This window comes from Phyllostomus discolor, chromosome 3 (assembly GCF_004126475.2).
Source record: "Phyllostomus discolor isolate MPI-MPIP mPhyDis1 chromosome 3, mPhyDis1.pri.v3, whole genome shotgun sequence".
In the NCBI taxonomy this organism is placed as follows: Eukaryota; Metazoa; Chordata; class Mammalia; order Chiroptera; family Phyllostomidae; genus Phyllostomus; species Phyllostomus discolor.
Window position 1 is genome coordinate 92,576,586 of NC_040905.2, and position 70,777 is coordinate 92,647,362.

The following is a 70,777-nucleotide window of genomic DNA, read 5'->3' on the forward strand; positions in this document are numbered from 1 at the left end:
ATTTTATTTCTAGAGAAGGGAAGGGAGGGAGAAAGAGAGGGAGAGAAATATCAACATGCGGTTGCCTCTCATGTGGCCCCCACTGGGAATCTGGCCTGCAACCCAGGCTTGTGCCCTGACTGGGAATTGAACCGGCAACCCTTTGGATCGCAGCTGGTGCTCGATCCACTGAGCCACACCAGCTAGGGCTTATTGTTGCTTTTTGATGTGATTAATTGTTGCTTTGGAGAGCATGGTGATTTCATATTTTTTATCTTTAATGATTTCTGCCTTTGGAGTCATATTTGGAAACCCTGTCACACTTCTACAATATAAAAATCACTGTAGCTTTATTTTTTCGTAGTTAAATCTTCAATCTGTTTAGAATTCAGTTTGGCACATGATGTGAGCAAGGGCTCTAACTTTGTTTCCAGTGACCAGCCTTTCATGTATTTGTTGTAATGATTCATTTATAGGAGTGTTTCCCCAGCCTGACCCCTGGGACAGCAGGGGTTGTATAGTATTTGTCTCTGTGTCCGCAGCACCCTTGTGATTACTGGTACATATTGAATAAACCCATGTGTATTTCAGGTGTTCAACTAGACGGGCTTCTGTGGAATGAGTATTTCAGTCTGTGTAGTCTAATGCTAACAGCACATTGTCAGCCTTTTGAAAGAGCATTGACTCGAATCTACCTTGAAGTTGCTGACTTGTTTAAAGATTTAACCAACTCCTGTAGCTCTTGATTAGTTCGTAAGTGATCTTTTATTCTTTTTTTTAATCCTCATCCAAAAATATGTTTATTGGTATTTTGAAAGAGAGAGAGAGGAGAAACGTTGATGGGTTGTCTTCTGTAAGTGCCCCAGCCAGGAATCAAACCCACAGTCTAGGTATGTGCACAGAATGGAAATCAAACACACCCTTTTGGTGCACAGGATGGTGCTCTAACCAGCAGAGCCACCCAGCCAGGGCCATATGTGCTCTTTTAGTGGAACCCCTCCTCACCCCCTCACAGTGAATCCCATCATGTATTTTTTATTTTCTTCATAGCACCCATCACATATATGATAGTGATTTATTCTGTCTCCTCAGTCAGTTCTGTGGGGACAAACCCTTGTCTGAGCACTCAGCTATCTTTACCTCCTAGACCAGTGTTTCTCACAATAAGGACCTAACAAATATATGTTAAGTGAGTGAAGGACTAAGTGAATGGGGCACAAATTGATGTGGTGCTGGACAGCCAGTTGTGCCGGGAGTTGACCCATACTAAAACAATCCCCCCTCCTTCAGGTGAATAGGTAACAGGTGCACTAATATAGATACAAATCCATAATTTACCCAGATGAGGACTTTTTAAATTTGTTTTTAGAGAGAGAGAAAGGGGGAGGGAGAGAAAGAAAGAAACATCGATATGAGAGAGAAACATTGATGGGTTGCCTCCTGTACACGCCCCTAGAAGGGATTAAACCTGCAAGCTAGGTATGTGCCCTGACCAAGGATCGAACCCACAATCTTTTGGCTACAGGACAACACTCCAACAACTCAGTCACACCAGCCAGAGCCCAATGTCTTTTCTATCCCAGAATCTCATCTAAGATTCTGTATTACATTCAGTTGTCATGTCTCCAGGCTCCTCAAAGCTGTGACAGTTTCTCAGACTTTGTTATTGATGACCTTGATTGTTTGAGGAGTCCTGGTCAGTGTTTTGTAGACTTTCCTCTAATGGAATTTGACTGATGTTTTTCTCATGATTAGATGAGGGTTATGAGTTTTGGGGAGAAAGATCACACCTAAAAGTGCCATTCTTATCACATATCAAGGGCACATAGTGTTAACGTGACATTAATGTTGATGTTGACCTTGATCACCTGACTGAGGTAGTGTTTGTCAGGTTTCTCCACTGTGAAGCTGCTTATAACATTGTCCTCCCTGAAAAGAAGTCACCGTGCACAGCCCACATTTACGGAATGGGGAGGTATGCTCCCGCTCCTTAAGGATGTTGTAGGTACATAAACTACCTGGAGTTCTGCACAGGTTTGTCTCTTTTGCCTCACTTATTTAATTAATCATTTTTTATATCAGTACGGATTCATGGATGTTTATTTTATACTTTGGGGCCTAATCCAGTACTAGTTTATTTTGTTGCTCAAACTGTTCCTGTTTTGGCCACTTGGAGTGCTTTCAGTTGGCTCCTATGTCCCTTTGATGGGCTCTTATTATTGTAAGATTTTTTTGTACGTTTGTTTGTTTTTGAGAACTTCTTGCCCTCTAGCACTACAAGATACTCAAAGCTCATCTAAAAACAAACAAATAAACAAAAAAACAAGCTCATTTTGTGTATTTCCTGATCTAGTCCTAGAATCAACCATTTCTCCAGGGACCCCTGGTTCCCTTTATTAGAGAATAGTATTAGAAACCAAGATCTGGGCATGAGGTAACCTGCTTCTTTTAACTTTTTGATTGTGACAATTAGAAAACTTAAACTTATATGTGTGCCTCATATATTTCTGTTGGTAGCCCTGTTTTAGCATCTCTTTTAACCTAAAAATACCTTTTCTTAATTCCACCTTTTCTCAAACTCATAGCCCAGTCTCTTCTTCCCTTCACCATGAGACTTTTAAAAAGGAGACTCAGTAGTCACTGCCTTTACTTCTCCATCACATGCTGTTACTTAACTCCCTGCAATGTATCTGCTACCCCACTCCGCTGAGGTGACTCCCTCTAAGGCCACCAAGAATTTCCCAGCCCTGGCTGGTGTAACTCAATGGATTGAGTGCAGGCTGTGAACCAAAGGGTCGCTGGTTTGATTCTCAGTCAGGGCACATGCCTGGGTTACAGGCCAGGTCCCCAGTGGGGGCCACGTGAGAGGCAACCGCACATTGGTGTTTCTCTCTCTCTCTTTAAAAAAAAAAAAAAAAAAAAGAATTTCCCAATATTTCTCAGGACTTTCCTGCTGAATCTGCGGTTTCGTGGTATTACTGCACACACTGTCTTTGTTGGAAAGCTTTGTTTTCCATGGCGTCTCCTGCTGGCATACCCTCCCGTTTCTCTCACCATTTCAAAGTTTCCTTGGCAGCCTTCTCTAAGCTGCTCCTTAAGTTCTGGTATTCCATCCCCTTACCTCATTTCCATGATTCTGATATTTCTCCCTGGGCAGATTCATCCACCCCAGCACCATTGCTACTACAGAACAAAGCTAATATACACTAAAGTAGCATCAGGATCTTATCTTCCTGGTCCAGCCCCTAGCGTCCAGGTCCAGCTCCAGCCCCAGTATCCCTCTGTGCACCTAAACCCCAAAGGCTCTTCTCCTCTACTTGCACTCCACTTCTTTCTGCTTAAATGCTAACTCCGCAGGAAGAAATAACTTGTTTTTCCTCTTCCTTCCCCATATTGGATGGGTATCAGTTAAGATCTTTTGGTTGCAGGTTCCCAGTCCCAGATGGTGGCATGGGAAGACCCCGAACTCACCTCCTCCCAGGTGCATATTGAATTTATATTTATAGGCAGAGCAATTACCCCTAAAGCAGAACTGAGGGCTGAGTTAACAGCGTCTGTATAACAAACAAGAGAGGGAGACAACACAGAAATAGCTCTCCCTAAAATCTGCTCCAGCTCTAGCTTCCAGCTGAGTGACTTGCCCCCAGGACTCCCCTCAGCTTGCACCACCGTAGCTACAGCTCCCGCCCAGCTGTGGCTTCTCCCCTGGACTTCCTGCAGACCAGACCCACTTTAGCTATAGCCCCAGCAGCTTACCTGTAGGGATCCCTACAGCTCAGTCCAGCTTTAGCTCCTGGTCCTATTGTGGCTTGCCCCTGGGACTACCCAAGGCCTGACCCTGATCCAGCTACAGCTCTGTGCTCTCCTCTCCCCCTGCCTCTGCCCCAGGACTCCTTGTGGCCCATGCACACTCCAGTTGGCCTGCCAAAGACACCTGGCAGAAACATTCGACAAAAGGGGAGTGCCTACACAAGGTTGCTTTTTCAAGACTGGGAGAGGTTGCTCTTTCACCTAATTTATAGAAACAAACACAGACAGACAGCCAAAATGACCAGACAGAAAAAAATATATTCTAAACAGAAGACCAGGACAAAACCCCAGAAAAAGAACTAAATGAATTAGAGACAAACAATCTATCAGATAAAGAGTTCAAAACACTGGTCATAAGTATGCTCAATGATCTCAGTGAGAACTTCAACAGCGAGGAAACAAAAAACAACCAGTTGTAAATGAAGGATACAATAACTGAAATGAAGATGATATTAAATGGAATCAACAGCAGACGAGATGAAGCAGAGGATCCAATCATCAATTTGGAAAACAAGGTAGCAGAAAACACCCAATTGGAACAGCAAAAAGAAAAAAGAAATTTTTAAAAATGAGGATAGTTTAAGGGACCTCTAAACAACATCAAGAGTAGCAACATTGAAATCATAGGGGGCCCAGAAGGAGAAGAAAGAGAGAAAGAGATAGAAAACCTATTTAAAGAAATAATGGCAGAAAACTTCCCCAACCTGGTGAAGGAAACAGACATCCAGGTCCAGCAAGCCCAGAGAGTCTCACACCAAGGCACGCCAAAAGTTAAATCAACAGGGATATTTTTTAAACTTCAAAGTTGAAAACAAACTGAAATAGATAAACAACTATATATCACATGGGTAACAACCATATTGAAGAAAAGTGAAAAAGAAAGAACCCAAGTAACGTTTAGCTACAGTACTTTTACTCCTCTCAGTCTGAAGATAAAAGGACCAAAAGAACTGCAAAGAAACCTTCAATTTGACTTATTAGAAGATTTATTATTAATAGTGGTTGCGGGTGTAGTGATTCTGGAACAAGTTGATGTGTTTTGTAGAACTGAGCAAAGGATTAAATGTATTGATTTTGTTGGGAGCCAGACTTCTTGCATGAGAGAAAGGAGCTACAAATATGAAATGGTAAAAGGCAAGAAAGATGCAAAATGGCAATTCTCCCCAGTCTCAGTGGCAATGAACACACCTAGCTCCCAGATCTTGGGCTCTAATATCACTCCCCACTAAAAAGAATCAGGAGTCCTTAGCCTAACAGCTGAATCCAGGGCTGAGGCTGGGAGGTTAAGCCTGGACCATCTGGTGCCAGAAGGAAGAATGTGCTTGAAGAATGGGAGGCACAGAAGCAGCTGGAAGGAGCTCCCACTGGCCAAGTTTGGGGCGGCCTGAGCAGCAAAATAAATCATGATAGTGATGGGCTGTAACTCATTGAATGAAGTCAGAATCCATGAGTCCATATTGACAGAAGTAAATAAATAAGGGAGAAGGAAAGACCCTACAGTAAATTGTTAAATAATAAATGCAGAAAGAATGCTAGCGTTTAAAAATTACTATCTCAGCCCTGCTGGTGTGACTCAGAGGACTGAGAGCTGGCCTGTGAACCAGAGGGTCACCAGTTCAATTCCCAGTCAGGGCACATGCTTGGGTTGCAGGCCAGGTCCCCAGTGGGGGGCATGCAAGAGGCAACCACATGTTGATGCTTCTCTCCCTCTTTCTATCTCCCTTCCTCTCTGTCTAAAAGTAAAAATAATAAATAAATAAATCTTGTAAAAATTACTATCTGAGAATCATTATAGTAACTTGATTCAGTCAAGATCTATAAATTACTGTAAGGAACAGGATATTCACATAACTTCAAATAATCTCCCCACAGGTTAGTTACTTAAAATAAAGGGGAAAAGAGTACCTTTACAGAAGAGAAACTCGGAGGGCGAGCCGGGACGGCTGTCGGGAGTCACATCACCCACGCGGGAAAGTCAGTGTCCCGCCACCCGACGGGATCGGCGAGAACACAGCCCTCGGGCGCCCCGCCCTCTGTGCGCACGCGGCCTGAAGCTCATCATGAAGCACCAGACAACCTACACGGAGGGACAGTCTGTGAAATAACTGGTCCCATCTCTTCACAACGTCCAAGGCGAGAGGACAAGGAAAGATGGGGCTGGCCCCGATGAAGGAAGGCTGGAGAGACGGGACGACCGAAATGCAGCGGGTGGTCCCGGGCTGGACCCTGGGCCTGAAATGTTCTTACCACAGAGGATGAGTAGGACAAAGGGTGACATCTGAGTGATGTCTGCGGGGTGGACAGCAGTGTTTTCTCAATTCGAATTTCCTAATTTTGACATATTTGTGTTGTGGTTATATAGAGAAAGCGCTCAATTTAATTAAAAAAAAAAAAAAACATCTTTTGACTGCAGACACTAACTCTGGCTAGCCAAACAGTTAGTTTATTGAGTGGGTGCAGAAGCGTGCCATTGTGTCTGCCAGGATCTGGCGGGAGGCAGAAAGGTGCACACACAAGAGCAGTTGAGGACGTTTTAAAGAAGGGACTGTTCAGAGTTAAGGAAATGGGACGGTGCAGTCAGTACTCAGGGATCACAGCAGCACTGCTCACCGCCGGGCCCAGGGAACAAGGGAAGAGTAACAGAAGGCGAGGGTCACCTGCCAGGAGTCTTAAGTAGAGGGGAGCTGCCAACCCATAGTCTCTGCAGGCAGGAAACCAGGAAAAGAAATACCTCAAACTCCCTCTCCTGCCCTTGGATCTCCCACCAGCCCCTCCCATCAGCTGAGCCCAACAGGAAGCCAGTTCTGCATTCCACAGGGGCCAGCCTCCCAGGACACAGCGCAGGATGAAGGGTGAGGCGTGGAGATAGAGGAGTGACACTCTTCAGCCCAGTCCTGGGATGGAAGGAATTGCTGCGTAACCAAAAATCAGGTCTTAGAGGTGTCAAGCACTAGGAACCAAGGCCAAGGCCTGACAGATTCAGCCAGTAAAGACACAACAAGCACCATGTATTCAGCCAGTTTATTACTTACATAGACAGCAGAAGGAAGATTAGCCAGAGGTGGTCCTTGTCACACACACCAGAGGGGTGACGTGGAACTCGAAGGGCTGATGACTGCAACATGAGTTGTGGAATATCCTGTTGTGAGGACCCAATTCGAGACTCAGCTGAGCTGTTTTATAGTCTGCAACTCTACTTGGAGGGAGGTGGAACAGACGCATTTTTCATCAGAGCCTAGGAGGTGATATCTCCTGAGTCTCCCGTGGACATGACCTTCGGGTAGCACCTCACAAGCCTCCTATCTTCTCCTGTTCCTGGAGGATCCCTCAGGCTGTCGGTCCAGCCGTGGCCCGTGTAGCCTATGTGGACACATGCCAGGGCACCATAGTGCAGCTCTTCCCCAGGGAAGGCTCTCAGGTGGCTTCACAGACCACAGTTGCACAAGGCTGGGGAGCGCTCTAAAGCTCCAGGTCTCAGGTAACGGGGCCCCTACCATTCTGTCTCTCCCAGTTTGCAGACTCTCAGGAGAGAATGCAGCCATCCCAGCCTTGGTCTGGATGGACACCATCATCTGTGGCTGAGGGCAGGCTCACCGTGAACAGACATGGGCTCTGTGCACGGCAGCTTCCAGGGATGGGCTGCTCCCCTGTCTGGCCCCCTTACTTGCTTCTGCTTTAAAGTAGTGTCAGTTCCATCTCGTCTAACAGCAGGAAGCCAGGAGAGGTCCATAAGTATGGAGCAGTGGTGGAGCGGTCTGTGTGGCTCTGACCGCAGACCAGTGGGCCATGGGCGGGAGCCAGCTCAAGCCCCACCAGAGGTTGGAGACCAGAGCATAACTCAGTTCTGTACAGCGATTAATATTTGCAATTCATTTAAAGAGGAAGACAGTGGCAAATTTATTGTCCTCGAGTTATTTTAAGTTCAAAATGATAAGGAAAAATCATGTATGGGAATGTGTCCACCCCCAGCTGGAAGAGTAAGCAATGAGCACAGTTAGGAGGGACCAAGGGAAGCCCATGGACACCAAGGCCTACTTCTGCTGGTTAAGAAGCAGGTTGATAACCTGACAATAGATTAATAAACATGCCCTTGGCCAATGGGAAAGAGACTGTGGTCCTTTTCTCCTTATCACTAAATGTTTCCAGGGAAACACAGGCATGAAGACCTTCCCAAACAGTAAAAATGTACCCTCTGCTTGCTGGACCCAGCAGAAGCCCTCAAGTCCCCACGCCCAGGTGGAAAGAGCCTGAGAGCAGGCAGCCCCGTGAGCACCGCCTACAGCTTGATGGGCTGTGGCGGGGTGAGGTGGCTGGGCCCACTGGGTGGGGGCAGCACCATGGGCAGTGAGTTGCTGCCCCTCTCATGCCAGCATGTGTCCAGCATTGGGTAGAGCTTGCCCTGGAAGTCAGCCTGGAACGTGTAGAGTGGCCGCAGGTCATCCGGGCGGTCAGCATCGAAGAAGGTGAGCTCTCCCTGTTCATAATGCAAATAGATGCCGATGCGGTGGGGGTGTCCGGCCACAGGCAGGGTCACCCTTGGGCAGCCAAAGGCCTCATACACCCGGCCCTCCTTCAAGCCAATAAGCCACATGCCATGCTCTGGAGACTTGGTCAGCTTGCCTTTGCGACTGGCTGTGCCTTTGATGACCCCCAGGCGCCAGTCGCTCTTGCTGCCCACCACCACCTCCCAGTAGTGGCGGCCACAGGAGAAGCCCCGGCTGGCCAGGACACAAGTACTATAGTCGAAGCGCTCGGGCTGGCTGGCACGTCGCTGGGGCAGGAGCCCACACTGCACCACCGTGTTGCCCTTGGAGAGCTCCAGGAGAGGATGGGCTGTGGCAGGGTCCAGCTTGAGAGACTCTGGGGCTAGAGAAGATAGGGGAAGGCATGTTTGCAAGCCACACAGAGGGCAGCAGGCCCTGCCCCAAAGGAGGCTGATTGGAGGCCCTGAGCTCCTCAGAAGAGGAACTGCACGGGCTCATCTCTCTATCCTCGGGTCCTAGAAGGGACCAGGCACAGAGTGGGCACCTTAAGGATGTTTGCTGAATAAAGGAATGATGCCTGAAGGGTGGCAGAGATGAACAGCTATGAGCTGAGGCCTTCTGGTAGGGGACGCGGTGCAGGCCTGCCTGAGGCAGAGGTGCTGACAGGAGGACCTGGCCGACAGTCTGCCACGTGTGCTCCACAGCCAAACTCCTGGGGTTTTCTGGAGAATCCATGACAACTGTGGCTGTTTTTTCCTTGCTACCCTAGCAGCCTATTCAAGGACAAACTCCCAGCTGACCTCCGCTAGCCGCCAGCTAATCAGTTTACATCAAAAATGTACAAACAACATTCATGGTGCAGAGAATATAGTTTTTTTTCCTTTGCCTCCTTTTGTATAAATCCTGTTTTTGTCTTTGTTGGATGAAATCAGCCTATTGATTGATCTCCCTTATGTGCCAATAATGGAGTTAATTAGAAGCCTTTGAGTGTTTCTCAGCAGAGTAACAGCTACATTTATTAACCACTAAACCATATACACATACATATTTGTAAATATGCAGCCTAGCAAGGTGGGCATTAATAGCCCATCTGCAGATGAGGTAACAGAGGCTCAGAAATCATACAACTTGCCCTGGTTAGTAGGAGACGGAGCTGAGCTTGACTCGAGCTGTTTGGTGGAACCCGGTTCCTGTGCTCTCACCACTAGCCTCTGCAAGCCTCTCTCCCAGCTCTCTGTGCCTTACACCGGCAGCCCTCAGGAACTAGGATGGGGTGGGGCCTTACCTGGCAGAACCTTGCGGAAGAGCCTTTTCCACACAGTCAGCTTGATGTCTGCCTGGTGGAGGCCTAGCTTGAAGGAGATGGGGCTGAACATGCTCTCCAAAGGTCGGGACTGCGGGAGTTCTGCTCTGGAAGCAACAGTTTGCATTGAAGGTGGAGCTGCCTCACCCATACGCAAGTCCAGTCAGACAAGCACAGCTCAGGAGACTGCACTTGAGATGGCTATCATCTCCTCCCCCCGACCCCCCTCTCGGAGGACCTGCCTCCTTCCTGGGAGGGGTAATAGTCTCTATTAGTGGTCCTCAAAGTGCAGGTCCTACACCAGTAGCATCACCTGAAAGCTTGTAAGAAATGCAGATTTCCTTGGGTCTCACTCCAGACATGCTGAATCAGAAACTGACCACTGGGGCCCAGGGCTGTGTTTGAATGAGCCCCCCAGGCGACTGTGATTCATGCTAATATTTCAGGACCCTGGTACTGGGGCGATCGGAATCTCTGTCCATTTATTTAAACCAACGCAAATCATCCCTGAGACTGAAGAAAATTTGAGGCCCTGGCCAGGTAGCTTAGAGCATCGTCCTGATAAGCCAAGGTTGTAGGTTGGATCCCCAGTCAGGGCAATTACAAGAATCATCCAATGAGGGCATAAATAAGTGAAACAACAGGTGTTTCTCTCTCTCCCTTCTTCTCTCTAAAAATCGGTAAATTTTTTTAAAAGGCAAAAAGAAAATTTGAGAAAAGAAGGAAACTCATAAACGGGGTCTGAGGAAGGCTCAGGGACTGCACGGATTGTTCACTTCTTGGGACTAGAACGTGGGTCCGGTCCCTTTTTTGACCCCTTTTGGGGTCAAGGCTTCTCACTCCAGCCATTACCCACCTCTTCCACTTGTTTCCTATTTCACAGCCCGGCCACACTGAACTCACAGTACTCCCAAACCCACATGCTACTTTGCCCTTCCACATCACTCTGCCTGCCTGGCAAACTCCCTTTCTCAGGTCTCCTATCCATCCACTGTCTTTGCCAATTCCCCCTGGCCAACAGTCACCTCCTTCTCTGTGTTACTTCTGCAGCTTCTATTGTTCCAGGTACCCACAGTGATGTAGCCATAGTTCACTGTACTACTCCCACCAGTCTGCACGACCCCGAAGGCAGGGACATGACTTCTCTCGGTTTCTACTGGCCCCAGTACAGAGCCAGATGTGGGCAGCTGCTCCTGAGGCACTGGTGAAACTGAAGGGAGGAACTAGGAGAGGAGAGATGCTGTGCCCGCAGCCACCAGACCCATACTGAGAGCTCCCCGTGAGGTATTACCTGGAGACCATGGAGTGGTACTTCTGGAAGACAAAAGAGAGGTAGGTTAGGGCACAGCAGAGGCTATGAAAAAGAGGCTTTTGAGGCTCTAGGGGCCTTGGCATAGGGGACACTCCGTTGTCCACTCACCAGGATGAACTCGTGGTGATTCTCATCCCCAAACTGCTCCAGCACACACTTGGCTTGCACCAGCCGCTCCCGTGTGCCCTGGGCCTGCTCCAGCTGCATGTCCAGGGAAGCCACGAGGCCGCGGGTGTGACCTTCCACCCCTTCCAGGCAGCGGGCCTTCTCCTCCTCCACCAGGTGGTGCAGCTCCTGGAACTCACGGCGGATCACCCAGCTGAAGACATCGGACTCATTCTAGGACAAAGCGAGCCTGTCAAGGCCGGAGCCGCACTGGAGCAGTGATGACTGACCTCCATGTCTCCAGGGCCTGGCAGCTGATGGGCTGGTCCTGGTACCTGAGTCCCAGGGCTTAGGCCTGCCCAGGTGCTCACACTGTGTCTGGAGGTCCCAGGGAGCACCATGGGAGTGAGCAACAGTGGCAGGGCAGAGGCTGGGCCCCTGGTTCCCATTTCAAAGCAGTGGCTCTGCTTTCACTTGTCTTAACTATTAAGTGTGCAAGGAAGACTTCACCTTATCACTGGGCTGCACAACTGAAAAGAGTCTGAAAGACCCCAGGAGAGCAGACTTGCAAGTGATACAGCCAGGATGCCCTTGTGACCCCCAGTTCTGTCTCCACTGAGTGGGGTGATGCCACCTCCCTCTCAAGGGTGAGGGGTGCTCAGGGGATACTGCTGCCATTTCACCTGCAGGGCCTCGGCTCCACACCCGCCCATGTGCGCCTCACTGAGGAAAAGCAAAGCACCGAGGGGATCTTCAGGCCTTCCCATGCCTGTGCTGCGAGGCACTGAGCGGGCACCACGCAGACTGTCAAGGTCAAGCAGACACATGAGACGAGGGCTGGCGAGTCACGCCCACACTTTGGGCTATTTACTTCTGGGACTTAGGTTCTGGGTTATCTCAGTCCCAAGGTCAAGGGGACACAAGCCAACTTAGAGACAGTCCTGACAACTGGGTTGAATTCCCCTGAGGAGATTTGCACCTTCCCCACCCTGCCCTGGAATGCTTTGAATGCTGGCTTTATATGGAAGGCATGGATTCCTGTGCAGGACACATTAGTCCTGGGCTCTATAGGAAGGGAAGGTGGCTGGTCCCAGTGCAGGGACAGAGGGAAAGGCACTCACGACAATCCGGGTCCTGTTGTTCACCAGCTTGGCGATATGCTCATCCACCTTCTTCTGTTCCTGCTTCAGGTCCGAGATGAGGGCTGCGAGCTCCTCCTGGAGGCAAGGTGCATGGCCCCGTGGGTGGCTGTCCCCTGTACCGTCTTAGCGCCTAGGGCCTCACCCCTCTAGGGAGCATCCCAATGGCTACTAGCACTCCCAGTGGCCCCAGGATAGGCACCAGAGCTACCCAGGTGCCCTTGACCTCAAACTAGCTAAGACTACTTAAAAATATTCCACATTGATGGTAGAATCTGCCCAAGCAGAAGAGGACTCCAACTCATCCCTCCCCAAGATGTGGAGAAAGGTGCTAAATGTTGTTTCATCACACAACACCCAAGACAGGTGACTGCCAGTCTGAAGCCAAAACTCCCTGCAAAACCCACCAGATAAACTCCAGGTACCAGGAGGTCCAGAATTAGTGGGCATTTTGATTGTTACAAAAGGGCTGTCCTCAAGCGAGGCCATTGGTGCATGTGGTGGCCCAGGTTATACCTGGTGAGTCCCCACCCCCTAGAAAGACCTGAATCCACCCCCAGCAGGCTTGGGCCCAGCCTAGATTTAAGGGTTCCCAAGGATGAAGTAAACTCACTTCTGGGCTGCCCTGGCCCCCAATCTGACCTGTTCTCAGGGATCCGAGCGGGACCTCCTAGACCACCATCTGGCTGCACCACCTGACTGGGGCCCTGCAGGTTTATGCCATGAAGCGTGCAGGCTCCAGCTTAGAAAGTTCCTAAGGAGAAGTCAGCTGCAGAGCCTTTCAGAAAGGGAGCTGTGTAAGGAATGAATGGACACAGAGTCCTTGCTCTGGATAAGGAGGCTTCAGATCACACAATAGCCTAGGAAAGGGCATTCTGATGGTAGCCCTCACGAGGCAGAGAGAGATGGGACTAGTTCTTTCTCAGCAATGGCCACAGTGAGAGCAAACACAATTATGAACATAAAGTGTCTCAAGATCTCAAGCAATAGGAGAAAACAGCAATGCATGACAGGGATGTGGTAAAGAAACCTAAATTGGTCATGTCACATGGACAAGTCTTGGGATCACAAAAAAACCCACATCCAAAACCAGGACTCAAGCTGAGCCCTGGCTCCTTGCCAGAAATGGTGAGCAAGCTCCCAAGTGTTTCCTTCTCCCCAGGGCAGCCATCTGCTAATAAAATGCAGACTCAATTTTATTGTACTGCAGTTGGGCTTCCTCCTTCCACATTCCCCTAAAACCTCTCTTGCCAAGGTGACCAATTCTTACTGCTAAAGCTAACAGACTCTTCAATCCTCAGCAGACACCTACACACAAGGGATGTTCTCGTTAAAATGCTCTGTTCCTCTGATTTCCGGGAGGCCATATTCGGCCAGTGTTCTGCTCCCTCTGTTGGCTCTTTTTGTCCCTTTCTTGGGATTCTCTCTCTACCCAAACTTCAAACCTTGGTGCTCCTTGGGGCATCATCGGGTCTTCCCTTATCACTCTGCAGACTCTTACTCCCAGTCTGTTATCCCCAGCTTCATTCTCCAATCTACCCCTTCAGCAGAGGGATAGGGCTACATCACAATTCTGCTTAAAAACCTCCAGTGCCCACCACTGCACCGCCATTTGAATAAACTATAAATCCCACCACACGTCACACAGGTCTTTCCATGACCTGGCCCCACTCACCTCACCTATCCTATCCAGCTCACACCTCACTTTCCCTTGAGCTTCATGGAATGACTCATAAGTCCTCAAATGTGCCATACTGTGTGCCTCCTGCTCTTTTGCACGTGCTCTTTATACTTGGAATGCCTTTCTTCCTCTTCTTTCCCCATCAAGTTCTCCTTGTGGTTCAATTCTTGGCTTAGCAGTCCACTTCCTCCAGGAAGCCTTCTCTGACCACCTGAGACCAGGCAGAAGCCATGCTCCAGGCAGTCTCACCTGGAGACTATCTGACTTTGACAGCAGCACCCAGCACATGGGACTCTGTCAGACCACCGGACCGTAAGCTCCGCCGTGGTGGGGTGAACCTCTTGCCCACGGCTGTGCCGTGGCACTAGCACAGCACCTAGCACAGGTCAGATGCCCGGTAAATGTCTGTGGGGAGGAGGGGCTGGTGGATGACCCGGCTGGCCCCATACATGTTTCCTACTTGTCTCCCAGGGTTGAAGGAGCCCAGAAATGCTGCCCAGATCACTCAGCCAGGAAACTTCTGGTACCACTTACAGGGGGCCCCTCTGCCTGCAGATCTTCATGTTCTTTCTTTCCCTGGCTGCCCCACTTGTATTCTGTCATTCCTCACTTTTATGCCTCCTTTCCCTCAAATACCAGGCCACATACCCCATAATAATTGGCTTCCAAGAGCCCTTCCTGCCCTTTCTTAATCTGTTGGCAGTGAAAGAAAACCGGCCTTGGTTGGAGTCCCAGCTCTGCCACTGACAAGCTGTGTGGCCTTGGGTAAGACACTTACCTTCTCTGAGCCTGTTTCCTCACATGTAAAATACAATAAAAACCCCACCCTTCTTAAACCTTAGGTCAGCATTAACCAAAGATGGTATCATGGTTACGATTAGTTATCTTAAATGATGACCTGCTAGACCTGAGACAAAGTTCCAGGAGCGCAGGAATCCATTGATTCCACAAATACATTTTGAACATTCAGTACGCCAGGCACGGCTCCAGGTACAAAAATACCCCTGGGAACAAAACGAAACCCCTGCCCTCCTGTGTCTGAGAGCGCAGTCTCAGGAGCGTTCAAAGAGAAATACAGCACGGGAAGGGCTAGCACGTGAGGCAGGGCGCTCTCCACCTTGCCTATCCTCAGCACCTGCTCTGAACTTCAGAGATGAATGAATGGGCATTCTGCTCCAGGACAGAGCTGGAGAGAACGCAAGTTGACCCTTATTTGCGGAGTAATGGCGTCAGAGAGCGTAGGAACTGGGCTCCGTGGGCTCCAGGGGCCCCTCACGTGGTCTGGGTCCACGTCCCCCAGCAGCCTTGCTGCCCACCTTCATGCGGCTGTAGACGGTGGAGACTGGCGTGATCCGGTGGTGCTGGTGGGAGCCCAGCAGGCCACAGAGGCCGCAGATGAGCTCCTGGTCCTTTTCGCAGAAGAGGCTGAGCGGGTTCCGGTGGTGCACGCAAACGTTAGGCTCTGGGTCCCGGGGAAGCCGCAGGGCTTCAATCACCCGAGCCAGGGAGATGTTGGGTGAGCTGCTGCCATCCACTTCCTGCCGGCACACTGGGCAACGCAGCTCAGAGTCCAGGTGGCAGGACAGGGACACCAGACAATCTTTGCAGTAGGAGTGGCCGCACTGCAGCATTAGGGGCTCCTTGAAGACCTCAAGGCATATGGGGCACTGAAGGCGGTCCTCCAGCTCGGTCATGCTCACCCGCCAGGCCGCCATCCACGGTGCAGGCTGTAACACAGGGCGCCTTCCTGAGCGTGCGTCCTCCACTCCCTCTGTCCACAACCCCCTGGAAAGGGCCTCTAAATTAGAGGGCCTTACAGACTCCGGTCCTGGATTCCAGTCCTGACCCCCTAAGATCTTAGGCCTGTTCCCCATCTTTAAGACAAAGTGCTTAAATGAGGGGTCGGGGTGGGGGGGGGGTCACTTTGAGACATATGATTCTACATGTTTTTTATTAAAACTCGGATTTGAGCCCTGGCTGGCATAGCTCAGTGGATTGAGCACGGGCTGCGAACCAAAGTGTCACAGGTTCGATTCCCAGTCAGGATACATGCCTGGGTTGCAGGCCATGACCCCCAGCAACCGCACATTGATGTTTCTGTCTCTCTCTCTCTCTTCCCCCCCCCCCCTTTCCTCTCTAAAAATAAATAAATAAAATCTAAAAAAAAAAAACCCTCAGATTTGAAGGTAAATATGAAAGGGACCCTCTGCAGCGTCATTTGTTATGACACAAATAATGCCAGCTCCAGCCTCAGCAGGTGTCCTGACCTAGAACTGGACCTCAGAAACAAGCAGAGGTCCTGCCCATCTTGTAGATAAGGGTTCAAACTGGTGAGCAACTGTTGGAATCAGAGTTGCAACAGAGGTTCCTGAGTCATCCCTTCACACATCTCCAGTGAGACCAGAAATCTACATTTACAAAAGACACTCCCAGCTCATTCTAAATCAGGGAGTTGTCTTAGAACAAAATTGTTCTGAAGAGTCTGGGACTTAGGAGAGCTGTATCTTAATCTCCCACCCATTCCCCTTGGAAAACCGATGGCCTCTGAGAGAGAAGCACCAAGCTGGAAGCACCAAGGTGGAAGTCGGCAGCAAACCCCCACACGGAACTCCCTGGCTTCTCAGGAGCCACTAGCCTCCCACCAGGGCCTCAGAACAGCATCACCGACCTGACTGGCTTGGCCTCTTCCCCCCAGGATGGAATAGCAGGAGAGGAGACCTGGGGATTGCAGCTGACGCCTGCTCCACCACCTAGTCTCTGCCCCTTTCCTCCTCCCATTTCCCAGCAACACCCCCATATCCTCAAGGTCACCTAGATCAGGTGGAAACTGGGCCATGTCACGGGACTGGGGAGGCAGCCTCTGCTGGGCCAGCTCTGATAACTGTAACAATCAGGTGCTTGCTTTGGCCAGACAAGGGGAAGGGGTGGGGACAGAAAGGCTAGGTACCCGTTCACACCTTACAGATCCCAAATGGAACAGACTTGTGCTGTGACACCATCTTCCTGAATCTCTCTCTCTTTAAAAGATATTTGTAAGAACATGCATGAATGACCCATGGACATGGACAAGAGTGTGGGGATTGACTGTGGGAGTTGGGGTGGGCTGGGTGGAGGAGGGCAAAGGGGGAAAAATTGGGACAACTGTAACAGAATTAACAATATTAAAAGAGAGAAGAGTCTAAGAATAAAAAAACTAAAGATATTTTTATTTACTTATTTAGATTTTTCAATTGGGGTATATCTTCTAAAAAGCACAGAAATCTTAACCACACTCTTAATGTACACTTTATATATACTAGCACTCTCCAGATCAAGACACAAAACATTCCAGTCCCTAGAAGCCCCCCTCATGCTGTCCCCAGGCAGAACCTCTCACAAGAACAGCCACTCTCATGGTCCATAGCACTGCAGATTAACAGAGTCTGGTTTTGAACTTCAAATGAACAAAATCACTTAATACATACCATTTTTGTGCCTAACTTCTTCAATATTATTGCATTAATAACTTTTTATATGAAGTCTTTTGAAGGGTTAGAAATTCAGTGACACTTTATTATACAGTTAATAATATATTTTACATGCTGGATAATAATATACAGGTCATAAGGTACTACACATATCTCAAGGGTGTGGTGGGAAATTATTGATTGGAAAGGACAGAATGGAGAGGCTCTCTGGGGGTGTTAAACAAGTTCCAGAGCTTCCGGTGGCAGAGTGTGGGAAAGGGGCAGCAGGCGCACGTCCCGCCTCACAGGTGGCAAAGGCCTAAGAAGCAGGCCAAGGAGATGTACAAGGAAGATAAGGCATCAAACAAAAGCAAGAAGAGGAGCAGAAGGAACTCAAAGAACTAAAAATTAAGGCTGTGGGGAAGGACCACCTGCCCGCCCACAGGTGGAATCAACAAATCTGGCAAAAAGTGAGCGGTTCCTCGTGCCTGGGGCAGTGGTGACCCTTAATTCCATTCCCATTTTAAGATCTGGATTTCCTGTCATACCATCTGTTGCCATCTATAGCTAGGATGAATGGTTGCCTTGGAGCCTGTTGGTACATTTAAGAATTAACTTTTGTAAATCATCATCATCATCATCATGCAGTGGCTCATCTCTTTAGTTCTTCTCACCCAGCCATTTGGATCTGAGCTAGGAGATCAGAGTAAACTGAGCCCAGAACCCTGCCAAACAAGAGAATCACCTCGAGGTCTTTGTTGTATCCTGATCCTGTACCTCCTGTAATTAAACCAACTCATCTAGGGAGGAAGGAAGGGAGGGGCTCTAGAACAGCAGGCCTAAGCACCCAGGTCTGCCAGCAGGCGAGGTCTCCACCCCAGTGACAAGCAACACCAAGGTCTCGTACAGACAGACAGAAAGCTAATTCTATTTGTTAATTCAAGAAATATTCATTGAGGACTTGCTATGTGTCAAACATTGAGCTGGGCATTGTGAATACATCAAAGAACAAGACAGACAACGTCTCTGTGCTTTGGAGTATGGGGGTCAAAGGGGTGTAAGATCATGAATAAACACGCTAATGTAATGGTGTAAAACGGCATACAGGAAGTACACAGTGTGGAGAGAAAGGGGAATGGGATGACAGGTTATATGAGGTGCACTTTAGTAAGGAGCAGGGCAATGTCTCCGAGGAGGGATTGGTGAGCTGAGATGTGAAGGATACACAGGAAACAACCAGCCGAAAGGATTCAGGGTAGTATACTACACAATTGGTCAGCAAGTGCAAAGGTCCTGAGGCTGGTAAGCACTAGAGAGGAGACCTGGGTGACTGGAGTGTAGTAAAAGAGGGAAAACATCAGAAGATGGGGCCAGAGAGGTTGGCAAGGAGGGCTATATAAACTAGGGCAAAGGTTTGGATTTCATTTCAAGGGCAGTGGGAGCTCTTAGAGGGTTTTAAGGCAAGGAAATATTACCTCATTCATATTTTAAAATATCATTCTAGCTGCTGTGGAGAAAATGGATCACAGTAGCATGAGCACTTGGGTGGATGGGTGGTGAAGCCAAATGGCTGTTACAGAGAAGAAGGACATAAACGAAGTAAAAGGGGATCCAGAGTCAGAGGCCGCAGGGCATCCAGGTGGAGGAACTGCATAGCCCAACTTGTCTGCAGACTTCGGCAAACAACGGAATCACCCAGAGGCCTTGTTACAACACAAATCTCTAGGCCCCAGTCCCAGAGTTTCTGATTCAGGAGAACCTGGATGGGCTCAAGAATTTGTGTTTGTAACAAGCACTGATGCAGCTGGTCCGGAGACTGGATACTCTTTGAGACCCACTGAAAAAGGCAATTGGACGCAGCCCCCTGGGGCTCTGGCACCTGTTTATATCACACAGTTAACTCTGTGGGAATGATTGGGACCTCTCAGGGACTTAAAGTAGAGAAGCGCAGGGGTCCAAGGACAGCCCTAGGTTGTCCTTGGTTGATGTTTACAGGTTGATGTTTACAGGTCCAGAGATGGAGGACGACCGAGAAGGGACAGCCAGTGAGGCCAGAGGAACAGCAGGGGAGTGTGGCGACTAGGAAGCAGCAGGAGGCAGCCCTAATTCCTGGGCTCTGTGAATATGTCACTTCCATGGCAGAAGGGACTTTGAAGATGTAATCAGAGCCACGTTCCTGATTATCCAGGTGGGTCGAATTTAATCATATGACCCCTTAACAGCAGAGAACTTTCTCTGGCTGGAGTCAGAGATTGATGCAACAGAAAAGGAAGCAGGAGGATTCCAAGCATGAGGAGGATTCAGCACTATTGCCGCCTCTGGGATGCGGGTCCCATATGCAAGGATGGGAGAGAAGCCTCTAAGAGCTAACTGTGGCTCCCTGCTGACAGCCAGGAAGGACACGGGGACCTCAGCATTAGAGCTTCAAGAATCTGGATTTGCCAACGACTTGAAAGAGCTTTGAAGCGGATTCTTCCCCCCAAAGCCTCCAGTCAGGCTAATGCCTTGATTTGAGCTGAGAGAGACTGATGTCAGACTTCTACAGAACTGTGAGAGAATAAGTGCGTGTCACTTTAAACAGCTAGGTTTGTGGCAACCTGTTATGACACTGGTAGAAAACATATAGAAGCCAAGAGAAAACAGTGTTTAATGGTCAGAGAAGTCAGCTTCAAACACTGACAAGAGTCCAGGAATCTGAGGACAGAAGGTGTCTGATGAACTTAGCAACAAGGGCAGTCTTCCAGGCATGGAGCAGGAGTAAGTGGCTGCACTGAAGCGGCCGAAAAATGATAAAGAAGGAGGGTGGAGATAACCCACTGCAGGAGGTCCAACCCTTCCAGCTGGAGGCTGTTTCTGGGGCCTCGTGCTCACCAGGGCGCTCCAGCCACGTGACCCACCGAGAATCGCCCCTCCTCATCACGTGCCCCGCCACACACTCCTGCACCACGTGCTGCACAACGTTCTGCACGCACCCCTCTACGTGCCCCAACGTGCTCTGCGCATGCCCATCACGTTCCCTGCCGCGTCCTCCCTGGCCCGAGGACCGTTGGCTGCAGTTGGGGAGTTGGGGTGAAACCATGAGCTCCCCCTCGCGGCCCCTGAACGGAATGCCCGGGTCCGGGGCAGAAGGCCAGGTATAAAGGAGCAGCTGGGCTGCAGCCTTCGGAAGTTCCTGGCGTCACCGGCATGGGGCGGGTGGCCGGGCTCGTTCGTGTGGCCATGGTGGGGAACGCCGGGACTCCGGGAGTCAGGCGAGGGGTAGGGGCCCCAGGCCTGCTGAGGGCCCCGGCGGATCAGGGGCCTAGGCGCTGCCGTCCAGATGCAGTCGGACGGCTCTGAAGCCCGTTTTGTTCCCCACAAGTCTCCTTACCAGAGGTTGAGTCGGTGGATGCTGGACATTTCCGGGGACCGGGGTGTGCTGAAGGACATCATCCGAGAGGGTGCCGGCGAGCTGGTGACCCCGGACGCTTCCGTGCTAGGTATGGCCTGCGGTCCTGGCGCCATCTGGCCTCAAGAAGCTGGCAATACTAGAGCAATGGTGGATTCATGGCACTTTATTTGGGGGCAGGGGAGGCTACGTTTAAAAAAAAATAACATTTTTATGGGGTAGAACATACTTTGTTAGAATTCGAATTTTCAAGGGCCAGCAAGGGGCCCCCATGTCCTCCACGTTAAACAAGGGGCATGCCAAGGCTCGCCGGGCAATTTCCTGATGTGCAGAGCCGAAGGGCAGGCATCCAAACGTTAAGCAAAGATTTGCTCCTATCACTCAAGGTGTGGGGCAGTTGTAGGGCATCTAATTCTGTTGTTTTTGTGTGATAGTTAAAGAAATGTGACGTTATAGAGGTGAGGGTATTGGTCTGTTTTTCTGTGTCTGTCTCCTCTGTCCTAGTGAAATATTCTGGATACCTGGAGCACATGGACAAGCCTTTTGATTCTAACTGCTTTAGAAAAACTCCTCGGCTCATGAAGCTTGGAGAAGGTAAGTTCACATTAGGAGCTGGAAAAGGAGGGATGGTTCGGGGAGATTAGTGAGGGGCAATGCCCTAGGGCTGGAAAGCTGTCCAGGACATTGGTTCTTTGAGTCAGTTTTTCTAAACCAGCCCATTCCCTCCTTAAGAACTAGGTATTTGGGAGATGTCCTACTGGCAAGGCTGTCTTTGCGTCCTGACTTAACCATTGGGCATTGTGTTTTGTTGGTTTATTGAGTGAACATCTGTTGAATGCTTACTATGCACAACACATGATGAAGAGAGAGGATGTACCCAGATGATTAGATCATCTTTGCCAGTGTGGATTGATTCACGTTCAGACAGCTAACCTGGCAGAATCGGACAAGTTCCTGGGACGTATAAGCAGTGTTGTAGGAGTACTTAATGACGGCACTATAATTCCAGCTGGGCAGATCAGGGAAAGCTGCATGGAAGAGGTTGCATTTGAAATGAGCACTGAAGTTTGAGTAAGATTTGAATCAGGGCAGAAGCTGGGCATGGGAGGGGGAGGATGATGCTGCAGGAAGAAAGAACCACGTGAACAAAAATGCAGAGGCTAGAATGCTGCAGAACCTAGAGAAATAGAGTTGGAATGGCGGTGATAGTGGGAGACACTGCTGAAAAATGAGTTGGAACCACAATGCAGAAGGCTTGGAATATGACGTGGAGATATTTGGACATAAATAGAACTTGCTAGCATTGGAACAAGATATTGGGCAAGCTTCAACCAAGGTTTTTGCCCCTTCTTCCAGATATTACACTTTGGGGCATGGAGCTGGGCATTCTGAGTATGCGGAGGGGAGAGCTGGCTAGGTTTCTGTTCAAACCAACCTATGCCTATGGAGCACTGGGCTGCCCGCCCTTGATCCCCCCAAACAGCACCGTCTTGTTTGAGATTGAGCTGCTTGACTTCCTGGATTCTGCTGAATCAGACAAATTTTGTGCCTTGTCAGCGGTAAGTTCTGGAGCACAAATGTCAACACTGCACAGAAAGAGTGTCCAGTTTGTGTTTTGGGTAATTATCATCTCTGCTGGTGGTTCTCTGGCCCAGGTTCCGCCCCTGAGGCTCCCGTGTGGTGGTTGTGGTGGTCTCCCACTTCCTAGTCCTACCCCTCTTCATGTTGGCTCTTCTTGTGTGTGGGTAACTGTGCTAGGCCAAGCTCAGGCTGTGGATTTGTTATGGACACCAGTAGTTTGAGCTGATCTTTTAGTCATCCTTTGCTTACTTCTCTCTGCAAGACAGTGAACATTGGCTTCTCAACATTAAGTTTGATTTCCAGCAAGTCAAGCATTATGGTGGCTCATAACTAGGGTGATCATATAATTTGTTGTCCAACCCAAGACACTTCAGAGTGAAAGGGACTATTGACTGAATAGGATACCAGGACATCAGGTGGTAACTGGGATAGTCCCAGGCAAAGTGGGATATACGGTCTCTGTTCTCTTGATTCAAGTGTTGCCATTTCTTTGTTGCTTCTACTTAACCCCTCCCATAGAGATAGGGCTTCTAATCTCATCAGAATGTACTCTTGGTCATTCTATCTCACACTGACTATATATGTGACTTTAGATGTCCACCCCAGGATTATATCTGTATATGATGTTTACCCAGCTAAACTATCAGCACCCCAAGTAAGGGACCTTTTCTTTTTTCATCTTTATGCAAAACAGGTTCTTGCAGATCCTGGGTCCGAACTCTGGTATACTGATTGGAGCAGGTTGGAGCGGGGTCAGGGAGGACAGGACATATGTGTTTAAAAAGAAGCTCTATGGGTGATTTTTTTTCTTTTTTAAAAAAATTGATTCTAGAGAGAAGGGAAGGGAGGGGGAGAGAGAGGGAGAAACACATCAGTTGGTTGCCTCTCACACGTGCCCCAACTGGGGACCAAACCTGCAACCCAGTCATGTGCCTTGAGTGGGAATTGAATCTGCAACCTTTTGGTTTGCAGGATGATGCCCAACCAACTGAGCCACACCAGCCAGGTTCTATAGGTGATTTTGATATATACTCAAGATAGCGCATTGTGGCTGTAAAGATCAGTAGGGCCCTGGTCAGACCAAGACCTGTTAAATTCTGTTGAATAAATGGTCCTGATTTTTGTGCTTAACAAGTTCCATCAGTTTCTAATTCCATGGAAACTGCTGCTTTAGCGAACATCTCTAGGAGGACTGTGGATCTCCCTTTGGCACTTGGCTATAAAGTGGGTGAGTGCAGTGATAACATCAAACTGCCATAGCTTCCGTTGGGTTTCACAGAGATGACCTCTGCAGAGGCACATAGACCAGTGCTTGGCACACATACATCAGTACACAAAAGTGCACACTCTGAAGAAGAAAGACGGAACCGGTGTAACTACACTTGCATTGTGGTATTGTGGCTTTCAGTTTTCTCGCTGGGTGTTTTTGTCTTTGGTCTTCAGGAGCAACAAGATCGATTTCCACTTCAGAAGGTCCTAAAAGTGGCAGCTACTGAACGAGAGTTTGGCAACTACCTTTTCCGCCAAAATCGTTTCTACTATGCCAAAGTGAGATATAAACGGGTAAGGATGCTTAAGAAGTATGTTTAGATCCTGAAATATTCCGTTTGAAAGACACAGACGGTCTCTTTCCCTACTCTTTCTGTACAGCCGTTAAGAAAACTTGCATTAAACCTCCGCATGCTAGACAGCTAGGAGAGGGGACAAGGTGTTTTCGGGGGGCCTGGTGTCCTGTGTCTGGTACTTGATGTCTGGTACATGGGTATGTTCAGGTTGCGAAAATACATTGAGCTGTACACTTACTTTTGTACTTATGTGTGTTTGTATTTCAGTAAAAATTTTTTAAAATTCTCATCTTAGTGTTAGCTCCTCTACTAACTGATTTTTCCACCCCTCCATAAACTTTGCTGCCTTCATTTCCTGTCTGACAGTGGAGATTCATCTGATTCTCTGAGGTGACTCCCTGCTCACCAAGCTTTGTATTGTGCTCTGGCTTCTCCTGTGGGTTATGCGCACTGGGATTCACTGTGCTGTGCAACTGGGTAAATACTCCGAGTACCGAGTGTGCCAGCCTCTGGGCCTTAAGTTCTAGACATAAATGGAACAGAGTTTAGAGTCTAGGGATAGTCTGATTTTACATCTCATTTGCATATGGAGCCTAAATCATTCCGTATTTGCACTCAGCTGCAAGCAACAGAATCTTGAAAAACTGGTCTTTAAGTAAACAATATATTTAATTTGTCCACACATAAAAAGGGAGGCAGTCCAAGGCTGCGTAGCAGTTCCGTGAAGCCACCAGCTTTCCAGGTTCCTTCTTTCTGCTCAGCTACCGTTAAATGCGTCCTTGTTTTTCCTCCTCATGGTGGATGGTCAGTCATCTTATAGCATCACATGATTATGTGGACAAAGAGAGGGGAGGAGAGTTTGGTGTGTTCATTACCTTTGTATTTCATGGGCCATGTTAAATGTGCACCCTTAACTGTATAGGAAGCTGGGAAAGGTACTTTTTAAATTAGTACACTGCTGCTTTGAATGGAATGGGAGTAATTAGGAGACAAGGAGGGGAGTAGACATTGGGTAAGCAGCTAACAGTGTCTGCCACATTTGGCTTATATGAATATGCTGCAGAGAAAAGAGAGCATGCTCATAAAATCAGGCTCTTAAGCCTGGATAGTACGGATTTCAGCTGATTAGGTTGTATCATGGATACTATTTGTAAAGTTTTTTGAGAACTTCCTCACTTGAGAAACATTTTTTCTCATAAAAACAGATCATTTTTTCCATCACTTATTTCCTAGGTCTGATTCCCTTTGCAGATACCTTTTAATTACATCTGTTGTTTTTCTGGTACTCTGAATTGATAAATGACATGATTTAGTTGCTCTTTTTGACATTTTTGATTTCTCATTACAGTAGGTGAGGCTTTAGTTCTCACTTCTGTTTTCCCAGTATTGTCATAATTTTAAAAATCAACATTTGGTCTTTCATAATTGAGGTTGTGTGATACTATATACCTGCTGAGCCAAGGTCTTCACCATGCTTACTTGTGCAACAGCCCCCTTCTGCCCCTTGAATCGCCTCTTTTTTGCCTAGTTTTCTCTATACCTATCACTGTTTTTTCCTAAACACCCTCACAGCAGTAGAAAGCCTCTTCCAACACTACTTTCTGTGCCCAGCAGTGCCGTCTTTTCTCAGGACGTTCCCACTGGACTCCAAGTCAGACTGCAGCTCCCCGGGCCTGCTGTGCAGCTCCTGTCCCAGGGCTGCCTCATGAGATTGGTGGATTGCCTGTTGTTCTTCTCAGTTTACTCCCTTGTTTTATTGGAGCACATACATCTTCGCATGTCTAAAAATATTCTTATTCTTTTTTTAATATATTTTATTAATTATGCTATTACAGTTGTCCCATTTCCCCCTTCACTCCCCTCCACCCTGTACCCCCTCTTCCACCCATATCCCCACCTTTAGTAATGTCCATGTGTTATGTTTATAAGTTCTTTAGCTTCTACATTTCCCATACTTTTCTTACCCTCCCCCTATTTTCAACCTACAATCTATGCTACTTATTCTCTGTACCTTTTCCCCCTCTCTCCTCCTCCCACTCCCCTGTTCTAACCCTCCATGTGATCTCCATTTCTGTGGTTCTGTTCCTGTTCTAGTTGTTTGCTTAGTTTATTTTGGTTTTGCTTTAGGTGTGGTTGTTAATATTTGTGAGTTTGCTGTCCTTTTACTATACATGTTTTTTTTATCTTTTTTTCTTAGATAAGTCCCTTCAACATTTCATGTAATAAGGGCTTGGTGATGATGAACTTGACCTTACCCGAGAATCACTTTATCTGCCCTTCATTCTAAATGAAAGCTTTGCTGGATAGAGTAATCTGGGATCTAGGTCCTTGTCTTTCATGACTTGGAATATTTCTTTCCAGCCCCTTCTTGCCTGTAAGATCCCTTTTGAAAAATCAGCTGACAGTCTGATGGGAACGCCTTTGTAAGTTACTGTCCCCTTATCTCTTGCTGCTTCTAGGATTCTCTCCTTCATTTTTACCTTGGCTAATGTAAATATGATGTGCCTTGGTGTGTTTCTTCTTGGGTCCAACTTCTTCAGGGCTCTCTGAGTGAGCTTCATGGATTTCCTGGAAGTCAATTTCCTTTGCCAGAATGGGGAAGTTCTCCTTTATTATTTGTTCAAATACGTGTTCAATCTGTTGCTTTTCCTCTTCCCCTTCTGGTACCCCTATAATTCGGATGTTGGAACGTTTAAAGATGTCCTGGAGGTTCCTAAGCTTCTCCTCATTTTTTTGAATTCTTATTTCTTCATTCTTTCCTGTTTGGTTGTATTTTTCTTCCTTCTGGTTCACTCCATTGACTTGAGTCCCAGTTTCCTTCTCCATGCATCTTTCTTCATCTCTTTTATGGTAACCTGCATTTTTTCACCTAATTTGCGCCCAAAATCAATCAATTCTGTGAGCTTCCTGATCACCAGTGTTTTGAACTGTGCATCTGATAAATTGGCTATCTCTTGGTCGCTCAAAAGGATGAGCTCTGGGGCATTGCCCTGTTTTTCTGTTTGAGACATCTGTCTCTCTCTCTCTCTCTTTTTTTGGTCTGGTCGCTCCTGTGACAGTGAGGGGTGGAGCCTTAGGTGTTCGCCAAGGCTGGGCACCCCAGTCGCTAGATTGTGACGTTGTATGTGGGGGCTGGGGGGCGGGGAGGGAACAATGGCAGTATCTCCCTTCCCCTGGGATCTCAGTCCCCCACCCTGGGATCCTGGGTTGCGCGCTCTGCCCTGGTCCACAATCGCTGCCTCACTGGGTCCACCAGCTGCCGCTTGCATACTCAGTGTCCACCTGCTGCGATCTTGTGCTCCCTGGATGGCTAACACACTCCCAGTTGCCTTGGGTGCCCCCGTTCTCCCTGCTCTCCTCATGCCACGCCCCACGCCTGGCTCCTCCTCTCCGCCCCTCCTACCGGTCTGGATGAACAGGTCTACTTCAACTTTTTGGCTGTCTGACTTCCATGTAGATAAATTCTCTATCAGTTCTGGGTGTTATTCTACCTCTGAATTGTTGTTGTTCTAATCTTGGTTGTGTGTGGAGGTACGGTGCTAAAAATATTCTTATTCTTATTACGAGGTTTGTCCAGAATGTATCTAGCCATGTAATATGAAAAATAGACAGTTTATTGAAGATACAAGATACAAGAAACATTGTACAAGGGACAATGGCGCCTCGGTCCCTTTCAAAGTAGTCACCTTGGGGCCTCACACAGTTCTCCCAGTCACCATCAGCTGTCCAGTATTTTCCTGAATCTCATCAACGATCTGAAATCTCTTCCCTTTCAAAGGTGATTTTAGTTTTGGGAAAAGCCAGAAATCGCAGAGTGCCAATTCTGGGCTGTTGGGGGGCTGAGTCACTGAGTATTTTGATGTTTCTCCAAAAAACCTCCCCATGAAATGTGATGCATGAGAGGGTACATTGTTGTGATGAAGCTGTCAGTCATCATTTGCTCATAGCTATGGCCTTCTGAATCATCCAAATAGTTTCCACAGAGGGATGTTCAAGCTTAGTGCAAAATTTGATGTAGATTAGTTGCTCTACTTGCTCAGTCAGGTTGAATGCGATGGCCACACAGTACGCATGCTCACTCAATGGCATCTACTGCCCCCACTGACTAGCACAGTGAAGTCGTCATTGTTCACGCATGTGCATTCCAGTCCACTCTCCTTGGCTACTGGGTTACATTGAACTTGCACATACTGTCCTCGTTATGTTAAAATGGCTGGACCTTTTCTGATGGAACTCGTATACTTTATACTTCACACATAACAGGTAACATGACTGAGTACAGAATTCTAGGAGGCAGAATTCAAGTCACCATTCCTCAGGTTTTGAAGAATATTGTTCCAGCTTTTCGACTTGTCTGATACCAGTTTGGTTCCTGTTCCTTTATACACAACTAATTTGTTCTTCTTGTAGAGATTTAAGCATCTTTTTTCCTGTGTTATTTTTAAATTTTACAGTAAAGTGCCTAGGTGTGCATGTTTGTGTTTTTAAATTTGTTATATTGAGCTTTTGGTGTATCACTTTACTCAGGAAATTTGTCCTCAGCCCTGGGAAACTTTTGATCTCTTTGATAATTGACTCTCGTTTCTGTCTTCTCTTTTTTCCTGGAACTCCTTGTTAATTGACCATCAGACCTCCTGCACTGAGCTTCTAGATTTCCTTTTTTATTTTCTTCCTCCCAATTTCTGTCTTCCTCCTTTTTATTCCACTGTCTGGGAGCTTTTTCTGGACTTTATTTGCCATTTTTTCTAGTAAGTCCTTCATTTTTTTTTAACTTTCGAGAGCTCTTTGCTTCCTTTTTCCAGTATCTGTTCTTATTTCATGCATGTATTATCTGTTCATCTTTTCAGAGTATTGATTGTAATTTTCAAGTTTTCTTTTTTCATTTTCCATTTGCATCTGAGTTTTTCTTAAAACCTCAATCCTTTTTCTGTTTGTTGGGTTTTCTGTCCATTAGAGACTGTGTCCATTTGCATTAGGTTTGCCTGCAAGTCACTGAGACTCGTAATAAGTGACTAAAAGATAGATATGTCTCACTCATGTGAAAGGAGGGCTATGTAGCTATGCTCCACAGTGCTCTCAGTAGCTATGCTCCACAGTGCTCTCAGGTTCCCAGGCCTGTTCCATCTTGCTCTCTGCCTGTTTCTAGGGTGGGGTTCTAGGCCTTGTGGTCCAGGATGGTGGCCTCTAAGTTCTAGGCAGTAGGAGGGAAAAGAGGGCTAAGGGCATGTACCTGTGACACTTGTACTGAATTATGCTTCCCAGGGTCTGTTCTCTGGGCCATAACCAGATATCAGGAAGGCTAGCACACCTCTATATTTGGGTTGTACACATTCCCAGAAAAAAAATCCTACTACCATCGAAGAAGGGGGAATAGCTCCTAGGAGATAGGAGGCCTCCTCTCCCACAGAACCTTTCCCCAAATGTTTGCTTACCTTTGGCTGGCCATCAGGATTTGAAAGAGGCATGAAAAGCTGATTGGAAACTCGAAGTCCTTGATGGGGCAGGCTGCACTGTGATCAGATAGACTCCCACCTACCAGCGTGCAGGTGCTTGCTCTGGGGACATTCAGTTCTCTGTCTCCTGCCCAGGGTAAATGCTAGCTACCAGTGTCCTGAGAGCAGAACAGGGAAACAGGACAGAAGGTGTCACTGGCTATTATTGAGACTGTCCTCTAATATTCCTGTTACCATTATACCTTCTTCCTGCCCTCTGCTCTGTATGCTGTCCCTGAATTGAGAGCCTCTTCGGTTCCATTTCTCTAGAAAATAGACACTACCGATTCCTGAGGTAGTGGGAAGGTGTGAGCATCTGGGCCCATCGGGACAGAGTGGGAGGAAACGGTCAGTGTGTCCTCCACTATCCAGCCCCACTTCTGGCTCCGATGGCTCTGATTCCTAGTTTTAATTCCAGTTCCCAGGGCCCTCAGGCCTCTGAACCACAGACCAGCCCCTTGTATATTGGTACTCCTCTCTGCCAAGTCAGTCACAACACTGTCACCCATTCTGGACACATTGGATTTGTCACTGATCCTCTTCCTGTTCTTTGTTCTTGTTGGACTCTGCCTTTCTGCTACTTAGGGCAGGAGAGTAGACAGTGTGTGAAGTCATCCTCACTCAGCCAGGAGCTTCGCATACCTGTTTCTCTTAGAAATCGTCTCAGTGTTTAGAGCAGCAGCATTTATGAGCACCACTGTGTTTTCAGTCTTCGCTCAGCCTTATGGTGGGACACTGATTATCAGGCAGGGTCCTCACTCTCAAAGAATTTTATTTAATTGTTATAACTAGTATTGTAGCTTTTCAGGGAAGAGGAATATTATGATAGGTTAGAATATCTGGTTTTGGCTTCTTGGAAGAAATGACACTTCAGCTGAGTCTAGAGGGATGAATCTTTTCTCGATTTTCCAGAGAAAATTGAGGGGAAGAAGTTAACTCTGGACAAGAGAAAAGAATGAGCAAAGATACAGAAGCAAATAGAGACTACTCGGGTCAGTTGGAGGATGCCTGGTCTAAAACACACGCTACATTTGAAAAATAGGGAAACAGAGAGAAGGAATCGGGTTTGGGAAGATGCTTAAATGTATATAGATGTGTATAAATGAGAAAGAGAATGGAAGGGACCCATGGGGGAAGAGTGAGTTGATAAAAGTAATATTTGGGGAAGAGGCAGTGGTTAGCAGTACGCAGGTAAGGGTGTGCTAGAGCTCACAAGAGCCCGTTACAAAATTCTCAGGAATTTTTACAAACTTGAATCAGCCATGGTGGGAATAGTTACATCACAGGAGTAGATAAACACTAGAGGGCTCCTCCTGCCAAGTGAGCAGGTTGTTGAACACCGTGTACGCAGCACATGTGGAAGGGACAGGCCTTCCTTACTGAGTATGTGTTCCATGTTGGGTGCTGTGCTAGGCCTTTTGCAACTAATCCTATTGCAGGGATTCAGGAATATGTTTAAGGAGGTGTGAGTTGTATAAATAAAAAGTTCTGGAAATATTATACTTTCAAAAACTGAACTGTTAAACTTGAAGTTTTATATTTAAGTGATGAAGGAAACAAAGAGTGTTATTATTTCAAGCCTTCTGGTCTGAGAAATATTTAAAACAAGAATGGCCAGGAAAGAAGAGATTTGTTAACTTCAGTTTTGATTACTCATGAGAATCACCAGGTAAAGATCGCTCGTAGGAGACTGGGTCTAGGTGACAAATTTAGGTATGGGACCAGAGTTCAGGTGAGAGCCCCAGGTTGGTGGTGTGAAACCTGAATCAATTTAGAAGGTGTGAGGGCAGTAGACAGAAACTTGTGTAATGAATGACTAGGAATTAGAAAAGGGAAGACAAAGGGAGGCTCGTGGCTTTCTACCTAAAATGCCGTCTTCGCTGACACATTATCCAGCTCTTCGTTCTGCCGGCATGTTCCAGTGGAACCTTCTCTGTCAGTCACACTGACGCTGCTCAGGTTTTGCCTTCATCACTTTTTCCCTTACTATTGTTGTGATATAATTCATATACCATTCAATTCACACTTGTGAAGGGTATAGTCCATTGATCTTTAATATATTCACAGGGCTGTGCCACTGTCACCACTGTCTAATTCCAGAACACGTCATCACCCCCAGAAGAAACCCCATACCCATACCCCACACCCTGCAGTCCAGCACAAATGTAGCCTTCCTCGTGGGTGTGCAGAGGCATCTCACTGTGATTTCGATTTGCATTTCCCTGATGACTAATGATGTTGAACATCTTTCATGTGCTTATTGGCCATTTGTATATTTTCTCTGGAAAAATGTCTATTCAGTTCTTTGCCCATTTTTTAATTGGGTTGTCTTTTTTATTGTTGAGTTGTAAAAGTTCTTTATATGTCTTGGATACTAAACCTTTATCAAATATGATTTGCAGATGTTTTCTTCCAATCTGGGCTATTTTACTCTTTTTATCTTTTCAGGGATGTACAACTGTCTTTTTATTCAAAGTACAAAATACATCATTTGCAGGCATAGATGGTGATAGCAGTGAGCTGTGTGTGCTGTCAGCTTTGCCCAGTGACCGATGATGAGAGCGATTTTTCTGAAACATCAGCCAGCCTCCTCATTCTCTTCGTGTACTTTTTGAGTAGTGTCCTTGGAAGCACAAAAGTTTTTAATTTTGATGAAGTCTTTGATGGATAATCTTGATAAATATCCATCAAAAAGCTTTGATGATATTTATTCTTTAGTTATTCTTTTGGTGTCATGTCTAAGAACCCACTGTCTGATCTAAGGTTACAAGGATTTACATCTATATTTTCTTCCAAGAGTCTTCCAGTGTAGTTCCTACATTTAGGTCTGTGATCCATTTGAGTTCATTTTTGTGCCTAGTATGAGGTAGGAGTCCAACTTCGTTCTTTCACATGTTGGTGTCCAGTCATCTCAGCACCACTTACTGAAATGGCCACTCTTTCTCCATTGAATGGTGCTGGCACCCTGTTGAAAATCCATTGATTACGATGTATAGGTTTGTTTTTCTGAACTTTCAGTCAGCACTGTCAGTTCTATATTGCATTGATCTGTATGATGTCTATCCTATGCTAATACCACACTGGCTTGGTTACTATAGCTTTGTAATAAGTTTTGAAATTAGAAAGTCCTTCTAATTTCAATTTGAAATTAGAAAGGTGAGTCTTCCACCTTTTCTTTTCAATATTGTTTTGCTATTCAGGGTCCCTCAAATTTTTATGTGAATTTTTGGATCAGCTTGACCATTTCTGCAAGAAAAAAAAGAAAGAAAACTGCTGAGATTTTGGTGTGGCTGCATGAATCTGTAGGTCAGTTGGGAGTATTTCCATCTTACCTACATTAAGTCTTCTGATCCATGAAGATGAGTTGCCTTTCCATTTCTTTAAGTCTTCTTTAATTCTCCCAAAAAGGTTTTGTAGTTTTCATTGTACAAGACTTTCACTTTAAAGTTATTGCTACTTATTTTTTGATGATACTGTAAGTTGGGTTTATTGGTAGAGTATAGAAATATAGCTAACTCGTATGTTGATCTTGTGTCTTGAAACTTTGCTGAGCTAACATTTTAGCTCTAAGAGGTTTTTTTTTTTTGGCTTGTGTGTGTATATTCCTAGGGTTTTCTGTAAGTAAGATTATGTCGGTCCTCTTGACAACTTGTCTTTCCTCTTCACAGGCCTTGTTGCTTCTCCGCCGGCGCTCAGCACTCCCTGAAGAGCAGCACCTGGTGGAAGCTGCCAAGCTACTTGTTCTCCTTAACCTCTCCTTTACGTACCTGAAGCTGGAACAACCCACGAGGGCCCTGCACTATGGAGAGCAGGCTCTGATTATTGACCAAAAGAATGCCAAAGCCCTCTTCCGGTGTGGACAGGTGAGTTGGTAGACAGTGACTTGGGAACAGACACCTAAGAAAAGGTGGCAGTGGTGTTGAACTTGGGCACTACAAAAAATGCTCTTTCCTAAGTATGCTTTTAAAATTCCATCCTTGGACAGGCCTGTCTCATCATGACTGAGTATCAGAAGGCCCGGGATTTTCTAGTCCGAGCCCAAAAGGAACAGCCTTTCAATCATGACATCAATAACGAGCTGAAGAAACTGGCCAGGTAAGACCTGTGTTCGCGCTCCTGCAAACAGAGGAAGAGATGTGTGATGCACCTACAGTTCTGGTCTCTCCACCTGGGTATGTTGTTGAGCACGTGTTATGAAGCAGCGCCCCCTAGAGCAAGTTTTGTGAAGTGCTCAATACCCTAAACCAGCTCCCAGTGCGGGAGTGGGACAAACCTCCAAACTACACCTGTCTGGTCATTTCCCACCTCCTTATTTCACCCTGCCCCCGAAAGTAAGCTAAAGAGGAGGGCTGATGTAATTTTTCAAAAGGGATTGTTCTTCAGGTACTGTTTCTACTTGCTACCAACACAGAACCACTCTTCTCAACTGACTGCAGAAAGATGACTGGTTTGATCTGAAATGGATCTTTCAGGTCTGATTACCCAAGTGATATATATACTTGTATCAGTCTTTCAGAAATATAACTTTTTGTGATTATAGAAGTTTCGTGTTCATTGTAGGAAACTTTGAAAATATCAACATATAAATAGAAATCACTCATGATTCCATCATCTCATAATATACCCATGGTTTTATGATTTTCCTTTATTCTTCTGTGTTGGTGAATTTCTCTACTCCTGATAACATTAAACATTCAATCCAAATTGCTTAGTTAAAACTTTCTTTATGTTAAAAAAGCCCGGAGTAGGCACACCTCTTATATTTGGATCCAGCTGTGGTATTTCGGGCCTTTTACTTATAAGTATCCTGTCAGGTTAAATGTAGAAACTCTGGAATCTAATGATTCTTTAGCAAGAAAATATCAAGATAAGCTAGTGGCTCCTGAGTGTGAGGTGTCATTCGGCAAGACTCCACGTGGCAGCCTCAGTGACAGTGGCTCCTGACGTTCAGGCTGCCATCTTTTCAGAAATGGGCTCTTGTCCAAGGGCTTCTTTAACAGCTCGTGGGAACCTCCCCTGTCCCCCTACCTCTCCAGCAGTGCTTCCACCCTCTGCTGATTCAGCGGACCAGCGTGGAGAATTCCAGCCACCAGATGTCACCTCCTGCAAAGACAGGTCTCTGACTACCATACATTTCCCTTTACAGCTGTTACAGGGACTACACGGATAAAGAGAAAGAAATGTGCCATCGAATGTTCGCTCCTTATGATAATGGCTCCACAGTAGGAGAAAATTCAAGGTAATCAAATGACTAAAGCACCAAAGGCTTCAGGATTTTGTCAGGCATATGTAAGAATGTGGCAGCTCTCCTTGGCCCACCAGCGGGTACTAGTTGTGTACAGCTGAGGATGGAGCGGGGGAGTAGGAAAATTCACATTGATGCCAATGACGCAAGTCTAGTGCAGAATGCGCACTGTGGTCATAGAGGAGGTCGTAGAAAAGATTGGAAAGTCCATCCAGAGCTTCTGGGTAAATTTATAGGTTTACAAAGCTTTAGGCTTTAAAATGAAAACAAAGTTTTTTTTTTCGTATTTTATGTTAACCTCTCCCTCACAGTAGCTTGGAACATGAAACTGTGATAGTCATTAATGGGATGGCTTATCTGAGCTTTGAAATGAACAGCAATGCTTCTCTTACCTGGTTTCTCCTGAAGGCCTCCACTGTCACTTTATACCTAACACATTATTAAAGAAGACAAAATTCAGATGCCAAGGGGCAGGGATGGGCAGTGACTCTCAAGTTGTGCTTACTGGTGGGATTAGAGATTTGACGGTTCTAGAGCCGAGAGAGCAGACATGTCATCATCCCACAGCACACACCTTGTGATCTGGCAGGCACAGGGTTAAGGTTTCCCATGAGCATGGGAGATAACCCTCTAGTCTGGTTTGCTATGACTTAAGAAAATTAATGGAAACAAAATCACCTGCCTTAAACACCTGCTTAGCCGGGTAGATAACTCTGCTCTCTTGAGAGAAGTTAAACAAGGGACAACAAGAAAACAGCTGCCCAATGGGCTCCTGGTGATAAATCTCTCCTTTGTTGCTACCTACATCCCTCTACAAAAGAGGCTTGAGAGAGGAAGGCAGTGAAAAGGCCTATTCATCCCAGACATTTTCGCAGGTGATCTACAAACGGCTGCTGTCCAGCCTGTCAGAAACAACCTGTCGGTATCAGAAGTAAATGTTGCCTTCATCACTGACCCTGACCCTGTGACCCGGGCCTTCAGATCTTTCAGGGACATTGAAGTATTTGAACTGAGATGTGAGCCAGAGGACGTATTTGGCAGCTATTAATGTCCAGTACAATTAGAGGCCTGGTGGCTCTTTGCCAGGCATTTTAGACTGTGACCTGGTAAATCCTCCTGTTCAGTGAATATCTAGTTCTCCCAAGGTCCATCCTGGAAACAGACCCTGGAAAACCCATCGGGGCAACCAGTTCCCTTTCCATCCTCTGCCTCAGCTTTCTCAGTCTGTCAGGTTTTTGGAGCCTAGTGATCTTTAGATGTTTTCCCATCATTTCTAAATTGTGGGTGTTTGTCTTATCACAGCAAGAGCTGTGTCGGAGTCTGAAGTGGCCACAATTGTTGCACTCCTGTGCTGTTGCTGCTGTAACGTATTTTGGCTTTTGTATGTCTTTGGTGTTCTTCGTGTTCCCCTATTTCTTCTGTTGTGCTTATGCTGAGTTAGTCACTTAAAATGTCCAGATTTTTAGGTTCTTTCAACAACCTAGTTTTAACTAAAGATGACCATTCAAAATGTATTCTTCTCAGATGTTAGATACTCCTGACTTGTCTTCATCCCATCTTCTAAGATGTTAGACACTTACTTCTGATGGGATGAGTGTTCCAAGCCTTTGACTGTAGGAACCTGAATTCTTTGAGATCAAAGTCCATCCCTTTTTCATCTTTGTATTTTCTGGCATCTGGAACCACGCCTGGCACATAATTAGCGCTCAGTAAATGTTGGTTGGATCAAGTGTAAAATAGCCGAAATGCTAGGCCAGTCGCTTTGAAACCATACCCTCCAGGCTGGCTCCTGTATTGGCTGTCAGGACTGTTGCTGGTGCCAGTTAGACATCTTTGTCTAACGTCAGCTAAAAGACAGATTTGCAGAAGGGATCCTGGGGCAGCTCACTGAATTAGAGGAGAAGCTGAACAACCAGTGCTCAGGTACCTGCAGATCTCAGGGCCTTGGGGTCTCCATCTCACTGCTGCTTTATTACTCTTCCACTATAAGGAATGCCCCAGCACCCATTTGCCCAGCCTTTCTATTTGAGAGAAGGCTCTGCCCTATGCCCTATCTCCCTCCTTGTCCTGTACCAGCCATAGCTCCAGTTTGAAAAATTCTAAGGCAGGACTCTGGCCTGGTCTGGGGTGTGTGGAGTCCCATGAGTGGCACCCCTTCCTAGCACCACATATTAGGAATTAGAGGAGCAGTGATTGTTCCGAGTATGAAGGCTACTGTTCCCCAAAAGCAGGGGGTGGAGAAAATGGGCAACCGGGAAGAGGCCCGTCAAAGGGTATTGAGCCATTGCAACCACTCACTGTTCTGCGGAGTTGTGACCTTTAGTCTTGTTATGACAGAGCAGTGGGTCATTTGCTAGTTTGGTGAATTAGGAATCTCTTGCAGCTCTTGCTGCCGGGAGCTCAATGGTGGGAAAAGCAAATGCATCCATAGTTCTGCCACACTGCCTTTTTCATTAATTTGGATTTTCAGAGGGCATGGCAAACACACATACCTCTGGATGAGAGTATTCTTGGGGATAATCTGGAAAGGCAAGATGGAGGTCAGTGGTTTTACTCACGTATATCAGAAGACCTAAAGGCTTATAGCAAACCCCAAGCTAATATTTGATAAGCTGCTTCAGAACTGCTTTCCCTGTGGTTTGCGATGTAGTGGAAGCAGTATTCCTGTGCTCAGATACACTATATTCAGACTTTCGTATATGGACAGTTTCTAACTACCTACTTGGTTAAAAGCTCCCATAGCTCCATACATAGTGGTAGTGATTCCACCAGGGGCACCAAAGAGTTTTTATAACGGGTGCCGTCACGGTTGGAAACATTTAGAAGAGTGTTCTGACATTTTTCTTAATTCTGTTTCCATATCATTGATTGTATTCTTTGGCTAGAGTTTGAGCTATGTCCTCCTATCCTAGCACACTAGTATTCGAGGCCCTCACCATACTTTGTGTCTGGAAAAGAAAAGTGAAGTGAGTGCCATAGCTATTCCCAACTGTTTAAATGGTTGACATACAACAGGTGACTTTATTCTGTGGTTTTCAGCAAGTGGACATAATAGGAAGATAAAACTTGGCTTGATATGAAAGAGTTAATAATTGTCCTACCATAAGTGGCATTAAGCTCTTCCAACATGGGGACCACACACAGAAGAGTGCCACTTTTGACTGCTTTTTTGAGGATGGCCTTGTGGGAAGCATCTGTTCCCAGGTCAAGCTTTTCTATTGTGTGAGTCTTTTTGGTTGCCGGTGCATTTCCTGTTAGGGTCTGTCTAAGCCTAGAGGGCCCCTTGCAGGTGGAAAAGAGACTTGTGAAATTAGATGACCTTTCTGGGCCTTCCAGATCTAATGTTTTACCACCAGGCATTTGCAAACTTGCAGAAGGTGATAGCTTCCATCCTCAGAGCACTTCTAGTGGCGATGAAGTACGAAGCCCTGTACTCAGTATCAGAAAAACCAAACAAAGACAGGAAGCGGCAGAGACGTGGCTCTGCTCAAGAGCAAAGATGTTGTCTACTGGTTCAGAACGTACCAAATGTAGGCATGACTGCCAATGAAAACAGCATTCTGAATGAGGGAAGAGAAGGGTCCCACTGCACCACCACTGACAGCCTCCCTTCATTACTCACCGCTTCCCCAAGCACCTTTTGAGAGCTGATGGTTTCCGGTGCTGTGGTAGGCGCTGAGCGGCACATGAAGAGAAATCCAGTCCTGCTCTTGCAGTGCTGGTCTGCAGGGGTGGCACTCTTACGGGAGGATGGGGCAGTCAGTTGAATCACAGCACACAAGAGTGCTATGAGGGAAACGTCCTGATCAGAGAAAAGCTTTGCTGAACTCATCCTGAAGCTTTGAAAGGCAGCACTGGGCACAGGGAGGGAGGAGTGGGGACGGGTGTGAACAGAGAAGACAAGGAATTCAGCAGTGAGGTCAGTTGTGGACCAGGCATTGTCCTGGCATTTCAGTCATCTTTGGAGGAGTGTGGGCTGTGTTGTGTAGCATCAGAGGAGAGGGAGATGTGATCGGAGCCAAGATGGTCTGACGGGCTCATGTAAGGAGGGGCTGATGGGCATGATGGAGGGCGCATTGGAACTGCTGGCCTGGTAGATAGATGATGCCTGAGAAGCAATGAACCTGAAGGTAGACACACTGGCAGAAATGGAAAGGACACAGGAGCATGAGGCCTGCCATATGGGATGGATGGAGGGTGCTTTCAGTCAAATAACTCAGGTGGCACATGAGAACTTAGCTGGTAGAGGCTGACCGTAATGCCAGCGGGCGCACAAGATGACCTGTGGGCGATGGTGGAAGGAACTAAAGCTATTTATTCTGGAGAAGAGAAGCTTTAAGTGGTGTGTGTTAGTCATGTGCTAGTGGAAAGAGGTGGCTCAGAGTGGAGAGCATGCAGAATAAGGAGTTACACAGAATAAAAACACCAGGGATGGTTACTGTACAGCAGGAGTGACAGGGAAACCTTCCTGGAGGAGAAGGCACAGCTTGGGCGAGTTCACAAGGCTAATTGGTGGGTGGTTCACCCACATGTGGTCGTCTTCCCTAGGCAGAGTTGTAACGATTTTGCTGTTAGTTTATCATATTTTATGTTCTTCTAGATTATTTGATAGCATTTCTTATCATTTATCTGTTTCATTTTAATGTATTACTATCCAAATATTTATTAAACCTATTTTATTAATATACGCTAGGCTTTTACATGTTTTATGTGGATTGTTTTTAATATAATCTCTCTGTGATACAGATATTATCTCCATTTTATAGATGATGAATTAGACATGAAGAAGCTAAGTAATTTGCCAATGTTACAAAGCTAGTAAGTGAGAGAGTCAGGGATTCTGACCCTGGCAGCCTGGCCGCGGGCCACCAGGTTGAAAAAGCAGTCAATACAAAGGGGTTCGTCAGAAGAAATCAGTGTTAACTTCTGCATCTCCTGGGGCCTCTTCCATGTTGCTAGCTCTCTCATTCCGTGTAGTCAGATACACTGTTCTTGTTGCCATCTCTTGATTTCTCTCAGTTTTGGACATGTATCTGTTGACTTCCTGCTCTAATACGATACTGAGAGAGTTCCATCTCTTTCCTCATTTCATAGTTCTGTTACTACTTTTAGACCTTCTGTTAGATTATTATAATGAAAAATTACACTCATATTGGTGTTTCTGATTTCATAAACTAAAGACAGTATTTTCAGTACTCCACAGTGTACAGTATAATGAGAATATTGCTATCTGGAAGCCAACACTGTGCTTTTTTTATTATGTTGTGCTTTTACTTTTTTCCTTCGATTTCTAATTGCATTTTTTTCTTGATCTTTTTGCCTTGACCCCTTTAAAAACTCTGTGGTACTATGTAGTCTGAATCTTTCTTCTTGGGGATCGCCCTCTTGGAAATCTTCGTATTTGTGTAACAGTCTACACAGATTGTCCTCCAGGCCCGATGTACAGCTGCCATTCTGAGACTTCTTTTTTTTTTCTCATTGCAACTATTATTTATTAAAAATATATGTCTCCTTGGAACACTGGTAAACCAACTTACTTTAAATCTTTGCTTTGCTTCCCTGGGAGGGGCAGAGGGCTGAGTGTCACTCCCACTTACATCACTCACTTCACATCAGAGATCAGCACGCCCTGCTCACCCCTCCTCACCAGTCCTTCATCCCTCGCCACCTTCCATCCAGCGCACTGCCCAGGGAGGCCTCTGCTCTTTCTTTACCCTCATCGCAGCCCTCGTGCTACAGCTGCCCTCACCGTGCTGGGAGGAGAACCACTACCAGACTTCCTCAGTTTGGCTGGCAGCGCTCCAGGCGTCTTCACCATGGCGTCATTCGCAATGCTCAGACCACAGTGGCCTGGGAAGGAACAGACTCAACCCTCAGGGGCCGAGCACATCCGCACTTCTTTGCACCCTGTCACTCCTCCTGTGTGGAGGTGACAGAGGCATGGTGGCTTCAAAGGAGCCTGAGCCACACCCTTTACCTGCATTTGTGGTCAAAGCAAAACTCCCTTGACCCCAATCAGTGCCCTCTCTTTGTGGAAAAGGGCAACGAGCTTTCAAATCTCACCAATGAGGGAGTCTTGGCTCCACAGCTCAGGCAAAGGGCATGGGAGTCTGCATCCTCTTTGAAGAAACTGTAAGCTACCAGAGGTTGCTGAGGCAGCCGCCAGGGTAAGGCCTGTGGAAGCGGCTGCGCAGAAACCAAATCAGACACTTTGTTAGAGGGCTGACAGAACCCAGTGCTGTTCCGCTGTCCCGGGACTTCTTTTATCTCCTGGGTTGAATCCACTGTTTTCTGGATCCCTTTTATTAGTTTATTTCCTTGTTCTGATATTTTTGAGTAATACCCAAAAATTGGATGTATAAGAGAATTTCCAACTCCTTATATGTTCAATTCACATTTGATTAATAATATGTAGTTAGAGTTCTGGCTGGTGTAGCTCAGTGGATTGAGCATTGGTCTGTGAACTGAAGGTTGCTAGTTCGATTCCTGGTCAGGACACATGCCTGGGTTGCCAGCCAGGTCCCCAGTTGGAGGCCTCCAAGAGTTAACCAATTGATAAATCTCTCACACCAATGTTTCTCTCCCTTTCTTCTCCCTTCCCCTCTCTCTAATAATAAATAAATAAAATATTTTTTAAAAGAATATGTCATTTTATATATAGATGTGATATATGAATGTAAAGAACCTTCTCCCTGCTTGGAACCTATTCCCTCCCTTAAAAGTTGTGCCCTTGTTAGGATCTGTCCCCATCCCTTAGAAGATCTTCACCCCACTCGGAACTCGCCTCTCCTTTACAGCTCCCACCTCACAGCTCCCCTCAAAGTCTGTCTCCTGCTAAGATGTTTCACCTCCCTGCTCACACCTCCACTCCCCCACCAGAGCTCCTCTCTCCCATCAGTACTTCTGTCCCCTTTTAGAACTTAACAATCACCAACTCCGGTTGCTAGTTAAAAGTGTGAGGACAAACTGTTTACTGGATGGTCACTTCTGAGAAACCTGTTTCTTTTTTTTCTTTCTGTCTTGAATCTTAATATTTATTTATTTATTTATTTATTTATTTATTTTATTCACATATTAGTGAGAGAGACAAGGAGAGAGAAAGAGAGGTAGAGAAACCGATGTGTGAGAGAAACATTGACTGGTTGCCTTTTACATGCCCCCTACTGGGAACCTGGCCCACAACCCAGGCATGTGCCCTGACTGAGTATCAAACCGGTAATGTTTCAGTTTGCAGGCTGGCGCTCAATCCACTGAGCCACAACAGCCAGGGCTATATCTTAATTCTTGATTCATCTAAAATTTCACAGTAACATGTTAAGGTACCCCCAGATACTCAAGTCTTTTAGATAGGCATCTCAACTCTAGAGGCTCAGGTTCTTTTTTTTTTTTTAATATATTTTATTGATTATGCTATTACAGTTGTCCCATTTTCCCCCTTCTCTCCCCTCCACCCTGTATCCCCCTCCCACCCACATTTCCCCCTTTAGTTCATGTCCATGTGTCATACTTATGAGTTCTTTAGCTTCTACATTTCCCGTACTATTCTTCCCCTCCCCCTATCTATTTTCAACCTACATTCTATGCTACTTATTCTCTATACCTTTTCCCCCTCTCTCCTCCTCCCACCCTCCTGCTGCTAACCCTCCATGTGCCCTCCATTTCTGTGGTTCTGTTCCTGTTCTAATTGTTTACTTAGTTTCTTTTGGTTTTGCTTTAGGTGTGGTTGTTAATATTTGTGAGTTTGCTGTCCTTTTACTATACATGTCTTTTCTTTATCTTCTTTTCTTAGATAAGTCCCTTTAGCATTTCATGTAATAAGGGCTTGGTGATGATGAACTCCTTTAACTTGACCTTATCTGAGAAGCACTTTATCTGCCCTTCCATTCTAAATGAGAGCTTTGCTGGATAGAGCAATCTCGGATGTAGGTCCTTGTCTTTCATGACTTGGAATATTTCTTTCCAGCCCCTTCTTGCCTGTAAGGTCTCTTTGGAGAAATCAGCTGACAGTCTGATGGGAACTCCTTTGTAGGTGACTGTCCCTTTATCTGTTGCTGCTTCTAGGATTCTCTCCTTCGTTTTTACCTTGGCTAATGTAATTATGATGTGCCTTGGTGTGTTTCTTCTTGGGTCCAACTTCTTTGGGGCTCTCTGAGCTTGTTGGATTTCTTGGAAGACTGTTCCCTTTGCCAGATTGGGGAAGTTCTCCTTTATTATTTGTTCAAATACGTGCTCAATCTGTTGTTGCTTTTCCCCTTCCGATTCTGGTACCCCTATAATTCGGATATTGGAACATTTAAAGGTGTCTTGGATGCTCTTAATCTTTTCCTCAATTTTTTGAATTCTTATTTCATCATGCTTTCCTGCTTGGTTGATTCTATCTTCCTTCTGGTCCACTGTATTGTTTTGAGACTCATATTCCTTCCTTTCACTATTGGCTCTCCTCCACGTGTCTTCCTGCATCTGTTTTATGGTAATCTGCATTCTTTCATCTAAATTGCGTCCAAAATCAATCAGTTCCGTGAGCTTTCTGATCACCAGTGTTTTGAACTGCGCATCTGATAGATTGGCTAATTCTTGGTCGCTCAAAAGGATGAGTCCTGGGGGACTGATCTGCTCTGTTGAAAACATATTTTTTTTTCCCCTGTCTCTCCTTTTTTTTTCGGTCTGGTTGCTCTTGTTACGGTGGGGGGCGGAGCCTTAGGTGCTCACCGGGGCTGGGCACCCCAGTCGCTAGATTGTGATGTTATATGTGGGGGCGGGGCGGGAGCGGGAGCGGGGCGGGAGAAAACAATGGCGGTAGTTCCGTTCCCCTGGACTCAGACCCTTGTCTGGGCTTCTGGGCCGCGATTACTGCCCTGGTCCACAATTGCTACCCGTCTGAGTCTGCCAGCCACAGCTTGCATACTCAGGGATCACCGCTGCCTTCTTGCGCCCCCGGATGGCTTTTGCGCCAATTTCGAGCCAAACCTTCCCCCGACATCCGCGCGCCGCCGACCCGAGCCAGCCCCGCGCCCACCCGGCTCGTCTTCTCCTACCAGTCCGGATGAACGCGTCTACTTCAACTTCTTAGCTGCCCGACTTCCATTCAGATAAATCCTCTGCCGGATCTGGGTGTTATTCTGATGGTAAATTATTGTTGTAAATTATTGGTTTTCTAATCTTGGTTGTACGAGGAGGTACGGTGTGTCCACCTATTCCTCCATCTTGCCGGAAGTCCTCTCAGGTTCTTAAGAGCTAAGTAATTCTTCTGTAATATTTCTTTAATGACACTTTTCCCTTCTTTTTTCTCTTTCCTTTTGTTATGGGACCTCCTGTTGGTTGGATTCTGGGCCTCCTACACAGATTTTGTATATTCTTTATGTGTCTTGAAAATGTTCTGTCCCCATCACCCTGATCCCTGGTAATGAACTTTATTTTTTAACTCTTCTATTGGCTTTTTTTCATTGCAGCAATCAAATATTTGAATCCATGAGCTCTTTTTAAATTTTCCTTTTTTGTAATATGCCACTCTTCTGTGTATAATAAAAATATCTCAAACTTATACAAATAGAGGATAGTATAATGATTCCCTCATGTACTCAATATTTAGCCTTAACAATTATCAGCGTAAAGCCAGTGCTTTCATCTGTGACCCCACCCATTTCCTCCCCCACCCCTAGCACTGCTGGATTAATTCGAAGCAAATCCCAGTAAGTGTATCATTTCATCTACAAGTATTTCCCTGTGTATCTCTAAAAGAAAGGACCAGTCTTGCACATTTTCATTCATTCCCTGAAATGTGTATTTTGGGGGGTTTATTTGCTTTGACCTTTCTCTTTTCCATGCCACAGACTCCCACAAATGGTTGGTGTTTCTTGGTTGCCTATTCACATTTAAGAATGAAAGGGCTGAGCAAGATGGCAACCATCTAAAATACTTTGGGATCCTTAAATACCAGAAAGAGGGAACTTTGCACTGAGTACCTACTGTTACACCAGCTTTCCAAATTTTCCTCAGGTGGATTACTGTTCCCCGAAATAGTGGATACAAGTGCTATATCATTTCGATCTGTATTTCCCCAATTTCTAGTGAAGATGAGCATCTCTTTGAATATTTGCTGGCCATCCACATTACATATTGATATCCGCTGCTCACTCTTGTATTGGATCTTTTTTGTTGATTTATAAGAACCCTTTTCTATGTGAAGGTAAACTAAATGTCTGTTACTCAAGTTTAAAATTTTTCTTACAGTTGTTTAGTTTTGAGTATTTCTATAGTTACACATGTCTCTGTTTTGTGTATGGTCTCTGGAATTCACATTATGATTAATTTTTATCTATCTGTGGGAGTAAACAGGTGGTTTCAAATGAGCGCACAGGAACGCTCAGGGTACATGGTTTCCCAACAGTTCTCCTGGAGTTGGGGCAGCATTCCATGTCTGTAGCACATGCTTCATGATGTCCATAAACCTGCTTAATCTCCCCAATATTCCTTTGAAGAAGAAATAACTATTTCTATTTTATAGATTGGGGGACAGAATAAAAGCTCAGAGAATTAGACCCTTTTACTGTGGAGGTGTTTATGCCATTGTGTAAACAACTGACCATTTTCATTTGGTTTGAAATTTAAACTCCAGCTGATACCTGCAGCTTTAAATATGTTCAGCTACTGTCTTCAGAGTGTTACCCCTTGGGTGGCCATGGGTTTTTATCCCTCTCTCGGATACTTTAGAATTTATTCCCTCTTCTCTGCTTTCCAGCGTAAGAGAAGCTGAAGCCTTTGGGCTATATAACATTAAGAGGATTGAGTCATATTGCTTGGCCAACCTCAGGAAAGAGTATCTTAACAGACTTTTAAAAAATGTTTTCTGGGAAGTCAAAACAGCTCCCAGGAGGCTGAGGGGGAGTAAAGGCCAGGCTGTGGAGCGCATACTCCTATAGTTGAGATTCAGGGGTTTAGCCCTGGTTCAAAGACTTGGCCCGAAGTGAACGCTGCAGCAGCAGCCCCGCAGAGGATGGTGCCAGGGCCGAGCCTGGAGGCGTCCTCTGGGGTCAGGAGTTCCTGTGTTCCAAACAGCCTTCCTGTTTGGGCGCCCAGCTGGTCAGTTGCCAGGAAACTCGAGGGAAGCAGATCATCATCTCTCATTGTATGTGACTGGACCTAGATGTAGAATCTGTTTGATCCTATTCTTCCCAAAGAGATAAAGAAGAAACTCTTAGATTGGCTATTGACTCTATAAAGATATTTTATGCCTCCAGTTAGACTCATCTGAGTCCTACACAAATAATAACTTAATTGTATCTTTTCATTTTTATATTATTATTCTGATTTTCTTTTCTTGCATCTTCACTTTTTTTTTTTCAGCCTCAAAATGGTGGTGTATTTTCTCAAGGGTAAGTAGGCCAGGCAGACATTCTCTCGTTGTCAGATGAGGGCCATGTTGTTTTCCAGGCAAACTTTTGGAACAGTCTCTTGATCTGGGTATCTGTGAAATGCCTTTTCTCCCAGCTCAGGAGGTGTCATTGAAGTCATCCCTTTGTTGTGTGACTATAAATAACTGTACTTTCGGTTGGCATTTTTTCATCATACCCCTTCCTAGGAAAGCATTTCCCCTGGTAGAGTTTCTTTGGCCCATTCTCCTCTCCCTGCATTCTCACTTGGCAGCCACAGTGAGCTCCAGACCTGCTTCCTATGAAGGTTTATGTTGGTGGATTCTGTGTCCTTTGTGGGCGAGCTGTCAGTGAGGGCCTACACAATTAAATTTCAGGACATAATTAGGTTCCTTTCTCTAAGTTTCAAAACCAGTGATTATTGAAGTGCTTTTTACCATTTATTACAGGGTTGAAATATGGGAAATTTGTCTTCCCAGTCTTAGCTCTCTAGCTGTGACTTTAACCAAGTCATTTAACCCCTCTGGGCTTCCATTTCATCATCCCTAGGATAAAATGACCAGCTCTTTCAGGTTGCTGTGCATTTTCTTAGGTTCCATAGATGTTTTCTTAGTCTGTTTTTAATTTCTTGGGTTCATAATTAGGCACATAAGCCCTGCCTCCAAGCATATGTAATCCCAGACAATGACTTAGGTAAATAGGGAACAGGCAAATGGTGAAGAAAGTGAGCCTGAGCAATGAGTAATTAACAGCAGGTGAGTGCCTTAGTGTCTTGAGGCACATGAGGGAAAAGATAAGGAGTCTTAGCCGGGTCTTCCTGACTGCTCTGTATGGTTCTGCCAGAGAGTTTGTAGACCTAGGATGAAGCTGAAATGAACTCTGATGAGCCTAAGAGTTTCAAGAACCCAGAGAAAGGTTTTCAGATCTCTTATGCAAAGGGAGCAAATAGGTGTGAGCAGAAATTATCTCTGGCACAGAGGGCAGGTGTGTGTTCACAAGGATGACTGGTCACTGTGAACAGCGCCTACAGTGGTCGTTGTCCCAGTTTGAACAGAAAAGGCTGTGAGAGACAGATGCAGGCCTTTGTTTTGTAATTCTTTTTGATGTCCTGACATATAGGTGAGCCGAATCAATAGATGTGAATGTAAGCAAACCCCTTTGTACCAGTCCTATTGCTGCAGTAATAAATGGCCCAGAGAGGTTGCTTGCATCCTGTGGCTAGTGGCCCCTTCCTTCCTCCATTTTTAAGGCCAGCAGATAGCATCTTCAAATTCCCCGCTGCTCTCCTGCCTCCAGTATTTCTCAATTCCTCCCTTCCCTTCCATGTGCTCCTGACATCATTTTTCCCTCTCTTTCTCTGACCCTCCTGCCTTCCTCTTATAAGGACCCTTCTGAGTGCATTGGGCCCACCTAAATAATGCAGGATAACCTACCATCTCAAGATCCTTAGTTTAATCACGAAGTCTCTCTTGCCCTGTGTGGTAACATAGTCACGGGTTCCAGGAATTACAACATGACCAACCCTGGGTGGGTCCATCATTCTATCATATGTTCTTATATATCAACATTTCCAGGCACTAACATCTCTTTAATTAGAGAGTACTCAGAACCATACATTTTAAATGTTCTCCACTTACCCTTCCTGTTCCAAGTAAGATAATCATAACAACCCTCTATGGAATATTTTCTCTCTCATAAAATGCCTTCTGGTGACTGGAAAAATAATTGGGTAAAAAGGGAAAGGACTGGAACCAGGAGACCATCACATCCAATAGATGAGAGCTGAACACAGGTGTGGGGCAAGGGGAAAGGAGGGGAAAACTCAGGGACTGTTTGAGATGGCAGGACCGTGCAATTTGGGATTGGGATGGGGAAAAGAATGGAGAATAATCCCCAGATTTCCAGATTTGATAGCTGCGTCGTCCATGGAGGTATTTCCAACTGACAGAGGTTTGGGGCAGGTATTTTGAGTTTTGGGCTTGAGAATTTCAGATGCCTACAGGACATCTAAGTGGAAGTGACTAGCGGACAGTTAGATATGAGTCTGAGGGTCAGAGAACAGGCCCGTTTGGAGATCATGTAGCAGCCATGAGTATATGGAGGGCAGTGACAGCCAGGGATGTGAGTGAAGTCACCCAGAAGGAGGCGCAGAAAGAGGAAGACAGTAGGACGGAGGGGGGGGGACCATGGGAACGCCAACATGGAACTGAAGAAAGAGGTCAGGAACCAGGAGAATGAGCTGCCATGAAAACCAGGAAGGTGGAATAAGGGGTTTAACTGGGAGTCCACGGTGGGTGTTCCGTATCCTGGAACCCCTGAAGAGCTGTGTGTATATACAGATTTCATGGCTGCCATCAGCTTCCCGAGTGCGGTCTCTGACACCAGAAGAAGTAAAGAACCTCTACAGGGTCAAATTTCAAAGATAACCAGCAGTGTTGAATCTAGCCGTACCAGGGATTTGAAAGATGAGGTCTGAATAATATTCATTGGACTTGCCAACATGCATCTCATGGTGACCTGCTGACAACAGTAGAGCAGTGGGAACAGAGACAAGACTGCCCTGGGTGAGCAGTGAGCAGGAAGTCAGAAACAGGGAGCGCAAGGCAGTGCTGCTGGAGTCTCAGCCTCATCAGAACCTCCGGGAGGGCTTGTTAGAACACAGCTTCCACCGTCTCTCCCCAGAGATTCCGATTCAGCGGTGGCCTAAGAATTTATGTTTCTAATCAACTCTCGAGTGATACAGACATAGCTAATGTGTGGACCAAAATAATGCAGGCTACTTTATCAAGGTGTTTTTATCAGAAGAAAAGGCATGGTTGGATGTAACTAGAAACATATTAAATAATGTAAACCTTGCTTTGAAATAGGGTGGCAGGTGGGGGGCACTTTTAACCCCTCTTCGACTATATGCATTTCCTGCTGCCTTGGCTGTGGCACTGTGGCAACTACATAAGCTGACAGTTGTCATCAGCGGAAGTGCAGAAAGGCTGTGCTGTGGGTCCTGCCTACCCGCTAGTAGGGGTGGTGGCCCGCGGTGCTCTCTGTTCACTTTCAGCCTAGAAAGAGGTAGTTTCAGGGACCACTCAGAGAGCTTGATGTATGTCCCTAGCACGTAGGGAACACTACCATGTAATGCCTGACACATGCCAACAGTGAGAGGAAGTAGAGGGGCAAAGCACAGGGAGGCTAAGTCAGTGTGGAGCAGGCCACCAGAGAACCAGGGCCTAGCTGGAAAGAGGCAGGTGAAGGGAGAGACTCGCAAGTGAGAGTCAACTTTGAACAGCAGCCTGGCAGGAGCAGGAGGAACAGGATGGAGGACCAGATCAGACAGAGGACCCAGCTGACTGGTGGGGTGGCCAGAACATCACATCATAGAGTGCAAATGGGTTAGGGCTCCTAGAATTCTTCTCCCTCAGTTGGAATTATGAGAGATACTCAGACTAGGTTCTTCTGTTTGAAAAATGCATTTTGAGAAAGGGAACCAGTTAAATGCTTTGGGAAGGGTCTATGAATTTCTGCCTTCATGTACAATATTTGTGAGTTACTCCAAAGGGCTGTATGACTGTAAAAGGTTAAAACCCACTATTCCTGGAACAGATCTGAGAATTCGCTCGGGTTCACTGTGGCAGGACTGGAGGAAGGGGCTGTAGGATGGGGCTGCGAGGCCAGGCAGGGCTGGTACACGACGCCGTGGGAACTCTGCCTACCCTGCCCTGATTCTCAATTCTTTGTCCTCGGATTTCCAACATAAACATCCTGAGCTCTGCTGCCTCCGGCTCATGGTTCCAGGATTACATCACTTCTCTGTCTTCTCTGTTACATTTTCACACTCTTCTTTGATTACTGCTCATTATTGCGGACATTGATCATATCATTGCTTGAGTTTCAATTTCACATTGACTGTGCCTTTTCCCCAGGCCGGGGTTTGCTCTCATTGGAAGCAGCTTGTTTAGTATTAATATATTCAGCTGGCATCTGCCCTGTCGGACCTTTGTCTGTGTTCCCTGCCTAAGTCTGACTGCTTTTGTCTTTGTAGGTCTCGGGCTTATCTTTCCGTGAGCCGTGGAAGCATGACAGCTTTCTTTCCCCTGTCTTTGCACTTCAGTGTGCTAAGACTGTTGGATTTTCAAAATGAAGTGCAAACCTTTTCTATTTTGATACATTTGCACCTACGCTAATGTATTACTTTTTATTGGTTTCAGTTTGAAAGTTCAACTAACTGAACCTCATGAAATTCCAGTGTCTGATCTTGGAGGTTATCTCTGCCCATCTGCCTTCCTGGGAACATGTTGCAGCTGAGTGAATGTTGACAGGGTTTATTTCTAAAGTCATTTTGTGGGACACAGACTAGATTGAAACAGTTTTTCTTTTCTCACTTGGCTATTACTAAACTTTTAATGTGGGCCTTTCTAAACCAGTCCCACGGCAGGACAGCGTGACCGTCCGCCCTTGTACTCATTACCCGTCTTTGACCATCGTCAGCGCTCTGCTGCCCTGTGTCCTCTCCCTGCAACTCTGCATCAGTCTTTCAATTTAAACTATGAAATTGCTATGTGCAAGATTTTTTAAAAAGTAAAATGCTACACACTTATGCTTCAAACAAGCAAGGTAAAAGTGAATGCTCCCAATCCCCAAGCCCGCTTCCCGAGGTGACAGCCACTGTTAACATTTCATGTGTGTCCTTCCTGAAAGGTTTTTTGGTGAATATTTGAGAATGTGAGTGTATATGTCATGTTACCCATAAATGAAATTATGTATTTTGTACTATGTTTTAATACATCTGGGGTATTTTCTAAGTCAGTACACAAAGAACTACCTCATTTTTAAAAAATGATTGAGTAGCAGTCCATCCTAGGAGGGCATCATAATATGCATCCTTAACAGTGATGTACAGATAGGAGGTGATACAGTTGTTACTGCCATACCTGAATTTTCTGTGATTTTACTTAAATGTCACGTCACTGAGTGGTGATACGTATATAACTGAAGTAGGTGTTGCTAAATTGATCTCCGAAGTGGCTGTACCGATTTACGTCTCCTTTGCTAGTGTCAGAGATCTCATTCTCTGCTTTGCCATCATTGTACTGTTAGACATTTCAGTCTTTGCCTGTTCGGTGTATCTGAAACGGAATCTCATTACTAGAATTACCGTGTCCCTGATCGGTCATCTTTCACACCCTTACAGAGTCAGGTGTTCTTTCTGTGAATCGCTGGTTGTTTCTCTATGACAGAGCACCTTTCTGAATGTTTTAGTTTTTGATAGTTGTGTCAGTGAGGTTACATTAGTAAAGTACATTGGTTATGTCAGTTGCTTCCCTGGACAGACACAGTGGTTATCATGTACAAGTAATGGGAAATTTACCTCCTCCTCCCACCATTTAATCTCTCGCAATTTACTCAGAGCCCGTGTGATCACATGTCAAATAGCGGTGATGACTGAGCACCTGTGCCTTTGATGGTGGTACAGGAACTGCCACTGTCACACTGTTAAGTGTGATGCTGACTTTTGATGGAGATAAATTCATTTTTATCATGTTAAGGAAATTTTCTTACTAAAGCCTTTCATGAAGAATGATTGTTATCAGATGCCTTCCTGTCAGAAAGATAAGCTTTTATTTTTAACCCTTGACCCAGCATTCCCGTTGACAATATTGACTCTTTGATGAGGCAGGAATAGAAAGAGTGTGCATCTTTAATTGGGTGCTTCGGGAGAGCGGCAGAGTTCCTCTTACACAAAAGCACAGTTCCTTCCCTAAGGAAATGTGTTGATGGCACATTTTGTAATGAAAGACCTTTAAACCGAGTAGGAAAATTTGAGGCAAAAGGGAACCAAATTTGTTCTTCATCATAGGTTAGCCGTGATTTTTTGTTTTCCTCAGGTTGCTTGATGCTTGAGGAGGAAGAGTTTGGGGGGACTTTTGGACTTGGGAAGAGAGCAAAGGAGGGGAGCCCAAGAGCTTAGTGGAGAGGGGCCAAGGGGGCCAGAGCACAGCCATCCCGCTGGGGGGAAGGGCCGCCCAGCGATTTGCATTTCTCCTCCCTAGCTGACCACAGTGCCTTGTTCCCTTCTGGTACTTTTATAGTTTTATGTTTTTATGTTTAGATTTTTAAGCTCTCAGCAGTTTATTTACATCCTTAATTTGAAATAGGGATCTAACTTTTATTCAAATGTCTAAACATTTATGTTGAAATCTTCTGTTTACTGACTTAACACATATAATACCCTGAACAAAGGTTAAAAAAATTTTTTTAAAGATTTTATTTATTTTTAGAGAGAAGGGAAGGGAGGGAGAAAGAAGGAGAGAAACATTGGCCCGCAAGCCAGGCATGTGCCCTGACTGGGAGTTGAACCCGCTACCTTTTGGTTTACAGGCTGGGGCTCAATCCACTGAGCCACACCAGCCAAGGCTAAAAAATTTTTAAAATATATTTTATTGATTATGCTATTAATCAATATGTGGGTGGGCTTGTGCACGCCGTGGGGCCCTCCAAGGACCTCTCCTGTGAGGCTGGGTGTCTCCGTGAGCCTCAACTCCCACAGGTTTCCTCAATCAGTGCCCCGAGGCTCTGTTTCCCAGCGCTGTGATCCTGGGTTGCACGCAGTGCTTTGCTTCACACTCTCCGCCTCACTGGGTCTGCCGGTGGCCACCCCTCAGCCGGGGTCTGCCAGCTGCCGCTTGTGCACTCAGGATCCACCTGCTGTGGTCTTGCGTGCCCTGGATGCCTTACGCACCCGGTCCCAACACTCTCTGCTCTCCTCGCCAAGACCCGTGCCCGTCTGCCCAACTCCACCCTTCCTACCGGTCTGGAAAAGCAGATCTATTTCAACTTCCTGGTTGTCCGACTTCCATTCAGATCAATTTTCTGTCAGTTCTGGTTGTTACTCTGTTTCTAAATTGTTGCTGTCCCTATCTTGGTTGTGCGAGGAGGCACAGTGCGTCCACCTATGCCTCCATCTTGGCCAGAAGTCAAAGGTTAAAAATTTATATAGGGTAAATCAATTCATTCTTCACTTCAATGATAGAATGAGTATTGCATGTTTGTGTACAAAAAGTTGTCATGAGTAGAGGAATAATTGAATCCCATCAGTAGTAGCATGATTATTCCACACCTTCCACAACAGGACTCTGTGGCTTGAGCTCTGTCTCGGTTCACAGTAGGTTCTGCACCTGGACACTGCAAGTCCTGTTGGAACTCACGTTGGACAGCGGTTGCAAGGGAGCAGAGGGAACATCAGATTGGTTTTGGCCCCAAGGCTGGACATTTCTCAGTATGACTGCATCAGAGGTCAGCGTGAAGTGATTGCCAGCACATTGTTTCTCCATGGGTTTGCTTGGGGTTGGCCAGGAAGGTATCTCTGACATTTCTACCCTCACACATTCTGTGTGGTTGTGCCCGCATCCCCTTCTCTTTCAGATGCCCAACAGAACACAGGAAACGCTTCCCACTTCAGTGACTGGGTGGCCCTCATTCTAGTCAGGCACATGAACGGACTGTCTACTGGAGCCCACGCATGGCCTCTCTAGTGTGGAGGTCTTAGAATAGTTGGACTTACGTGGCAACTTGGGTTTGTAGACAAATGGAAGTGAGGTGCCAGCTTCCGAAAGCCTGGACTGAGAAGCTGGCACAACATCATGACTTAGAGTTTTGGGCAGAGCAGTCCATGAACCTGCCCAGGTTAAAGGGGCTGCTTTCACTGCCGCTGTGTTTATGCCCCTGTAGCCTCTTGTTCACAAAGCAGCCAGAAAAAAATCTTGTTTTAAAAAGTCATTTCTTAGCCCCGGCTGGCGTAGCTCAGTGGATTGAGCGCGGGCTGGGAACCAAAGTGTCGCAGGTTCGATTCCCAGCCAGGGTACATGTCTGGGTTGCAGGCCATGACCCCCAGCAACCGCACATTGACGTTTCTCTCTCTCTCTCTCTCTCTCTCTCTCTCTCTCTCCCTCCCTCCCTCCCTCCCTCTCTCTCTATCTCCCTCCTTTCCCTCTCTAAAAATAAATAAATAAAATCTTAAAAAAAAAAAAGTCATTTCTTGCCCTGGCTGGTGTGGCTCAGTGGATTAAGTGTTGGCCTGTGAACCACAGGGTCACTGGTTCGATTCCCAGTCAGGGCACATGCCTGGATTACAGGCCAGATCCCCAGTAGGGGCTGTGTGAGAGGCAACCACACATTGATGTTTCTCTCCCTCTTTTTTTTCCCTCCCTTCCCCTCTCTCTAAAAATAAATAAATAAAAAAATTTTTTAAGTCATTTCTCTGTTGAGAATCTCCAGTGGCTTCCATTGCACTCTTGAGTATAACCTAAGCTCTTTCTTGATGCCTCGGTGGCCCTGTGTGATTTGACTCCTTGCTGTTGCTCCAGTGTCATTTCATACCTTTCTTCCTGGTCCCCTCAGCCACGCTGGTTTCCACGCACTGTCTCTCACACACTCTGGCCATGTTCCTGACTTAGCCCTTGCCTCAATATTTCTGCAGCCTGGTAAGCCCTTCTGATCTTTCACAGAGCTCAGTCTACTGAGGTGTCTCCTCCTCAGAGAGGTTCTTTCCAACTACTTTACTTGAAACAAATCTGTCATTCCGTGTCCCCATAGCTGATTTGTTTTTCTTCATAACATGTTTTTTTTTGTTTATTCATCTCTTTATCCCACTAAAAAGGGTTCCATATGGGTAGTGACTTTAAGATTTGTAAAATGAATTTCACTAGTGCCGGATTTTTTTTATAATTTGTTATAAAGGCCAGCCCACAAAGGCTTCCTCAGCAGAGTGCCATTGTATTTAGAAGCACACGACAAAGCATTCTTCACACTAGATTTAAATGGGAAGCGAGATGGATGACTTGAGGAGGAAGCATTGCCCTGCCCTGCACGGTGCCCGTGCCCACCTGCTACTGCTGCTGCCCAGCGAGTGGGGAGCGGGGAGTGTCACAGGGCAAGTTCCTCCCTTACCCCAGGAGCTGTTCTGCAGGAAGGGGATGAAGGAAGTATTCCTGCTTAGACCCCAAGCCCCCAGGATGGCCCAGACCGCTGCCCACACCAGTCCACCAATGCTGGGGAGGCCCAACCAGCCAGCACGCTTTGCATGTCAGCATTTTACCTGGTGCTCTGCCCAGCACTGGGCGCCAGAGGAACTGGGCAAGAGGGGTAGTAAGCAGGCAGTAGCTGCAGAACTACCAAGAGGTCCTTACATAGCTTCCATGATGTACCCTCCTCAAATAACAGTCACACTGGTCTTGTAACAGCACCGTGAAGGACATGCACACATTTTCTAGATGAGGAAACAGGACGTGCAACTCACCGAGAATCACAAAACAGGACGTAGCGGGGCCTAGAAGACTTTAGATAAACTACCACACTCTGCCATCAGCATGGGAGTGTTGTTTGTCTGTGTGGTAAGATGCCAGTTGTGCATGGAGCCGCCCGTGACAGGTTTGTCCAGTCTTCCCACCTGGTTACATCCTGAGTGGCTTGTGCTGCCCCAGTATTTGTCACATCTGTTTGTAGTAACCCACTGAAAAGCAGCTGCTTACATATTTGGCTCTTTGGGGGTGTTTTTCATATTTAAATGGTTAAGGAAGTCACATCTTCCTATGGAACAGTTGAGAAAGACTAATAAATAAAGCTCTGTCTGCATTCAGAAATTAGTCACTGCTCTGGTTGGTGTGGCTCAGTGGATTGAGTGCTGGCCTGTGAAGCAAAGGATCACTGGTTCGATTCCCAGTCAGGGCACATACCTGTGTTGTGGGCCAGGTCCCCAGTAGGAGGCACGCAAGAGGCAACCACACATTGATGTTTCTCTCTTTCTCCCTCTAAAAATAAATGAATAAAATATTTTTAAAAATTAGTCACTTATTTCAGGGTCTCATCTGAAAAATGAAGTCAAAGTGCATAATTGTAGGGTCCTTTCTGTTCTTTCTGCAACTGTTCTTGCAGTTGAAACTGTTTTTTGATTTGAAGCTTCAAAGCCACCATATTAATTGGCGATGATTTCCCAGAACCCATCCAGTAGGGGCTGTACAGTGATGGCATCTGTCCCCAATTCCCTTCTAGTGTTGTCACTGCAGAACTCAGACTGCCTTTGGCCCCCTGTAATGCTTGCCTGTGTCCTCGGGCCGCACCTTCAGATTGTAATTGCTCTGCTCTGGGAGGACTGAGTCCCATTGTGTTTCTAATTACTGTGTTTGTTTCCTAGATTCTTCAACTAACTGCAAGCAAGAGAAGTGAGGCTGCTGGAGTTCTCCCTTGGTACTGGTGGGAATTGGGGGGAGAAAGAGCTCCCTGGGCGCCCTGTGTCACAGTGGCCTGCTTGGAAGAGAGGCTGGGATTCCACAGCCCTGGGCATTGCCTCATCTCTGACGCTGCTGAACTGTGTTTTCACAGGTGCTGTTTTCTGTTTCACATTTTCATACACGTAGTAGGGGGAAGTGTCTCTACTGACAAGTAGAAAAATGCTATTCCTTTTAAGGCAGTTTTTCTTTTTTTTTCTTTAATGGAATTAGTCCTTGGCTTTTCTCCCAGTCCCAACCCTCCTTCCAACTGCTTAATGGCCCTGGGTAAATACAAATAGAGATCGCTGTGTGCATTTTATAGGGCTCTCTGTTTTGAAGAGGGAGAATTATGTTACAAATGTTTTTGTTGTAAATAAATAAAATACTTCCTTGTCCTTGCAAGATCCAGTATACATTTAATTGTGTGAATTCAACTAAACTTGTAAAGTCAGTAGGTGGGGTGAGGGACAGCTATTCATTAGACCAGTCGGGTCAGCAAGAGGGGTTATTGCATGGCTTTCTAGAGCCAGAGTATTTCTTTTCTATTTACCTAATAATAAAATACTTGTGCATTTGGATTTAGGTTCCCTTGAAACCAGCTGCCTTCTGTGGGGAGCTGTTTCAAGACAGTTAATTGGAAACCTTGGTGCCAGTCAGTCTTTCTGCACTTGTGCACCCCAGGGCTTCCCACGGCACCTCTCAGGGCTTCGACGTGACTCCTGGCGGGGCGGCCTCTGTGCCTCCCCTCTGCTGCGTGCCCTTGCCCCTGGCCAGCCTGCACAGCCTCCTCGGGTCTGCTTCCTCCCCTGCCATCCACCCCCATCGTGTGTTCCCATCAGCAGGTGAATTGCCCACTCTGTCCCACAACACCCACACTGCCCTCAGATCCTTTCATCAGCGTTATGTCCTCCCTCTTTACCCTCCCTGACCCTTCCTTGTCTTCCCTTCCCGGCCAACATCCTTCAAGGGCGTTGCCTACACTGGCTCTCTCCACTGCCTTCGCGCAGTCTCACCCCCACCCGCTTTGCGGCCTAATCCAGTGAGTGTGTCTCTGACTTGACTGTACTTGATGCTTTTCTACTTTGAAGCTTCCTCTGCCCGGGGACACTGTCTCCCCTGAATATCTAACCTTCCACACTCTTGGATTTCCTCCTCCCCTTGGGCCACCCTTGGTTTCACTCTTCTTATTGCCACCCCTCCTACACCTCACCCTTCAAAAAACACTTCAGAGCATATCTTCTGTAATTTAGACAATCAGTGGCTGAGGTATAGACAAGTGAGACCCAGCCAGACCTCGGACTTTGCCGGGAGGCTGGGGGTGCCCCCTGACTGGGGAGGAACCTGGCCTGGGCCTCCCTTTTCAGTGCCCCCCTTTCCGACAGGATCTGCTTGGAGGGCGGAAACCAAGTCCTTCTGGAGCAGGCTGGGCGCTGCCTCTCTGCCTGGGGAGGGAGGGTCAGGGTGGTGCTGCCCAGCACCAGGGTACGAAGAGGCCTGCCCAGGAGACTCCTGCCCTTCCTGGTGCTCCCTTCCCCTCACGTTATTGGAATGACAGCCTCAGAAGAGTGGTTTTCTTTAGAGGTGTGAGACCCTGACTGATGGTCCCAGATGGTCACCTTCAGACCACATAACCACGGCTAGGATTCACCTAGGGTCAGACGTCTCTCAAGTCCCTCTAGCCTCAGGAGGACCCAGATCAGAACCATCTCCTTACCCCACACTCCACCCGGTAGGCTCTGCCATGCCCTGTTCCAGCAGCCGCCATGGCTATTCACCCAACGGCTGTCTGTCTTCCTTTTTCAGCCTCTGACGTGGCTGTATAGCCAAAGCAGTGTAAGGGCCAGCCGTGCGTCCTTCTGTGGCACTCTGGTGTCTTCACTCCTTAGCCTTCACTGACCTCCTCCATCTCAGTTCTGGCCTTGACGTGTCTCCCCAGCCGTGCCTCCAGCAGTGGCAGGAGCTGACCCGTCACTGCCCGGCCTCTCTTTGGCCTCTTTTCCAGGCCTCATCTTGGAGAAGAGTTGTTGATGGAACTTAAGCAGAGGAATGTCATGAGATTGGTGTTTCTAAAGGATCTCTCTGGGGTAAAAGTTTGGGGAAGGCAGTTTGAAAGTATTAAAAGTTTAAGAACATACACTCTTCCACCCAGCAATCCCACTTGTAGGACTCTGTCCTTCAAAACCGCTTACACTTGGGAACTGAAAGCATCGTGCCGCTGTTGACGGCATGGCACAACTGGAGACAACTGTGAGTTCTTCGAAGGGGAGTGGTGAGAGAAAGCATGGTACAGCTATCTTGGGGACACGTGGTGGCTTTAAAGTCTAAGCTGGAACCTGGAGAATGAATGACACATGGAAGCTGAGTACACCGGTGTGTATGAATAGAGAAAGGATTGGAAGAATGGACTCCGAACTTAACCGTGGCTACTTCTGATGAGTGCCGCAAGGGAGACAAAGGCAACGTCCGTGTTTTGTTCTGAGGGTTTCCATACGATGTGTAAGATGTATCTGTGTGTTATTGGTGCAGTTTAAAACTTGGAAAAGTAACTGGCTGCTGTGTAAACCATGAGGATGAATTGGAGAAGCCAGGCGGGCCTGCAGGAGTGTGGCGGGCAGCATGTATGAGGGACACTTTAGGGAACACCGCTGGCTGCCCCTAACCCACCACACACGTGTCTGGGTGGGACAGTGGTGTTTTCTCTTCTGCCAGGGAGACATGTGGCTCCTGAAGAACAAGGGAATTCCAGCTTTTTCCTGAGGATCTCCAAAAAAGGTTTTCTGGAAAGGCTCCCCACTCAGCGGCGCAGCGTGTGGCAACTACAGTGGCTCTCAGGTGGCCACACCACACAGTTTGCTTTCAGTAAACCACTTTTCACCCTACACAGGCTCGGGCGTTTATTCTCCCTTTCTAACCTCCTTTATTACCCCCCACCTGCTGCGCTCATGGGGAGCAGCCGCTGTCTAGTGTAGCACATCAGTGCGCTCAGCGTCCAGGTTCTATCTTAGACGTTGATGTCACCCAGCGTCCGAAGGGGAACCGCGCTGCAGAGACTAGCATTAATGCGCTCCCAGCCGTGGTGCATCCCCACCACCAACCTGTACAAGACCCTACCGTTAACTCACTCCCTTGTACCCCCATGTCCTCTCCCATGGGCAACCACGTTAGTGTGTTTCGTGTATGTCTTTGTCTTGGGTGCATTTTTGCAAAATGCGTGTCATGAGGCACCATGAGGCCACCTCCCTCTGGCATCCCAGGCAACGTGGTGTCACGGGAATGTCAGCTGCAGTCTGTGGGGCCTGCCTGGTCCCTCCCAGCATTGCTTCAGTCACTCCCCTGACAACTCTGTGAGGCGAATGGTAGCACCTGCCCTTACCGAAGAAGGAAAAGGTTGGCTTATCGGGGTGAAGAAACTGACACAGAGCCACCTGGCTCTCTGACACGAGCCAGGACTAGTTTGGATGGGGCCTCTGGCTCTCCAAAGGGCTTGTCATCCTCACCACACAGCCTGGTGCTCAGCCTCTCCTCTGCGAGCCTCAGTTTTCTTACTCCCAACCTCCCCTCCCTGGAATCTACCAGCAGCACTGAGAACTTACCATCTGATCTTCTACCGGGGACATGGCCCTTTCCACTAAGTCATCAATGGCCTCTCCCCTCTCCACCTAAACCCAGCCACTGTCTTTAAGAAGACAATTTGAGCTTTTTCCTCCCCACAAAGGCCAGAAGGCCCTGGCTGGCTTTTGCTGAGCAATCTGAGCAATAGGTGGCGACATAACCCACTTTATGATTCTGGGCAAGCCAGGTGGCCCCACAGCAACTGTGGCTCACCTGTGCCAGGGCAAGTGACCTGGGCTTGCGAGTTTGCTCTCTGTCCACTTGCTCAGTGTAGTCCCTCAGTGAAGAGCTGTGCTGGGTGTTAGGAGTTGGCTCTGAGAGTCGGGCCCTGGCGCTCAAAGGGAAGGAGAAGGCAGCAAGTGTAGTCAGTCACAAGCACAGACCCAGGAGGGGCTGGAGAGGCTTTGCAGGGAGGTGACTGAGCAGAGTTGTAACGTGGGAGCCTGAAGGATCTCCTGCAGGTGGGGAGAGAGCGCAGGGAGCAGAGGCCTGGAGCACGGCCCTGCCTGTGTGTTTGAGAAAAGTCTTTTCATGTGGAGGGACTGTGGGCAGAGGGGACCAGATTCCAGAACGCTGTGTGTGTTGGGCTGAAGAACCAGACCCTGGTGTCAGCCTTGGGGCCTCCTGAAGCCTCTTCTGCCCAGCAAAACGAGCTCTGGAGACTCCTATTCCGTCAGGCTTAGGAGCCGGTTGGCTGCAGAGAAAGGCCGTGCTTTTTCCCTGGCTCTTTCTCTCTCCTGAGCTCTCTGTCACTTTGGTCAACTCAGTTGTGATAGTGACATAATAATGGTGAGCAGTTGGACTTAGTGTAAAGCACAGGGTAAGCAAAACACCCGTGTGTGTTTGCATACTCACTCATGTTTTTGGCCTAGGAGGCAAACATTCTAGATAGAGAAATGCCAGCAGATAGTAATATAACATGATGTAAATAGTGTAATAAACCAAGAAATGGTTTCTTTGGATAAGTGCAATATTCTTAATTCACAATCCATCAAACTAAAAGTGCAGGTGAGGAGAGACATCTTTATTTTCCCCATCCTGCTCTCTTTTCCCAGCTCCCTCCTGCTGAGCTGGCCCTCACCCCTCAGATCAAGGTAGAAACGCCCTTCTAGGAAGGAGGAATGTCCAGACCCAGAAAACTCACCCACAAAGGGAAAGGAGCTGGCAGGTGAGTGTGGCTTTGTGGCTGCTCTTTGAGAAATCCCAGGAAACAAGAACAGCACCAGGAGACAGGCTCTAGACAAATGGCTACTTTGAAAGAGGCTACATGGCCCAGAGAGGGCCCCAAACTCATGCTGCCGAGACGCTGGGCACCCCTGCACTGACCCGACTGGGCGCTTGTGCCAGGTGATAGGGGTCACTGCATGCTAGCTGAAGCTGAACCCAAATTCCTGATGCAGAGTCTCACATTGGTTTCTAAAAGCATTTTGAGGTAAATTGTGAGGTGGATAAAAGTAGACGAGGATATGCAGGAGTCATCTGTTCTTGAAGAATAGGCTTGCCAAACTCATTTGCGTTGCTTTGGTTCAGTTCGGTTTGGAAGGACGCCTAAGGAGCCTGTGAGACTCCCACACAATCAGTGTCCTCAGTACCCTCCACTGAGAGAGAGTGCAAGCCACTGCCCTCAAGCTGCAGCTGCTCCTGTCCCCCTGCTCAGGCCTCCGAGCTGTCCTCCCTCCTCCCACTCGGCCTCACCCCCTCAGTCACAAGGCTGAGGGGTTTGCCTCCTGAATACCCCCTGTGTTGCACTCTCTCTCAACCCCTCCCAGCCAGCCTCCCCCCCCCCCCCCCCCCCCACCAGCCTGGGCTCCATCAGCCCTCCTCCATCCACCAGCCCTGTCCTGCCCTGGCTTCCATGGCTCCCAGTAGCCTTTGAGATAAAGTTCAAACTCCCTAATTTAGCACAGAAGGCCTGGCCCCCCTCCAGCTTCTCTTTGCCAGGCTCCCTGCTTTCCAGCCACACTGAGCCACTTGCAGTTCCTAAATGCTCACACCATTCCACACCTCTGTGCCTCCTCAGGGGCTGTCCTCAGGCGGCATTTCCACCCCTTTTCCAAGGCTCAGCTGAAGACAGGATCCTGAGATGAGGCGCCCAAGGCTCACGGGCCTGCAGTGGCGGGACTGGGAGTCAAGATGCACACGTGTCCCCAGCTAGCTGTCGGCTGCCCCAACCATGGAAAAGGGTCCACTGAGCACAGGAGGAACTCTGTCTCCAGTCCGGCAAACAAAATCACAGAAAATTTCTTCTTTGCTTGGTATTAAAATATTTTTCTCATGTTTTTAAAAGCCATTTTAAACTTCTTTATATAGAAAACACACATATAAAGTAGTTCAAAATGCATGCATACACTGGAAAGGGGAAAAAACCCTTCAGCCCTACTTCCAGCAGGCAGCCTTCCCTGACTACCTCGACAAAGCTGCCTCTACGAGGCCCAGGCCCGGGTTCCCACAGTAATTGGATGGCCTGGCTTGACTTCCCCAAGGCTGCAAGGTCCAAGAGGGCGTGCACAATATTTCACCTGACTTTGGTTCTTTATTCTCCAGCTCAGTCAGATAGATAGCAGCCCCAGTTTGTTGAAGGAATGAAAGCATCTCATTTATGAGATATGTCCACACATCTCATGAAATCCTATGGACCAGTCAGAAATAATGCTGAACTGGATGAGCTTAGGATGAGGTACACATCTCTTGCTGTGTCAAAGAAACCTGGTTTAAGGACCCCTGATGAAAAAGAAAAAAGACAAACCCAGGGTGACTGTGAGCTCAGTATGAGCTGTGGGATGCAGGGACTGCTAAAAAGGGTAGGGAGAGTGCTGCTGGAGGTGGGCTGGTGGAGGTGGGCGGGGGACAGCCACCATCAAGGCAGGTGGGGCCCAGGATGAGTGCTGGCTCACACCCCAGTCACAGGACCCCAGGCAGCCTACAGGCTGCAGATCCGAGGACGGTCGCTGACCCAGAGCAGGGCCAAGGGCATGTGGGCAGAGTTGTGCTGTGTGCCTCACTCTTCTGCCTTAACGATGAGGCTACTCAGTCCATGCTGGCTGTGAAAGCCAAATCCAATCCTCGGGGGCAAGAGAGCCCTAGGGACCAAAGCAGATGCAACTAGTTTGCTAGAAATGCAATGAGGGTTTCAAACTTAGTTGTGAATAGTTGTCGGAAAACTTGGAGTTGACTGGGAGGACTGAAGATCACTGTGGTGTCGGCCACCTCTTCTTATGGTCCCACTCCCCTGGGCACCTTCCCATTGTGCTTCTCGGCCAGGGCTGTGCATCTCCACCCCCACTTGACACACACCCCTGCAAGGGGCCAGCCCACAGGGGTCCTCCCTTCTGTGCACACTGGAAGGCCTGCTTCTCCCACCACACTTGGCATTTGGAGGTGAAGCAGACAGCGAGGTGGGCTGGCCCCTGTGTGGGCACAGCCGATAGCTGCCAGCCATCAATGGCACAGTGTCCCTCAGCACACAAAGAGCCTCACTCAGGCTCCGTGGAATGGATGTGAAAATCACCAAGGTGCGTTTCCAACCTCAGAATTACTCAGCAGCCCCTTCCTGCGTCACGGATTCCTTTTTTGATTCCACGAGGAGGCCCTTCCTAACCTCACCCCCTTCCCTCCTAAGCAACCCCAATGCGTGCACAAACACACACACACACACACACACACACACACACACAATCCTCTCTCCAGGCCCAGTGACCTGGCCTCCTCTGCCAGAGTAAACAAAGGCCAATGAGCTCAAAGTAAGGCCCCCTTGCCCTTCACCACTACCTCTTCTGTATCTGCCCACCTCACCTCCTCCCTGGGTCCTTGCAGGTAGAAATGCCCAGCCCGCACCACTCGCTTTCTGTGCATCTGATCCTGGCCCATCAGTTTCACCAGCCATCCTCTGTTTGTGACAGGCTTCTTCCCTTCTGCCTCCAAACCGGCCCAGTCTCTCCTTCCTCCTTTTCGCCGGAGCCAGACCCCTTTTAATTTAGTCTACTTATTTCTTGAAAATGTGATCCATTCAACCAGTCCTTGTCCCTCACCCTGTTCCTTGTCCCTTCTCACTGTCGGCAATTTCCTAGTTATCCTTCCAGGAGAGTTAACGATTTTTACAAGAGGGTATCTTCATATATTCTTTATTCTTTTTTAAAAAATTGAGATATAATTCACATACTATGAATTTCACTCTTTTAAGGAGTACAATTAGTGAGTTTTGTTTTTAGCATGTTCACAAAGTTGCACAAACATCACCTGAGCTAATTTGAGAATACAAGTTCTGTCTGGAAAAGTCCAGCCATTGTTAATATAATGAGAATGGTTTGCACGACATCAATGTAACCTGGCAGCCAAGGAGAGTGGACTGGAATGCGCACGCATGAACAACGACAACTTCACTGTACTTAGTCATTGGAGGTGGTAGACGCCATTGAATGAGCATGTGTACTGTGTGGCCATCACATTCAAAATGACTGAGCAAGTAGAATAATGAATCTGCATCAAATTTTGTGTTAGGCATAAACATTACCCTCTGGAAACTATTCACATGATTTAGAAGGCCATGGCTATAAACAATCGGTGATTGGAAGCTTCATCATGACAGCACACCAATAGATGCATTACATCTTGTGCAGAGTATTTTGGTGAAATACTGAATTATTCAGGTGACTCAGCCCTGCTACAGCCCATAATCAGCACCCTGTGTCTTCTGGCTTTTCCAAAAACTAAAATAACCTTTGAAAGAAAAGAGATTTCAGACCATCAATGAGATTCAGGAAAATATGCCGGGGCAGCTGATGGCAATCAGGAGAACTGTGTGAGGTCCCAAGGTGTCTACTTTGAAGGGGACTGAGGCATCATTGTCCTATGTACAATGTTTCTTGTATCTTGTGTCTTCTTCAATAAATGTCTCTATTTTTCATTTTACATGGTTGGATACCTTCTGGATAGACCTCGTATTTTGATCACCCCCGAAAGAAATGCTGTACCCGTTAGCAGCTACTCTCCAGTCTTCTCTCCCCGCAGGCTCTGACAACCACTAATCTACTTTCTCTCTCTATGGATTCGTGTATTCTGGATATTTCACATAAATAGAATCATACAATATTTGTCCTTTTGTGTCTGCTTTCACTCAGCCTAATGCCCATCCATGCTGCAGCGTGTGTCGGTGCTTCATTCCTTTTTATGGCTGAATAACATGCCATTGTATGGAGACCACCTTTTGTTTAGCCATTTATCAGTTGATAGACATTTGGTTTGTTTCCAGTCTTTGGCTCTTATGGATAATGCAACTATGAACATTCATGTACATTTTTGTTTGAACACCTGTTTTCAGTTCCTTGGAGTATATACCTAGGAATAGGATTGCTGGGTCATATGGTAATTCCTTGTGTAATTTTTTGAGGAACTGCTATGCCGTTTTCCACAGCAGCTTTACAAACAGTTTACATTCCCATAAGCCATGTATGAGTGTTCTGATTTCTCCGCATCCCTATTGACAATTGAAGTCAAGCATCTTTTCATGTGCTTATTGGCCATCTATATATTGTCTTTAAAGAACTGTCTAGTTGGATCCCGTGACCTTTTTTTTAATTAGGTCATTAGCTTTTTATTGTGGAGTTATAAGTGTTCTTTATATATTCTGGAACTAGTTCCATATCAGATTTGTGATTCACAGAAATTTTCTTCCATTCTGTAAATTGCCTTTTCACTTTCTTGATGTTGTCCTTTGAAGCACAAAAGTTTTTTTTTTCAAAGATTTTATTTACTTATTTTTAGAAAGAGGGGAAGGGAGGGAGGAAAAGATGGAAAGAATCATCAATGTGTGGTTACCTCTTGCATGTCCCCTACTGGGGACCTGGCCCACAACCCAGACATGTGCCCTGAGCAGGAATAGAACCGGCAACCCTTTGGTTCACAGGCTGGCACTCAATCCACTGAGCCACACCAGCCAGGACTGAAGCACACAGGTTTTGATGCAGTCCAAAAGTCTGTATCTTTTTTGTTATTGCTTATATATACTATTGCTGTCATATGTGAGAAACCATTGTGAAATCCAAGGTCATAAAGATTTACTCCTATTTTTTTTAAAGAATTGTACAGCTTTAGCTTTTATATTTAGGTTGATGGCCCATTTTGAGCTAATTTTTGTATATGGCATGAAGTAAGAGTCCAACCACTTATAGCTTCCCAGCACCATTTGTGGAATCGACCATTCAAGACCTGCTGAATGGTCTTGGCAGCCTTGTCAAAAATCAGTTGACCTTAGATGTATGGGCTTATTTCTGGACTCTCAATTCTGTTTCACTAATCTGCGTGTCAACTCTATGCCACTACCATGCAGCCTGGATTACTGTGGACTTGTGGTAAGTTTTGTAATCAGGAATTGTGAGTGCTCCAACTTTGTTCTTTTTTTTTTCCATTTTGTTTTAACTATTCCAGGTTCCTTGCATTTTTTTTTGTATGAGTTTTAAGATCAACTTGTCAATTTCTGCAAATAAAAAAGGAGAACCACATTAATTTTATTGATGAACGTGAATGTCTTTCCATTTAGATCTTCTTTAATTTCTTTCAATGATGCTGTGTAGTTTTCAGTGCATCTTGCTCCTTTTTGTTAAGCTCACATTTGCCAGGCTTTAGCTGAGTTGTCTGCACTAGCTTTCACAGCTTTTTCTCCATCAGTTGCCCCTGGGCCCATTACCATCCCTACTCTATGGACACCACTCTGACCTAGGTGCTCAGTGACCCCTTGGCTGACTGTCCAGTAAGCACCTTCCTTCTGGAGAGAAATCTTCCCATGGACTCTGACATCAATGGCCACTTACAAATACTTCTTTCTTCAACATCCTTCTTGTGTTGCTTTCACAAACCATTTTCCTTGCTCTGTCTGTATCCTTCCTGACCCTACTCCTCCTTTTCTCCTCCTTCTCTCCCTCCTCTCCCTCACCTTGCTTCAGTCCCTTAAATGTTGAGCTTCTGTTCTTGATCATCTTCTCTTCCACATGAATGAGTTCATCACTGGTAAACTCACTGCCTCCCAAAGCCTCAGCCTCCATCTTCACCTCAGAGCTTCCCAAACCTCCTCCTCCAGCTCCACCCTCTCTGGACCTTCAGTGCTGTACCCCCAGGGGCAGAAGGCCACCCCTTCCCGGGCTGCCTCTCCTCAGTAACCTGGGCTTCTTCTCATGTCCCTGAAGTTGGTTAGTGACAACACCCTGCCAAAAGCAAACCTAGGGGGCACCATACTTGACTGTCCTCTCTTGCCTTCACTTCCCAAATCTCATGAGCCATCACATCCTTTTGCTTCTTCCCCCTAAATATTCCAGAAATCTCCAAACTGGCACAGGGCAGGCTCCTGCCATGAGCCACTGACTCTGTGAGGGGAGCGAGGTGGGAGTGCAGCAACCCAGCCTGCAGCATCCAAAGCATGAATGCCAAAGTGACCGATGCAGACCGCAGGCTGGGAGCAGGGGCAGAGGGAAGTGGCACACACTGAGCTGCGAAGGGCTGAGGTCAGCAGAGAGCAGGAGGGCGGACCAGAATCATACTGTGCCACAGAGATACCTGAGTGTGAGGTTCAGGAGCAGTCAGTCCTAGCCAAGGTGGGAGGGAGGGTGCAGGAGGGCAGTGAGAGTATGACTGGGTGCAGTCGGGACTCTAGCTGGGATCTCAGATGACTTGGCTACATTTCACCACATCCCTTGTCTTCATGACCTCAGATACAGCACTTAACACGGAAGGCTGGGTTTCCTTATCTGACACCTGGGTTGTGGAGGAATCACCTGTGATGGTGGCTGTAAAAGTCTTTTGTAAGTGATAAAGTGCTGCATTAGCTTAAGGTGGCCCAAGGCTGAAAGGGAAGAAGGCTGCACGTTGTGGATGCCATGAACACCAAATGCAAAAAAGCTCAGGCTTTACTTTTGGGGTATGGTGAGAATATCAGGTTGGACTCTTTCAATTCCAACAGACAAAAACCCAACTTGGACTGGCCCACACCAGAAGAGACTGCATTGGCTGTTGTCCCAAGCAATCCAAAGGTGGCTCTGTCTGTACCACAGCTTGGTCTGGGTACCCAGGATGATTTCCCAGTCTCTGTCTCTCTGGGTTTTTTTCTTCTTTCTTTCGTGCCCTTCAGCCACTGCCTCTCTTACCTCTGCTTCTTTCTTGGGTCCAAGAAATCCCCCTTAACCTCACCCCTCCAGCTACCAACACCCAGATGTCACTGATGGCTTTCACATGGAAAGCTTTGATCGGCTTAGGGTGGTCACTGTCCATTCCTGATCCACTCGGGAAGGTGGATGTAGCCTCTAATCGTCCAACGAAGTTAGTGCCCTCGTCTGCACTGAGTGATAAGGAAGAATTGGCAAGGAAGGACCGTCAGAGGTCAGGCTGGAGACTGATATAACCTTTCCCACTGCGAGAAAGGAGTCTTGGGCTGAACAGAGTGATTAAACCTCCTGTGAGATGGTGGGAGGCAATGCCTGGGAGAGGGATGAGGGCAGATCTGAGCAGTGACCGGGGTGCCGTCTAGCAGAGAAAGGCCCTGCAGGTTGCAGATCCCAAGCTGTCTTCACCTCTCAACAGCCTCTTTCCTCAGCTTCCCATGAGCCCTGAGAAGTAGGGATGACTTGTGTGTGCCCATTTTACAGGTATGGTTGAATGGCTTTCCCAACACTAAGGAAAGTTGGAGACCCCATTTGGCAACCCACTAGCCTGCCCATTTTCCAGGGGAAGTTTCCTTAAGGAGCCAGCACTGGGTGTCCAGGGCAGGTGGCAGGCATGGGGGAGGGAGCCTTTCTTCACCCAACACTCTTGGGGTGTGAGAGAGATTCACACTGGGGGAGGGGCTGCAGGCAGGACACAGACCATGTTGGGGTCTCCAGCCCAGCAAGGGCCTCTGGGAAGACCCAGGTGTGGGCTGTGGGAGTGCAGCGCGGGGTGGCCCAGGCAAGCTTCACGCAGGAGGCTGCTTTGAACTCACTGAGCACCCACGATGCTCTGGGATGAGGACGAGCATCTCAGGAGTAGGGGACAGTCTCAGCGAGAGATAGCAGGCAATGGTGGGGACAGAGGTGCTGAGGCCGCAAACTCCGGGCCCCACCTAGGGGCTCTGGGCACGCAGGTGAAGCTCGGCTTGGAAGTCACGTGCCCCGCGGGCGTTCTTCCCGCGCGGCTTCGGGGTCCCAGCCGCCCGCCCGCCGGCGATTTGGGCGCGTCAGCAGAGCGGAAACGGGCGCGGCGCCAGCCCCGGCGGGGACGCGGCCTGGCAGCGCCGCCGCGGCTCCGCAGCTTCTGTTCCGCCCGCGTTTGTGTTGGCAGCTGCCTGCGGCGCGCGGCCGGGCGCGATGAAAGGGCCTTCTGTCTGCGCCCCAGCGGCCCCGCGCGGCTTTCATTCTTAATATAATCTTCACTTCATTTTTAACCTAGCAGAGGTTCTCTTGGAATTTTTCCCCTTCTTCCAAAAATACATGTGCGTGTGTGTGTTTGCAAAAGGCACTTCACGGTGAAGGTAGGGATTGTCCTGGGGAAGGGAAGTGCGAAACCCGAGGCGGATTCAGAGTGAGACAGAAATCCCTTCTTCCTATACAGGGGACTCCCCCGAGGTCACCGCCTCCTCGGAGGTGTCCCCCATCTCAGCCCCCCACTCCCCACCCCGCCGCCTCCCCTATCTCCTGCCGCCTCACACCTACCCCACGATGAATGGCAGTTTAGAAGCCAAAGTCTGTGTGGAGGGGGTGGGGCGCTTTCTCAAGGGGTCCCTGACCAGAGCTGGGCAGAGAGCACTGTCATTAGGAGTGGCCAAAATGGACAGGAAAGATGTTGGGGACCCCTGGATCCCAGGTTCTGCTTGGGGAAACCATACTCTGTACTGATGCCCGTGTACCTCTAGGTTACAAGGCAATCTAGGTTAAAACAACAACAAAACACCAACAAATAAACGAAACCCTCCAACAAATAAAAGGAAATTCCCAAGAGCGAGAAGTGACGAGGGAAATAGGAACCAGAGGGCCACGGCTGCCCTGAGTGAGAGGAAGGGACTCGAGGCAAAGGCACCGCAGGCAGGAACGGGGGCAGGCTGTCTCCAAAGGAGGTGAGACCTCAGACCCACCCATAGCGCGGACTGAAACAGAGACCCCACCGAAAGCTGGCATTAGACCCTCAGTGAAATAATGTGCTAGAAAGACACATTTAGCCACAGAAAGACAAGAAGGAAACTAGTGTTGGTAGAATTTTATTTTTATTCCTCAAGGGAGTGTGTTATCATAAGCCAGTAACACAAATTTTAGATTTTAATCATCTTTACCCTGTAAACCTAAAACAACATAAATACCGGTCCCAGGCTTAGTAATCTCTGTGGGGTCCTCAGCAGAAACAAGCTCAGAACTTCCTCTCAGGAACACGTTCTGCACCGAGGCCCACAGACAAAGCCCTGTGGCAGATGAGCGGACAGCGCGCGCTGCAGAGCTCCACCGTGACCAACACAAACAGCAAGATTCAACACCCCAGAGCAATCTGGTGGGGACTGTAAAATAAGTATGTTTAAAATGATATCAGGAAAGAGTAAAAAAGAGAGAGAGAAAAATGACACTATAAAAAAATAATAGGCAGATGAAAGAAAAATCAAATAGAACTTCCAGTAATGAATAATACAGTCATTTAAATTAAAAATTCAGTGGATGGTTAAGCAGCAAATTACCCATAGCTGAGAAGAAATTTAGCGAACTAGAGAATATCCCCACAGAGAAATACAGAGTTTAATAAAATTAACCATGACAGGGGATATTGTAGATTGCTTGCAAAAATGGTCAAAATTATTCTACTCTGGTCCCAGTTTATTCTCTAATCCACTATCATATACAGGCCATAAATAGAGAAGTATAATAAATATCACTTTCTTAATTTTATAAATTCAATTTTCCTTCATGAGATTTTACAGCTGCAGCTCCTGCCATCCATCAAGAAGTGGAGACTTCCCCTTATATCCCTCTCTTTTTTCAATCCTCACCTGAGGACATTTTTTCATTG

At 47.1% G+C, this 70,777-nt stretch overlaps 2 protein-coding genes across 2 annotated transcripts; one reads left to right on the top strand and one right to left on the bottom strand.

The window, feature by feature from the left end:
* Window positions 1–6,798: 6,798 nt before the first annotated feature.
* TRIM50 (tripartite motif containing 50) lies at window positions 6,799–15,746 on the bottom strand. The gene is made up of 6 exons (XM_028516851.2): window positions 15,130–15,746; window positions 12,115–12,210; window positions 10,997–11,227; window positions 10,868–10,890; window positions 9,559–9,683; window positions 6,799–8,655 (listed from the first exon to the last, which is right to left on the bottom strand). The coding sequence occupies exons 1-6, from the start codon at window positions 15,685–15,687 to the stop codon at window positions 8,066–8,068; spliced, it is 1,623 nt and encodes a 540-aa protein (XP_028372652.2). The 5' UTR covers window positions 15,688–15,746; the 3' UTR covers window positions 6,799–8,065.
* Window positions 15,747–20,284: 4,538 nt separating this feature from the next.
* FKBP6 (FKBP prolyl isomerase 6) lies at window positions 20,285–56,891 on the top strand. Its single transcript, XM_028525149.2, has 9 exons — window positions 20,285–20,393; window positions 20,621–20,738; window positions 21,152–21,241; window positions 22,004–22,206; window positions 23,672–23,791; window positions 32,954–33,148; window positions 33,271–33,380; window positions 34,432–34,524; window positions 56,083–56,891. The coding sequence occupies exons 1-9, from the start codon at window positions 20,337–20,339 to the stop codon at window positions 56,093–56,095; spliced, it is 999 nt and encodes a 332-aa protein (XP_028380950.1). The 5' UTR covers window positions 20,285–20,336; the 3' UTR covers window positions 56,096–56,891.
* Window positions 56,892–70,777: the final 13,886 nt, after the last annotated feature.

What these genes read in the sequence shown, in the direction of transcription:
- FKBP6 (XM_028525149.2), top strand. Translation starts at nt 20,337, where the DNA reads ATGAGCTCCCCCTCGCGGCCCCTGAACGGAATGCCCGGGTCCGGGGCA. An exon ending in GCTCATGAAGCTTGGAGAAG is followed by an intron (nt 21,242 to 22,003) that starts GTAAGTTCACAT and finishes CCCTTCTTCCAG; the next exon opens with ATATTACACTTTGGGGCATG. An exon ending in GAGCTGAAGAAACTGGCCAG is followed by an intron (nt 33,381 to 34,431) that starts GTAAGACCTGTG and finishes TTCCCTTTACAG; the next exon opens with CTGTTACAGGGACTACACGG.
- TRIM50 (XM_028516851.2), bottom strand. Translation starts at nt 15,687, where the DNA reads ATGGGGAACAGGCCTAAGATCTTAGGGGGTCAGGACTGGAATCCAGGA. An exon ending in ATCACCACGAGTTCATCCTG is followed by an intron (nt 10,891 to 10,996) that starts GTGAGTGGACAA and finishes TTTGTCTTCCAG; the next exon opens with AAGTACCACTCCATGGTCTC. An exon ending in TACCACTCCATGGTCTCCAG is followed by an intron (nt 9,684 to 10,867) that starts GTAATACCTCAC and finishes TGTTGCTTCCAG; the next exon opens with AGCAGAACTCCCGCAGTCCC.